Below are 72,089 nucleotides of genomic sequence, written 5' to 3'. Positions count from 1 at the left end.
GATAATAATATCTTTTCATGCCCCTTATCTAGGGTTGGGAATAGGCCAGGCGGCCTACAGGGGCCTTCGGCCTGGCCTGACCTGGTTATTAAAAATGCCAGGATTAGGCTTTGAAAACGGCCTGTTTAGATAAATAGGCCAGACTTAGGCTTCTAAAAAGGCCTACGAAACCTGATAGGCCGGCCTGTTTATAATAATTATTATTTATATAATATTATTATTTATATCTTATAAAAAAATATTATTTATATAAATATTATTAGCTTTTAATTATTGCGACTTTTCGTAATCGTATTTGTTATTTTACTAGTTTTTAATTATTGTGTTAATCATATTATTAGCTTTTTCTTAATGTTGTAGAAATTATAAAAATTTAAATGTGAACTTTTGAAGGCCTGTTTAGCCTATTTAAAAAAACTATATAGAGAAACTTTAATGTAACACAGACTTTTAAACAGGCTACAAGGCCAGACCAGGCTTTTAAAAGGCTCAGGCCAGACCAAAAAAAATAATATTTGATAGGCCACAGGCCAGGCTCAGGCCTGAAAAAAAATCGTAGGCCAGGCTCAGGCCTGTCAAGGCCTGGCCTGTTCCCAACCCTACCCTTATCCTTTTACCCATCCCTTATCTTTCCAATTTTATCTTGCAAGTTAGTGAGTGTGTAAAAACGTAAAATTTAGAAGAATATGTTACTTAAAGTGCAAACTCAATTCGCACTTTAATTAACAAACCTTTATAAAAGTCTAATTTTTATGACCCCCCGATCCTTCTTTCACCCCATGAAAATATTTTGAATGAAACACTGTTTCAAGTTAAAATACGAACTCGTCTTTCACTTCCATAAAAATATTTTGAATAAAACATAGTATGAGTGAGTGATTGAAAAATTAAAAAGATATTTTAATTTATATAATTTTAGGGTGTGTGAGATTGATTGATGCTATGTCACAGCCGCTCTAGTGAAAAATCAAGATATGGTCTTGGACAATTAAGATGCAAACTAAATTCACAACTTAAGTAGCGCGTGAGAAATTTTTGAGAGCGTGCAAAAACAAAAATCTCCATATGCACACTTCTGCCATATTTTTGCAAGCAAAGCCAGTCTAATATATTGTTTGGCCTAAAGCAAATATTAAGATAAGGTCTTTTATGTTAGAAAAACAATATAAATTTGATTTTATCAAAATAAATAAAAATATTTTTTGGATAAGAAAATTAGAAAACTACGGACTATATATGTATCAAAATTAAATTAAATTCCTTTTCTTATATTTTATTTAGGGCTTTATGGTGCCTTATAGTGCACCAAGTCACACCTCAAAGTCGGATTATAATACATATGGTGCTTTTGTAAACTTGAGAAGAGATTACCATGTTATTACATCAATCCCAAAGATTGTTATTAGGGTCAGTAAAAGCAGTGGCGGATCCAGGACCTCGGACCAGGGGGTGCAGACTATTTTTTTTTTTTAAGAAAATGAATTAAACTACTAAATAAAATGAGGGAAACTAACCCCTCTTACATCATCTTCTAGAAGAAGTTTCAAAGCAAAAGGAGAAACATAAAAAAATTGCAATTAAAATCTAAAGAAGAGTGCCCGAAATTTGCTAACAAGGTGCATATTATTTAATCTTAATAAATAAAAATATGCAAATGTTAATATGCCTCATAGTCACATATTAAAAAACTAAATATAGAAATATTTTTCTAAAACTTCAATTTCTTAAAAGTCTTAAAAAATATTCAATACAAAATTTGATCGGTCCTCTCAATTAATACTCTAACCATTGAGTTATTGATCGATCTAGTGAATTACTAATTGAAATATACATTAAAAAAACTTTTTTTTTGTTCCAATTAAAAAAAGCATTTATAAAACACATATTGAGTGTCAAATAAATATAATCTATACAAATTTAATAATAATAATATATTTTTATTTTTATAGATGAAAGTCATATGATCATTTATTTATTATGATTTAGAAGACACATAAATTTGTATCCGAAAAAAGAAAAGAGTGGACTAAATAATATAGTGAACTTTTATTATATAAAAAAACTCAATTAAAAACTGGGCCATGGAGGTAATGCAGTAAAGCCCAAATTATGTATTCAAACCCTAAATTGAAGATACAAACATTTGTTACATGCTGCGGCCGCTACTTCTATCTAAAAGCTTACTTCTTCTTTCTGCATATCATGCTGCAGTTTTCTTCTTCTTCTTCTATTTTTTTTTCTCTACATTGCAAATGCATCTTTATGTTCCATTTCTTCTTTCTCATATTTTTCCCCTTGAATCTCTTGGGTCAGGGTGTGCAAAAATAGAATTTCAGAGGGTGCAAAGTGCAAAAAATACAGGATACTATGTGTAATTTTTAAAAGTTCAGGGTGTGCAGATGCACACCCTCACTTCAACATAGATCCGCCCCTGAGTAAAAGGGGGTTGAGTGATGAGGTTTGACATGGGGTTCTCGCTTCATCGTTCGACTCCAGTTATTGTAGTTGGTCTTCAGAGTTAAAAAAGGGATAGTGGAGTAGAATATTTCTTTTATTCTTACTTACTGATAAAAAGGTTTGTACAGATACATATATAGGCTAAAGTATAAAGGCATATCCTAACATCATGCTAATTATGCCATTGACCCTATAATCAAGTGATATGCCTAATAACTGATAACAAACATGTCAAGCTAATTTACAGCTACACACATGCATCTAAGAACAAAAATAATATATTACAATTGCTAAGACAATAAATGAAATATTTCAACACTCCTCCTCAAGTTGGTGCATATATGTCACACATGCCCAACTTGTTTAAAAACTTCGAGAAAACTCTAGATGAAAGTGCTTTAGTTAGAATGTCAGTCGGTTGATCTTCTGATCGAATCTTAGGCAGCTCCAACACTTTTTCATCCAACTTCTCTTTAATGAAAAATCTATCGACCTCCACGTGCTTTGTACGATCATGTTGAACTGGATTATGTGCAATGTCACATGCTGCTTTATTATCACAGTATACTCTAATTGGTTGATTAGGCGGGTAGCCTAAGTCTATCATGAGAAGTTTCAACCATAGTGTTTCACATACGGCAAGTGCCATACCTCTAAATTCAGCCTCTGCACTTGAACGTGCAAAAACATTCTGTTTCTTACTTCTCCATGTAACGAGATTCCCCCCTACAAAGGTGAAGTAACCTGAAGTAGACCGTCTGTCATCTACAGCACCAGCCCAATCAGCATCTGTGTATGCATCAACTCTTTGATGATCTTCATTTTTATGGAACAATATTCCCTTTCCAGGAGCTGACTTAAGATACCTCAAAATGTGCATAACTGCATTCATATGTTGCTCTCCAGGATTATGCATAAATTGGCTAACAACACTCAATGCATATGCAAGGTCTGGTCTAGTGTGAGCTAAGTACATCAATCTCCCAACAAGTCTCTGGTACCTCACTTTATCAGCTGGTACTTGATTAGGTTCAACACATAACTTTAATCCTTCTTTTATTGGTACATCAACTGGTTGACATGCTGACATACCAGTTTCTTGCAATAAGTCTAAGGTATACTTCCTTTGACACAAGAAAATTCCTTTATTAGATCTAGAGACTTCAATTCCAAGAAAATATTTCAAGGGACCAAGATCTTTCATTTCAAATTCTTTAGACAAGTAACTTTGTAAAGCCTTCCTTTCTACAGGATCATTTCCTGTAACCACCATGTCATCCACATATACAATAAGTGCAAGAATCTTACCATGTTGCTTTTTCAAGAATAAAGTGTGATCAGCATTGCTCTGGCAGTAGCCAAAGTTTTTCATAGATTTGGTAAACCTCCCGAACCAAGCTCTCGGAGATTGTTTCAACACGTACAATGATTTCTTTAATCTACACACCTTGTTTCTATGGGTTTCTGGTATTGCACATCCTGGTGGGAGATCCATGTAGACTTCTTCAAATAAATCACCATGTAGAAAAGTATTCTTCATGTCAAATTGTTGCAGTGGCCAGTCCAAGTTAGCGGCTAGAGACAACAACACTCGTACTGTGTTTATTTTAGCTACAGGTGCAAATGTCTCTGTGTAATCAATTCCATAGGTCTGAGTATATCCTTTTGCCACCAATCTTGCTTTAAACCGTTCAATTTGACCATCTGCTTGGTACTTTACAGTGTAAACCCAACGACATTCATGGATTTCATCTCCTCATTCATGGCATCCTTCCACCTTGGGTCAGCTAAAGCTTCCTGCACATTGTTAGGAATAGATGCAATAGATAATTGATTTACAAATGACTGATTTAATTTTGACAAGCGATGGTTAGACACATAACAACTCATGGGATATTTAACTTTGTTAGAAAGTTCAGGTTCATATGTGGGTTTAGGGATACCTCTAGTGCGGCAGGGTGGAAGTTGTTTTCTAGATGGTTCATAATCCAAATTAGGAACATCCTCAACAATCGATTGGTTTGGAAGATCAGTTGCTTGCGGTACTAGGACATCAAACGAAGGTGGAGTCAGAATAGTAGTTCCTGTTTGTTCAGCATCATTCTCTGAGTGATCATCACCACTTCTCTGCAAAGTTTCACCACTTGTATCCAATTCACTCATATTTTGATTATTTTCTGAGTGTTCATCACCACTTCTCTCCAAAGTTTCACCACTTGTATCCAATTCACTCATATCTTGATTATTATCACTTGTATCATTATCATGATCATGTTCAACGAGCTCTTCTCCATGTTTGAAGGGTTCTCGTTCTCTAGTGAGTTTCCTCTCTTCAGATGGACATGCATCATAGTCTAGAGTCAGAACATCATCTTGATACTCCTCCTGATGTTTAGGCTCAGAGGAAAAATACATAGAGCCTTCATGAAAAATTACATCTATTGTAACAAATATCTTTTGAGTCGGAGGATGGTAACATCGATAACCCTTTTTGTGAGCAGCATACCCCACACAAACGCATCGCAATGCTCGAGGAGTCAACTTGTTACTTTGATGCTTATGGAGATGTACAAAAGCCACACAACCAAAAACATGAGGGGGTAAATTTGGGACGACAGGAGAAACAACTGCTTCAATAAGAGTCTGTGACGGTGTTCGAAAGTCAATAGTGCTGGAAGGTACCCGATTAATTAGGTATGCTGCGGAAGTAAGTGCTTCTCCCCAATAAGATAATGGCATATGAGCTTCAATCAACAAAGCACGAACAACCTCCAATAAATGACGATTTTTTCTCTCAGCTACCCCATTCTGCTGAGGTGTGTAAGAACAAGTGGTTTGATGAACTATTCCATGTGTTTCCAAATATTGTTGAAATTCAGAACTTAAATATTCACCCCCATTGTCACTTCGAAGAACTTGAACTTGTGCATTGTACTAAGTGCAAATCATTTTATAAAATTTTTTAAATAAAAAACTCACTTCACTTTTAGATTTCATTAAGCACACCCAAGTCATCCTAGTACAATCATCGATAAAAGTAACAAACCAACGCGATCCACCCAAGCTAGAGACTTTAGATGGACCCCAAACATCAGAATGTATAACCATAAATGGAATAGGACTTTTATTCAAAATTAATGGGAATGAAGCACGATGGCTTTTTGCAAGTTCACAAACATCACACTGGAAACTAGAAACATCAACTGTTACAAATAAACTAGGAAACAATTTCTTAAGGTAACCAAAGGAGGCATGTCCTAAACGTCGGTGCCACAACCAAATGTTAGACTTCTTCTTTGATCCCTCGTAACTATTTATTGTCAATGCTTGCCGCAATTTGTCAGAACTCTTTGACTCCAAGTCCAAGTAATACAATGCTCCACGCCTAGTACCACAACCAATCGTCTTCCTTGTTTGGATGTCCTTAAACACACAATATTCAGGCCAAAAAATTACAACACAAAATAAGGCAGTAGTAATTTGTGAAACTGATAAAAGATTATAATCCAAAGTTGGAACAACTAAAACAGAATCTAAATTCAAAGTATCATTAAGGGGCAAAGATCCTTTTCCAATAACAGGGGTTGAGGTACCATTAGCGGTTGAAACAAATTTTTTTGAAGAAGGTTTAAGAGGTAATACATGTCTAGAATCAAATGTCATATGATCAGTAGCACCCGAATCAATTATCCATGCACTATTAGAAACATGTGAAGAAATATTTAAATCCTTACCAATATTACCTGCAGATCCTACCAATGCTGAAGTTTGTTCAATAAAATCAATTCCTGCATTTGTTTCGGCAACTACGGCAGTGGAAACTTTCTTTGAATTCGTTTTTCGTGGGTCTCGATTGTGATCCCACCAATCTGGATACCCTATAATTTCGAAACAACGATTTTTGAGGTGACCAGTTTGATTGCAATGGGTACATTTGTCAGAAGATTTATCGGCAACAAAATTGTTCTTAGGATAGTTGCTTCTTGTTTGGTCTTGTCATTTCTAAGTAGACCAAATCTGACTGGATTTGTTTCGAGTCTCCATGGCGGAAGCTTCAGAATTTTCGTCTTCTTCTTTCATCGTTGCGTGACGAACAGATTCTCTACGAACAAGTGCATAACATTCTTCTAATTCTGGAGTAGGATCTTTTCTCAAGATTTCTCCACGTATTTGTTCAAACTGACCATCTAATCCGGCAAGAAAGATATGCACCCTTTGCCGCTGAATTGATTTTCGGTAAGATTCGACATCTTTTGCACATTCCATGACTACCGTATCACGATGATCTAATTCACCAAAAATCTCGATTAACTCTCCATAATATATAGAAAGTGTTCTGCCATTTTGTTTGGCAGAGAAAGCTCTCTTATTTAAGGTAAACAACTGCAATTCATCTGCTCCATCGTAAAAAGCTTTAGAAAGAGCTTTCCAGATTTCCTGAGCAGTGGGTATGCGAATGTATCGCTTCATAATTTCTGGGGACATGGACATCAATAGCCATCTTTTGACCTTTTGATTATCCGAGTACCACTTTTCATATTCATCTTCCTTTTCAGTAGGCGGTGCCTTTTTACGAATGAGTGAGAGTTTTTCCTTCTCAGCAATATGCATCTCCAAGATCTGAGACCAAATATCATAATTTGTCTCATTGAGTATGATTCCAGCATTGAACGCTGAACTTTCAGATTTGATAATAATAGGAGTGGGTTAGGTGACTTGGGTCTCATTCACATGTATTTCATGATCTAATTTGTTCTCTACATCAGAATCAGATTTTCCCATGGTATAAGCCTATAAAGTTGAGGCTCGTGATACCAAGTTAAAAAAGGGATAGTGGAGTAGAATATTTCTTTTATTCTTACTTACTGATAAAAAGGTTTGTACAGATACATATATAGGCTAAAGTATAAAGGCATATCCTAACATCATGCTAATTATGCCATTGACCCTATAATCAAGTAATATGCCTAATAACTGATAACAAACATGTCAAGCTAATTTACAGCTACACACATGCATCTAAGAACAGAAATAATATATTACAATTGCTAAGACAATAAATAACATATTTCAACATTCAGGTCTTGTTGAGCGGTAGAGAGACGAGAATCATGTCGAGGTTCTCTTCTCGATGCATGGGATGAAGAAAAGGATCTTGAGATAGATCTTTCGTGTTGGGATCATGAATGGCGGTGGCGGAGCCGAGACCATGGCTTAGGAGTGCAAACTTTTTTTTTGCCAAGTATGTCTAGTAGTTAAAAATTTGCTCACTGAGATGAATAAGTGAATAAGGTCAGACCGTGGGCAACCTTTCTAACTATAGTTAATAATTTTTGTCAAAAAAAACTATAGTTAATAATTACTTTTTTTTTACGAAAATATGCTTAGAGCATTTCATTATTAATAATATTACGAATACAAGTGGTTACATCAATAAATAGTGGAACTTTGTATGTTGTTTCCTAGCGCAATGGTTAAGCTTGTCAAATATATTTGCAAAACCAAATAATAATAATAATAATAATAATAATAATAATAATAATAATATTAATAATATTAATAATAATAATAATAATAATAATAATAATAAATAGTGGAACTTTTTTAGAGATGTAACCACCATTGCATTACTAAAGTGTGAACGACCTCATTGGCAAGAGAATCATAAGTTTCTAAAATATGAGTTTTACAATCTTTGGGAAACATGAACATGATATTAACTTTAGCTTAGTGTATTTAGGAGGAGGATATGGTTTTGGTATTCTGCAAATATTTTTGCTATTTCAACATAAATACATAAAATGACAAAATAAGTAATGGACAAAAATTGTCTCCACCTAGAACGGGAGAAGGTTGTCTCATGTGATATTTTTTCACAATGAAATCTTGACCATTGTTTTATTTTAGCAACTTTAATTTTAATTTAAAAAAGGAAAGTGAAAGGTGGATGATTCAACTCGCCACCCTCACCGGAAACAATCCATTTCCACCTAGAACACACAGCAGCGCAAAGGTGCAGTAGTAAAAAGTCAGCGGGTGCAAGTTTATTTAGCAATATGATGGTAGGTGTATTTATTCAAATGTCAGGGTGTGCATAGGCACCCTCTCAAACACATACAGCCCCGCCACTGATGAATGAAGCTTTGTTAATAGAAAGGCAATCAATCCATTGGTTTCGGGCAAACTTTGTTATTATCCTATCATAGGTTCACAAAAAATACTCGTTTATATGTTCATACACTGGTTGATTTACAAAACTAATTAAACAAGCAATAATCAGTTTTATGGGAATCCATTTGATTAAGCATCGTATGTGTTCAACTAACCATGAACAGTGAACAAGCGCCACTAAAACACGGTTAATATCATGACAAATTCAATCAACCCTATTGCTAAGCACAACGGTCCATATCAGTTTCTATTCATATTAATTTAAACAAGCGATAAATTAATCTGAATAATCTCGTAAATACAAACCCGAAACAACATGATTAAGCATCATTGGAATCGAAATTCATATATAAAATAACGACATGAAACTGATATGACAGAACATAAACATATATACGAAATTGCTATAAGAACCAACAGTTTCTATTCATATTATGTTCCCACATGCTATAGTTGATCTAATATCAAGATCTCCTCCAGCTCCCCCACCAAGCCGAACCACGGCTTGGTACCACTTGTTGGGGAGCCCGGGGAAGTTTGAGAGAAACCATGGGGTCAATGCTCCAGGATCTCAAAGAGAGGGAAACACCACATCCCAACCCAAAATTTTAAGGCATTAGGTTAACGAGTCATCTCTTATAAATCCAACATTCTTCCCACACATAGTCGATGTGGAACTTAACCACTCACACTTGAAACCCAACATTCTCCCCCCAAATGTGTGGCGTCTCTCTCTCTCTCTCTCTCTCTCTCTCTCTCTCTCTCTCTCTCTCTCTCTCTCTCTCGTGGTCCTGGAGCATTGACCCCATTGTTTCTCCCGAGCTTCCCCAGACTCCCCAACAGAGATAGCACATGCAAGACAAATTGGTTCGCAAACTTTATTATAGGAAGATTTTTGGAATGGTGAAAATGCTTTTTGGCATGAGCTCTCATACTCTATGAAGCACGAACATTTCTCAGATTAAGCGTGTCCCGGTGTCAGACACCGATACAACACTTATGATTACATTGAAAAATCACTTGAGAGGGTGTCGAGTTGAATCATCCACCCTTCACTTTCCTTTTTTAAATTAAAATTAATGTTGCTAAAATAAAACAATGGTCAAGATTTCATTGTGAAAAAATATCACATGAGACAACCTTCTTCCGTTCTAGGTGGAGGCAATTTTTGTCCATTACTTAATTTGTCATTTTATGTATTTATGTTGAAATAGCAAAAATATTTGCAGAGCACCAAAACCATATATCCTCCGCCTAAATACACTAAGCTAAAGTTAATATCATGTTCATGTTTCGCAAAGATTGTACAACTCATATTTTAGAAACTTATGATTTTGTTATGAGGCAAGCTAATGAGGTCATTCACACTTTACACTTTAGTAATGCAATGGTGGTTACATCTCTAACAAAGTTCCGCTATTTATTATTATTATTATTAATTTTTTTTTTTTTTTGGTTTTTCAAAAATATTTGACAAGCTTAACTATCGCGCTAGGAAACAACATACAAAGTTCCACTATTTATTGATGTAACCACTTGTATTCGTAATATTATTAATAATGAAATGCTCTAAGCATATTTTCGTAAAAAAAAGTAATTATTAACTATAGTTTTTTTTGACAAAAATTATTAACTTTAGTTAGAAAGGTTGCACACCGTCTGAGCTTATTCACTTATTCATCTCAATGAACAAATTTTTAACTACTAGACATACTTGGGAAAAAAAAAAGTTTGCACTCCTAAGCCATGGTCTCGGCTCCGCCACTGCCATTCATGATCCCAACACGAAAGATCCATCTCAAGATCCTTTTCTTCATCCCATGCATTGAGAACCTCGACATGATTCTCGTCTCTCTACCGCTCAACAAGACCTGAAGACCAACTACAATAACTGGAGTCGAACGATGAAGCGAGAACCCCGTGTCAAACTTCATCACTCGTCTCTCTAAAGTTTACTCTCCCTCAACCCCCTTTTACTGACCCTAATAACAATCTTTGGGATCGATGTAATAACATGGTAATCTCTTCTTAAGTTTACAAAAGCACCATATGTATTATAATCCGACTTTGAGGTGCAACTTGGTGCACTATAAGGCACCATAAAGCCCTAAATAAAATATAAGAAAAGGAATTTTATTTAATTTTGATACATATATAGTCCGTAGTTTTCTAATTTTCTTATCCAAAAAATATTTTTATTTATTTTGATAAAATCAAATTTATATTGTTTTTCTAACATAAAAGACCTTATCTTAATATTTGCTTTAGGCCAAACAATATATTAGGCTGGCTTTGCTTGCAAAAATATGGCAGAAGTGTGCATATGGAGATTTTGTTTTTGCACGCTCTCTGAATTTTCTCATGCGCTACTTAAGTTGTGAATTTAGTTTGCATCTTAAATGTCCAAGACCATATTTTGATTTTTAGAGCAGCTGTGACATAGCATCAACCAATCTCACACACCCTAAAATTATATAAATTAAAATCTCTTTTTAATTTTTCAATCACTCACTCATACTATGTTTTATTCAAAATATTTTTATGGAAGTGAAAGAAGAGTTCGTATTTTAACTTGGAACGGTGTTTCATTCAAAATATTTTCATGGGTGAAAGAAGGATCTGGGGCCATAAAAATTAGATTTTTATAAAGGTTTGTTAATTAAAGTGCGAACTGAGTTTGCACATTAAGTAGCGTGTTCTTCTAAATTTTGCGTTTTTACACACTCGCTAATTAACAACTTAACTTGCAAGGTAAAATTGGAAAGATAAGGGATGTGTAAAAGGATAAGGGGCGCGAAAAGAAATTATTATCTAATACTACACCGCTGCTCAAAACATTAATTTAGGGATCCGCTTTATGTTAAGGGTCATGCTAACTAGTGCCCCCGGGGCACTAGTTAAGGGGGCACTAGTTAAGGATACAAAAAAAGCAGTTTTTGCATTGAAAATGATACTTTTTATACTTTAAGCATCATATGTGTTCAACTAACCATGAACAGTGAACAAGCGCCACTAAAACACGGTTAATATCATGACAAATTCAATCAACCCTATTGCTAAGCACAACGGTCCATATCAGTTTCTATTCATATTAATTTAAACAAGCGATTAATTAATCTGAATAATCTCGTAAATACAAACCCGAAACAACATGATTAAGCATCATTGGATTCGAAATTCATATATAAAATAACGACATGAAACTGATATGACAAAACATAAACATATATACGAAATTGCTATAAGAACCAACAATTTCTATTCATATTATGTTCCCACATGCTATAGTTGATCTAATATCAAGATCTCCTCCAGCTCCCCCACCAAGCTGAACCACGGCTCTGGTACCACTTGTTGGGGAGCCCGGGGAAGTTTGGGAGAAACCATGGGGTCAATGCTCCAGGATCTCAAAGAGAGGGAGACACCACATCCCAACCCAAAACCTTAAGGCATTAGGTTAACGAGTCATCTCTTATAAATCCAACATTCTTCCCACACATAGTCGATGTGGAACTTAACCACTCACACTTGAAACCCATCATTCTCCACCCAAATGTGTGGCGTCTCTCTCTCTCTCTCTCTCTCTCTCTCTCTCTCGTGGTCCTGGAGCATTGACCCCATTGTTTCTCCCGAGCTTCCCCAGACTCCCCAACAGAGATAGCACAGGCGAGACAAATTGGTTCGCAAACTTTATTATAGGAAGATTTTTGGAATGGTGAAAATGCTTTTTGGCATGAGCTCTCATACTCTATGAAGCACGAACATTTCTCAGATTAGGTGTGTCCCGGTGTTAGACACCGACACAACACTTATGATTACATTGAATTATATAATTTTCTCATATTATTATCGGTATCGACGTGTCAGTGTCTGTGTCGTTTTGCCTCGGTGTGGCCATGTTTGTGTGCGTACTTCTTAGCTTATATTGGCCGCACGTGGATAGATACACTTATGTTGATCATAAATTAGCTTGCAACCTGAGGTGAAGGACGGCTCTTCTGCTGAGAAGGGAAGCTACATGGAGCTAATTAAGCTTCAACCAAGATGATTGTAATGATTATTTTACAAAACAATCATATTCGGATGGATAATTCTTCAAGATAGATTACCAACTCGGGTGTGGAACTATGGAAGATAGACCTGTGTTTTTTGTTTCTGGAAATTTGAGACAGCCGGTCACCTTTTCACTTGCTGTCCTAAAACGAAATTAATTTGGGAGCATATTTTCAAGTGATGGATTGGAGTTTGGTGGGATGGGGAGACGAATTGATCGACAATTTTCTTCTTTTTAATGATATTTGCACAAGAAAGATTGGTATAGTAGGAAGGTGTCCATTTAATTTGACTAGCCACAACATGAAATATTTGGCTGGAACGCAATGAAACTTTGTTTAAAGGAAATATTGCTAATGTTACCTGGATGTGGTTGATAGAACAAAAAGCGGATGGCTTGGTCTTGGTTTCTTTTTAGGTAGCCTAGTAGGTTGAAATTCTACCTTTTAAAGATGAATAAGTGTAGTGTCCGGGGTTCGAACCTCGGCTCCTGCATATAAAATGCTGATGTCCCCATCAATTGAGCTAAACTCACGAGAACCTTGGTGTTGGTTTAATTGTATAGAAGGAAGAAAACATAATAACAAATCCATAGATCCACTTGTTTGCTTTCAACATATATGATTACGGGTGCGTTTGTTTTAACTTTTTTAAAAGATGATTTTGTAGTGTATTGTTTTTGTGCTAAAAGTTTTTTAACAAAGAATTGATGTTTTTATAATTAGTAAAAAAAAAAGAATGTTTTTATAAAAGTTTTAAATGAAAAATTAGTTTAAATAGCTTTTTTTAAAATGTCGTTTTATGTATTTTATCATTTTTTTATTAAAAAATTTTTGGATCATAAAATTTCAAAAAATATCTCTAAAAAAAAAGTTATTTTAAATAGTTTTTTATAAAAATTATTTTTTTTAGAGATAGCTTTTTAAAAAAATTTTGGTTTTTATTAAGTTAAAATCTCTAACATGAATATTTAAGTTATTAAATGTCAAAATCACTCTTTTATTTTATAAAAAGATGAATTTAAAATAAATTTTATTATTTTTCATTTTATATAATGATGCATCACCTAAATTATAATTCTAATAATTAGCAACATTGATATATAAAATAACCAACAGTACTAATTATTAGTAATATATATAACAATAACATGTTAAAACAATAGTAAAACAAAAATAACAAAACATGTGAATGTTTTGTTGTGCACTATAGTATGCACTCAAAATAATCAAATACAAACATATTATACAAAAATGAAAATTAAGTTAATTAATTAATCAGATTATCAGACCAAATCTCATTAATAAGTGGCATATCATTAAGAAGTCTATCAAACTCCTTAAACGACACATCACTCATAAGAAAAGAGCCATCCCCACTTTGATCATGCTTCTTCTTCTGAGATTTTTCAACTTTTGCTTCTGCATCAGAATCTTTACCAGTGAGTTTCTGAACAACAGATTTGAAACTTGTAGCATCAGTTTCTACATATTGTGTGTTGATGATCACAATCTTCACAGGATTCATCATCCTACTGCTTCCACCACTCATCATAAAGAAGAAAAAGTTGATTTTTGTCTATAATAGCTTAATTGAAGAAAAAGTTGTTTTTTTGTCTAGAATGGCTTAATTGGGTATAAAAAGAAGAAGCAAGTGTTGATAATTTGGCTGTATTGAAATTCTAGTTCGTTTGTGTATTTATTGTGTTTCATGGTTTGGCTTTTTCCAATTATTTATATTTTTATATTGGTATTTATATTAATATATTAATATGGGTGGGGTAGATTTGACTAGTGGCAAAGGTCAATGTATCTAGATCACATGTTTTGACCGTTGTTATTTATTTATGGAAGACAAGAAACTTACCATTTCTTTTTGCACAGGACTAGGACTAGAAGATTTCATGTTATTAGTATTTAGTACTCATCGCATGAAAATATGTCACTTCACTATTGTATCCAAAAATAAAAAATAAAAATATGTCACTATTTTTCTACTAATCACATGATAAAAATGTTGAAATTGTTAGATCGGACATTATAAGGTCATGCTAACATGTGTTCCAAAATATTCAAATATAGAAATTTTTTTATAAAAGTTTACACACAAACAAGTCTATATTTTTTTTTGTCTTAGATGAAGTGACAATCCACTGAAATTAAACTCTCATATAATTGTGAGATCCCGGATTCGAACCCGGGTCACGATGTCTGGCGTAACAATTTCGGCATTTTGTCAGTTGAGCTAGCTAGGACTTATGGGACAACAAGTCTATATTTTTACGTATAAGAGAAATGATTTATTTTTTTGTAATTTATACGGGGCCTACTTATTTTTTTTGTGATTTACACCGGAACTATATTTATATATTAATACAGGATCATATTTTATTTAACTTTTGACAAATACGAGATCCTACTTTTTTTTTTTTTTTTTATGTTATAGCTTTTCATTTTTCATTCATTTTATTTGAGAATTATGAAAATTTTAATATTAAAATGTTAAATTTTTGACTCATTTTACCCGTGCTTGGCACGGGTCCGGATCCTAGTAAGAAATAAAAGTGAGAATTTTTTTTGTCATTTTTTATAAGAACTTTTGACCATTTTTCAAATGTATTAAATGTTTAATTTCAGGTGTTTTTATTTGTTATCAGAGAAAATATCAAAATAAGTAAGTTAATTAGTGGAATTAAGAGTAATTAAATATATAGGGGTATTCATCGAATAAATTTTAATTCATAATACTAGTAATATGCTTCTTTGATCTTCGTGATTTATGTGTTTTGTTTCTTATATAAAAATGACTAGATAAAGTATTTATTAATACCAAAAAAAAACTAATGCTTAAAAAATTGAATGCACTACTTTCAACAAAATATTTTTATATTTGTCTACGTAGTATCATGAGCCCTAAGGCACATATGTTAGCATTTTTCAAAAAACAATTACATATAGTCTTATACATTAAATACAATACTGATGGTGCAATTCTTGGTAGCTCTGGCCCATATATCGACTTGTGCTAGTATTTTTTTAGAGACATTTCAGCTGCCATTCTTGAGGTTTTGCTCAAAATTTTGGTATCACTAACACCTTACATGCAAAGTTAATTGGTGTGATAATGTTAGCTACTGAAATTGCTCAAAAAAAGGATGTCATTATCACTGGATTGAATCTGACTCTCAAATGGTTGGCTTACAAGAATACTAATATTGTGTCTTGGTCGCTTAATTGATGGCGTTTGCTTCCCAAATGAATTTTATCATTCTCATATTTATTGAGAAGACAACAAGATGGTCAATCTAGGGCATACTTAAAATGTTTATTATTGGTGTGATTTATGCTTTCTTTAGAAATAGGTTGAGTTTAACTGAATACATATTTTGTTAATTTTTGTAATCATACTACAATCTTTTCCTTAACTTGGTTTTATGCCAAGGACGGTGACTAATTTTATAGATAAGGTTAAACCACTAGGTTTGATCTAGTGGTGAGGGATTTGAGCAGAACGTTAGAGGTCCTGTGTTCGATCCACAGCTTATTATAAACCCAAAAAAAATTATAATTGGATTGGGTTAAAGTGTTAATCTAGTTGGATGTCAGTTCTGTTTGTTATCTGACTTCTTTCTTTGTCTGAAAATAATTATAATTTTGATACACTATATCGTGTAAATCTTTTTATATTATCAATAGAGAAGATGGTTTACCCTACGATGTAGGATAAATAGTCAATTTAAGCAATTTTCTAGGGAGCTTTGGGTCAATGAAAGTTGGGATTGTATTGTCAAACACACTATACGACCCCTTTGAAAATTGAATAGAACTGGGTTCATGAACTTGCATAATATTGTTTCCTTGCAACAGAGCTACTGCTTACAACATAATAATATATATATTTACCACATGTGAAATGTAGAGAATTTTTTTTGACAAACACAAAATTATATTCTTTCATTCATCAACATCGTTATAATACAAGACGGAATCAAATTAAATGATTGGTGACTAGCATACCGTCTTAACACCCTCGCCAGTGGCGGAACTAGTAATTTTTTTTCGGGTGGGTCGTTAATTTTTTTTCCTGTGAGTTTAACTCAGTTGACAGAGACATCACATTATATATGTAGGAGTCGGAGTTCGAACTCCGGACACTCCACTTATTCACATTTAAGGGGAATTTTCTAGCCATTAGGGTACTTGACAAAAAAAAATGAAAATGGTTGTGTTTTATTTTTTTGGTAAAAATAAAAATTATGAATATGAATTGATATATTGTATGAAAAAAAACATTAATTTCAAAATTATGTCTTTACATCAATGGTCTAAGACAATCATTTTACCATCAAGGATGTGTATTAAAAATGATTTTAAAAACATATATAAAAAGAAAACAATCAAAGACATGCTTAGAACCCATGACCTTCAGCTCTCAAAAACAAACACACCTCCTCGTCTCGACAACCACTAGGCTATCGCTTTACTTTCATAACTATTTTCTTTCGTAAATATATATATGATATGATTATAAATATGTAATTTTAAAATATACCAAGAGTATTTTAGTAATTTCCTAATTTTTGGGGGAGAGCCGCAGCCCACCTCAGCCCTCCCATAGATCCGCCACTGACCCTCGCTAAGTTATGATTGAGCGACAAAATTGAGTTGCCGCCTAATGAAACCTGTCTTAAAAGTTTGGATAGTGGTATTAAACTGTTAATAATAACTTACCATCATTAATAATAAACTTAAATTCAGTTTGGGCAATTGTATCGTTTATGGCTTGAACCACTTTCGATATACCAAGCTCTTCAAGCCAAAGACAAAAAATATCTATAATACAAAGACAAGAAGGGGTGCCAGTAGTACACACAACTAGAGGTTCCTCACTTAAAAATGGCAAGAAAAAACAACAAACACTGATACCTCAAACACATACTCAATCAACAAAAAAACAAGAAGGCCAAACAAGCATTCCCCAATACCTCAAATACCAAAACACCTGTCTCCGGAATAAATGCAGCGACGATCAACCACTAAGAAAAGAAGACGACAAGCGGACCATTAATCAACTAGAAATATCAATACCCAACTTCACATCCCAACAAACTCCAACGACTTTAATTTATTTTTTTGGTACATGTTACAACTTTATCTTCATATATTATTATTATTATTATTATTATTATTATTATTATTATTAATTTCTAAATAATTTGCAGCCGGTATCCGCCAATGATAGCTGGATTATAATTACGAATTAAAATGAATATACGTAGTTGGACTTTGCAATTATAAAATGAATGTTCCAATCTTTTATATTATAAGCTTGTATACACAAGCAAACTCTAAACCCTAATTTGTTTTCCCTATTTTCCCTCCATTTTATCTTGCAATTTTTATTAAAAAATAATACAATTTTATCTTGACTAGGATTCGAACCCGCAATCCTTCAATGCAAGACAATATTTCCAACCATTATAGCAAGTATACCAATTGTGAGTAAAATTATGTGCAATAATTGATTAAAAGTATATCATATCAAAATTATTGTTGACTATATTATTCATCACGAAATATTTTTATGTCTTTCCTGATCAATGATTTTTTTTTCTACCGGATCATAAATTTAGAGAATAATTATCATGTGAGATTTGGAAAGTTTTTTTTTTTTTACGCAAAGATTTGGAAAGTTATTATTACGTGTAATTTGGAAAGTTATTATCAAACTCAATTCTACTAAATCAATTTTTTTTGCAATACAACCAAACACAACCATAGTCATGTCACTAATCACATTCATTATTTTGTTTTTAATATTGCAGATTTAATATTAACCGATGATCAATTGATATAATATGCACTAGCAGACCAATTGTGATTTAAATTATGTCCACAAAGTGTTAAGCTCCATCAACTTTCATAGGAAAGATTTCATACGACAATTAAGCACCATCAATTTTTATTGCACAATTTAAATAATTAAAAACCGATAATCTCTTATATTATAAGCTTGCTAACATAAGCTAACCCTAAACCAAATTTTTTTCCCCTAATTTTCTCTTTCTTTTTATTGCAGCTTTATATTAAAAATATACAGATTTGTCATCGAACCTGCATCTCTTACTTACAATAAAATCTTTCAACCGCTAAAACATGTGCTTCAATTATGAAAGAATTTAGGAATCCTAATATGTTAACCCTGTTTTCAATAAATTTGAACGGCGGAATTAATCACAATTTTTATTTATTTATGGATGTCTACTTAAGTTTATGTTCTTGATTACGTCTTTATTTTTTTTTTTAACCTTTAATTATCATCAATTTTTTAACCTTTAGTTATCAGCAATTTTTTTTTAATAAGTAAACAAAACGATGGGGTTCAAAAATTATTTAAAAAATATATAAAATATAAAATAAGCACATAAACAAATATAGAATAATTAGTCCATGAAATTCCCTATACTACTCTTATTGAAAATGCTCTTAGAATTTTTGTATTTTATTTTTTATTGTTACATATTACATCTAATTAGACTCATGCACCGCATGGGTCAAAGTTCTAGTTTAGAAGAATGCTTCATTGCATCGATACCCTTCTTCACTTTTCTTAAGTCAATTTTTTGTTGTTGAAGGGACCCCTTAAATCAACTTATTATATATAAAATATTTATTTTTAGACTAAAGCAGATGAAAGGATCCAGTCTAAATTATTATTTGCACCCGTTATCTTATTTTATAAACACTATAGTTTGAACTTTGAATTATGTAGGGTGCGTTTGATTCCTAAAACAGCAAGGACTAGACAGAACAGTACAGGACATAATAATATAATACAGGACAGGATAATACTTATATCGGAGAGATATAGGGCGATAATATTTTTATATTCGAAAATAAAATGGGTATTTTCGTATTTTTTATAGTTGTACTGTGGACAAAAAATTGTTCTGTGGTTTAGTGAGGGACAAAAAATCTTGTTTTTATCCTGTCCCTTCCTACTTAACTTGTGCAATCTCATAACCAGTTTCAAATCAAACAGGGTACAACAAAAGTTGTTCAGTCCAATCTCCTATTTTTTAGCAGATCAAATGCACCTGTAAAATGCTTATGATAGATTTTGGTCGTTGATGAATAAATTAAATTATGACATAGGAGAGACAGCAACCGATGTCATTTATAATATGCCCTTTCATAATATTAAACTTTTCCCGGTTATAACTGCATGCACTCTAATTATTTTAGAAAACGGTATTTATGATTGGCTTTACTTTAGTTCTGCTACGCAAGAAGCTGGATGAGCGCATTTCATTGCTTTTGGCGAATCCCTTAAAGCTAGCAAATTGAAGAAGGTGACACAATTGGTCTGGTGTGCTACAACTTGGATCATTTGAAATCTTAGAAAATAACGTTATTTTAAAGGTGTTTCAATCATTCTAAGTAAGGTAGTGGATAGGATTAAACATTTTTCTTGGTTTTGGTTTGTTAATAGGAGTGGAAGGAAATTATGTTATTCCTATACCAATTGGTGTACTAATCCTTTAGATTACCTTCAAAGCATCTAAATTTTTCTCTTGTATTAGTTGAAGTACCCTTAGTACTTTCTTTTATATAATATTTTATTACTTATCAAAAAAAAAAAATTTAGATAAATTTAATAAAATATTAATTTTCTTGTAAAATTTATCTTTCACTAAAATTAAAAATATCTAACTTTAAACTATTGCGGGGAGATTCATATTAGACACGCTTCTATTTCGCTCCTTTTGCAAAAAAGTTTTTCTGATGGAAAAGCTATAACAAACAAATATACTCTTTCTTAATCTAGAAGACACAAATGAGATAGCTGACATTATTTGGCTCCTTTTGTCAATACATGATGTTAATTAAGAAGCAAGGAAAATATTGTAAGTTAAGACAAAAAATATTCTACTCAGATCACCTTAGTATAAGTTTATCGAAGCTGGAAATTTTAGAATAAGTGCTTTAATTTATTTATATAAAAATAATATTAATAAAAAAAGTTATATAAAATAATGATTTACAACGAGAGCAACGGCACATTTTCGGTCACAAGATTATTTGGACGTCAGCAGTGAGACTAGGATTTTGTTTCTCTCCTTTGCAAATGGCCAAGAAAGCAACACTTGTCTTATTTGGACATATACCGATGATATACTACTGAATTGTACAATTTAAATAGATTCATAAATAATATTTAATTTAGAAAAATTAAAAAGAATTATTTGTGAACCTACCACAAGTGTCCACATCAGCATGTGTACTAGTGCACATTAAATAAAATGATAAATTCTAATATGGATCGTGGAGGACTAGTTATAAATAACATTAACGAATACCAATTTAACAAAATTCACTATTGGATTGAAAGTTTATATCATATAGATTATCGATAATAATTTAGAAAAATAAAAAAATCATTTGATATGTTATGTTATTGAGACACATCAAGATTAACAGTTTATTAAATGTCGTAAATCCTGATGGATCTCAATGACAAATCAAATGATTTTCAATTTTTCTAATTTTTTTTATGGATAATCTATATGATATAAACTTTCAATCAAACGGTAAATTTTATAAAATTCGTATTCGTTAGATCACACTTGTCCACGGTGGACCACTTATAAGGGTGGTCCACCGTACCATTAGTCTAAATAAAATATATACCGAAAAATTCACCTTTTAACATATATGTTTTTTTTTGTCTCATTTAAATTTTTTATCTATTAAAATATGCACAAGTTAATTTTCTTTTATTATTTTTTAAAATATGTGAAATAAAAAATAAATAAATTCATGAATCATATGAACATTTTCATACTCATCATCATCTAATACCTTAAATTAAAAAAGTTAAAAAAAAGTAGTCTTAAATGCAGTTTTACCCCCTATTTTGATTAAATCAGAATTTTACCCCCTGTTTTAAAACGCGGACTTTTACCCCCTCTGTTTTATAATTTTTTGGATTTTGCCCCCCTAAAATTCTACTTTCGAGTCACAACTTCAAAGTGTCGCACACAACTCAATTTGGATCAATAATTCACCAAACATGAAATGACCGTAATTGAGTTATCTTTCCACAGAATCAATCCTCACTAAATTTGGAATTACAAAGAGAGATTAATTATCGTTTTAGTGAAGATTTTTCTAAGTTAACAAGAACAAAAGAGATACATAAAAGAAGATTTTCCTAGTTATCTTTTTCCGAAAAAAAAAAAGTCTTTTGACAATATTGATTGAAATCTGAGGATTTTAAATTAAGAGTTTAGAAGAAGATGAAAGGGAAGATATTCAAGCAACTAAAAATGTATTTGAGTTGATATTTCTTTAAGGATATGTTAAACAGTGTCCCGATCACTTGTTAAGTATATTAAAAATATTAATAAATAAAATTAATAATGGTGAGATAGTTTTTTACATTTTTTAAGTATTGGATGCACAAGTTTCAACATAGAAATTTTCTTATTAATAATGGTGAGATAGCTTTTTACATTTTCTTATTAATACTGTTTAGCATTTTTCTTTCTTCAATTTTAGGAGATGAAAATGTACATATGGTTCATGAATTTGGTTAGTTCTAGTAAAAAAAAGAAATTTCCCTCACTGACAGTCAAACATGGCTTCTGCCCAAGGATGTAACGACCCATTTTTCGTATTCGTATATTTTATTAAATGTTATTTTATTTATTAATTGGCTTTTATTATTTTAGTGAGCGACAAATAATTATTTAGCCGAGCGTAAGATATTAGACGCGAGAACCTTTGTTTTGGGCTTAATGGGCGTGAGAGGCCATTTGGGCCTAAGCCACTTGGGCTTGGTTCATGACTTTTAGGGAGAGGTATATAAAGAAACCTTGTCATGAGACTTGGCTCATTTCATGACTTTTGTCTTAGAAGCAAGAGCAAAACCATAGAGCAAGGGCTAGGGTTTGATCAAGAGAGAAAGCTTGAGCAAGAGAAGGCTTGGATCATCACCAAACTTAAGGTAAGAGATTAGAATTCATGATTCTTGAGTGGCAAGGAGAGGGGAGATTGTCTATGTCTCCATTCCCGAACTCTCCCACTCAATTTCTTTTTAGACTTTTGATTAAGCTTTTGTATGTGAGTGTGATGTTCTTCATCATCACTTTGTATGTGTTAATCACTAGCTTGATTTCATGAAAAATATGTATGTGTTTGAATCATGTTTGAAAAGTTTATGAAAGTTGCTTAAAAACCAAGAAAAGGGCATGATCATGATTTTGTGAGGTATTTGGAGGTTTGTAAGGGATGATTAATGTTCCTTGATACCATATATGCTTGAAATTGCTGTTTATAAGAATTTATAACTTGATTGGGTGAATTTTTGAGCTGATCCAATGTTAAACCGCCTTAGAAAACTCAAGAACAGATATTTTTCTGGTGTAGTTCGCTAAGCGACCAGGAGATTCGCTACGCGAACCTGCTCGCCACAAGCTCGCTACCTGTTCGCCATGCACCTGTAATCCTCTGACGTAGTTCGCTGCAGCGAACTGAGCTTCGCTTAGCGAATAGTTCGCTACCTGTTCGCTACTGCTTCGCTTAGCGAACAGTACTGAACCTGCAACTTTTTGTTAATGGTTGTAAGTGTAATTAGGCACTTGTAACATGATTTAAGGGTATCCTTACATGATTGCTGATACATGTTGATGCTGTTAATGCTTATTGTTAATCGTTATATGATTTGTACGTGTATGCAATAAGTTGCAGTTTAAAGTAAGTAATGCGATGTTTTGGCATTAATTTGTAATGTTAAGTGAATGTGTTAGGATTGTGCTCCCGCATTCATAAAAGAGTAGCTTCGAGCTAAAGAATATCATATGGTTGATATGTGCATACATACATGCATTCATGATTGTATGTGAACATTGGAAACTTGGGTTCCAATAACGAAAATGGATTATGTGTCCATAATGAAGCCGAGGATCGGATTAGATGAATCCATGAGTCCAGAGCTGCTATCCAACAGGATATAAAACTGTGTTGGCTTATCCAAGGGAGATAAGATGGTTCGGTAAGTTCCGACATATCCAGCAAGATATAAAACTGTTCTTGGTCCACCGTTAGTGAGACGCCTTGGTACCACATGCATTTAGTCATGTCTAGGGATGGCATGACAGTGAATTAATTGGCATTAGATTGCATTAGGGTATATGCACATTACTTGGTAATCGTTATGTGACATTACTTGACCGGTTTTGACGTGTTCGCTGTAGGTAGCTGACTAGGTAAATTCCTATGTATTTAATACTGTAATTGTATGGCGTGAGTTAGAATATGTATGATAGTTCGAAAGTGTAAGGCCTTTCTTATGCTCGTATGTTCTGCGATTATGTTTTCTAACTCTCTGCTTTGTGTTATTTGCTGGACCTTTGGGGGTTCAGATATTCAGGCTAAGGACTGTGCCGACGATTAGACTGCTGTTTTAGCTTGGTGTTGAAGTATCTTTTGGTGAGGAGACTTAGCATAGATTTCTCCTTTTAGTACTAGCTTTTGGTTAGAGTTTGTAAATAGTAACTGCTCTGGTAATGTAACATCGAGTCGGGGATTACGCTTGGCTTTCATCGTATATCGGTGTTACCTTTTGTTATGCTAGTTCTTGTATAAGTGACATCCTTAGGGATGAATATGGCTTATGTATATATATATCTATATGCATGCTTGGTTTTTATTGAATCCGCTGTTGCTTTTCATGTTAAACTTCATGACGCTCTGTGTGTATGCTTGTGTTTTAATTACCGCGTGGCACTCTGCCTTTACACTTGTTAAAAAGTTTTTAATATTACGTTTTTAAGGGTAGTATGGGTTAGGGTGTTACAAAGGACACATGTTTCTGCCCAACGGTCGAAGTATCCAGACATACATGTTTCTGCCCAAGGACACATGTTTCTGCCCAACGGTCGAAGTATCCAGACATATTGTAATGGCCGACATCGAAATGATAGTCATTCACTAGCCATCAAGGATCTTCAGTTGTTTTCCGACATCCATTGATGGCGTAGATACACCCATCATTGGTCTTGGCTCCGCGGAAAGGGCTATATAAAGCCTTCTCATGCATAAGGCATAGGTATACTCTACTTCTCTCTTAAAACCTTGTTTCATCTCTTACTGATTTGAGTGTCGGAGCACCTGCAGATATAAAACTTCATCCTATTCATCAGAATAAAAGAGGAGCATCACCGGACATAGGTCGACTCTGATCAAGGTAAGAACAATGGCGCTGTCTGTGGGAACTCAAAGTTTCCCCGTCTTTTCCTAGAAACAAGACCAAAAAACCAAATAACCACCCAAAATCATGACCAATGGCCGATGAAAACCACAACCATCAGGTGGAGAACCAAGGAGAGAACGTGCAGCCGAGAACACCCAACGGTTGTCATGATGACGAAATCGCTTCCTTCACGGAGAGCAATGACCCTGATTATGAGTCGTACATACTAGAAGCTCCCTTGGACATTCCCTCTTTAGCCCCTGGAGCACCAATGGAAACGGCGATGACTATGCCCGTCAAGGTTATCAACCACAAGGGCCAACTCCTCTGATTACCCGTTGGGTTGGAAAAGCCTCCTCTTATGGGCGCCTATGATGTGTCCACTGACCCAGATGATCAAATCGAAAATATTGAAGTCATCCTCTACTATAGGGGTGTTAGAGGATCGATCATATGCAAGTTGTTCCCCCACTACCTTAAAGAAGGGTGTCATTTCCTAGTACAAGAGTCTACCCAAGAGTCAATAGACTTATGGAGGGAACCAGGGACGGAACTAAGTACTAGTGAAAAGGGGCGGTCGCCACCCTTCATATATATAGCACTCCTAGAGGCGGTCGCAAGTTGTTAACTGCAAATTTCAATGCTTCCCGAAGACAGCCAAAAACGGAAGCCATCCTAGAGGTAGTAGTGCAAATGGAAAACAAACTAACAATTCATTTCGTAAGAATCGGCATGAATCCGTCAATTCAATTACATTTTTGCAACCATTTCAAGACATAATTGCGTCAATTCAATTCCATATGTGCCAACACTATGTCGTCAATTCATTTATATACCAATTTCATTTCAAGACAGAATACCGTCAATTCAATTTTATGAGATAACACGATAGAATATATTCAATTCCAAATCGGCCACCATTTTAAGACACAAACCATCAATTTAATTTCATACGAGCCACCATTTTAAGCATGATGCCGTCAATTCAATTCCACACGAGTGTCATTTCAATACATGATACCATCAATTCAATTAGTACATCCAACCATCAAATTTTTCATCCAAATCTTATTCATGGATAATACAATCATACTCCCATTTTATCAAATTTAGAGCCGTATAGCTTCAAATATAATAATTTTCAATCAAGGATCAATATGGCATAATACAATCTAACCAGGTTGGCTCAATTTATTAAATTTTGCATTTAATATCATCATCTCAATTTATTTTGTTTATATTTTCATTCCACTATTTTAACATTTTATGTCATGAATTTCATGAGAATATGTTTGAAAGAACTTTAGATTAATTAAAGTTCAATTAAAATCAGAGTATGTTTGTCAATAAAAGACAAATATTCTAGTCCATCCTATTTTCCATTTTAACTGTCTTCAAAGCACAATATCATTCATTGCATCAATTGATTAAATTCAAATCATATAAACTCAAATATGAAATTTAGCATCAAAATATCAAACAAATTATCAGATAAACTTGAAGTAAATTAAGACAAGATACTCTCAATTCAATATCATTCGAGCCGACACGATACAGTCAAATCAATTACAGATCAGCTACCATTTCAAGAAACAATACCTTTAATTCAATTTCATACGAGCCAACACGATTCCGTCAATTCAATTACATATCGGCTACCATTTCAATACACAATACCGCTAATTCAATTTCATATGAGCCGACATGAATCCGTCAATTCCATTACTTTCTTGCCACCATTTCAAGACATAATACTGTCAATTCAATTACATACCAGCTTTCATAAACTGTCAATTTAATTTCATATGATACAGTGAAATCAATTACATATCAGCAACCATTTCAAGAAACAATACCTTTAATTCAATTTCATACGAGCCAACACGATTCCGTCAATTCAATTACATATCGGCTACCATTTCAATACACAATACCGCTAATTCAATTTCAAACGAACCGGCATGAATCCGTCAATTCAATTACGTTCCTACCACCATTTCAGGACATAATACCGTCAATTCAATTTCATATGTGCCAACACTATGCCGTATTGCCGTCAATTCAATTTCATATGTGCCAACACTATCCCGTCAATTCAATTACATACCAGCTTCCATGTTGGTTAAATTTATTATATTTTGCATTCAATATCATCATCTCAATTTATCTTGTTTACATTTTCATTCCACTATTTTAACATGATTTTTGTCATGAATTTCATGTTGAGAGTATGTTTGTCAATAAAAGACAAATATTCTAGTCCATCCTATTTTCCATTTTCAATGTCAGAAGCACAGTATCATCGCATCAATTGATTAAATTCAAATCATACAAACACAAATATGAAATTTAAAATCAAAATATCAGACAAAAATAATGCCGTCAATTCAATTTCATGTGTCAACACTATGCCGTCAATTCAATTACATACCAGCTTCCATAAACCGTAAATTTAATTTCATACGAGCCACCATTTTAAGACACGATGCCGTCAATTCAATTCCATATGAGTGTCATTATAAGACACAATACCATCAATTCAATTACAAACCATCCATCATTTCAATACATGATACCATCAATTCAATTAGTAAATCCAACCATCAAATTTTGCATCCAATCTTATTCAGAGACACTACAATCATACTCCCATTTTATCAAATTTAGAACCGTATAGGTTCAAATACTTTAATTTTCAATCAAGGATCAATGGGGAATAATACAATCCAACCATGTTAACTCAGTTTATTATATTTTGCATTCATTTTCATCATATCAATGTATCTTGTTTATATTTTCGTTCCACTGCTCCAATATGGTTTTTATGTTCAATCAAAATCAAGTATGTTTGTCAATAAAAGACAAATATTCTAGTCCAACCTATTTTCCATTTTCAATATCATCTAAGCACAGTGTCATCGCATCAATTGATTAAATTCAAATCATATAAACTCAAATATAAAATTTAGCATCAAATTATCAGATAAACTTGAAGTAAATTAAATTCATAATAGTTAGAAAACATACCTTAAGAGGACGGTAGATTTATAGAAAATCCAAGTAAAGAGACTTAGATTTTTTCTACTCAGAATTTCATCTCATTCTTTTAATCGCATGTCGCTTCGGAAAGAGAGAGATGAACAATTGATTACAGAAATCAAACTCATACGAGCCATAATTTTAAGACAGATACCATCAATTCAATTTCATGAGCTTTCGTTTTAAAAACGAAACGATACCGTCAATTCAATTTCATACTAGCCACCACTTTAAGACATGATACTCTCAATTCAATTTCATTTGAGCCGACACGATACAGTCAAATCAATTACATATCAGCAACCATTTCAAGAAACAATACCGTTAATTCAATTTCATATGAGCCAACACGATTCCGTCAATTCAATTACATATCGGCGGCTATGATTTCAATACACAATGCCGTCAATTCAATTTCATCCGAGCCGACATGAATCCGTCAATTCAATTACGTTCCTGCCACCATTTCAGGACATAATACCGTCAGTTCAATTTCATGTGTCAACACTATGCCGTCAATTCAATTACATACCAGCTTCCATAAACCGTAAATATAATTTCATATGAGCCACCATTTTAAGACACGATTCCGTCAATTCAATTCCATATGAGTGTCATTATAAGACACGATACCGTCAATTCAATTGCAAACCATCCATCATTTCAATACATGATACCATCAATTCCATTAGTAAATCCAACCATCAAATATTGCATCCAATCTTATTCAGGGACACTACAATCATACTCCCATTTTATCGAATTTAGAACCATATATAGGTTCAAATACTTTAATTTTCAATCAAGGGTCAATGGGGCATAATACAATCCAACCATGTTTGCTCAATTTATTATATTTTGCATTCATTATCATCATATCAATGTATCTTGTTTATATTTTCATTCCGCTACTCCAATATGGTTTTTATGTTCAATCAAAATCAAGTATGTTTGTCAATAAAAGACAAATATTCTAGTCCATCCTATTTTCCATTTTCAATATCATCGAAGCACAGTATCATCTCATCAATTGATTAAATTCAAATCATATAAACTCAAATATGAAATTTAGCATCAAATATCAGACAAATTATCAGATAAACTTGAAGTAAATTAAATTCATAATAGTTAGAAAACATACCTTAAGAGGACGGAAGATTTATAGAAAATCCAAGTAAAGAGACTTCGATTTCTTCTACTCGAATTTCATCTCACTCTTTTAATCGTATGTCGCTTCGGAAAGAGAGAGATGAACAATTGATTAAAGAAATCAAACTCGTGAGTCATAATTTTAAGACAGATTCCGTCAATTCAATTTCACGAGCTTTTGTTTTAAAAACGATACCGTCAATTCAATTTCATATTAGCCACCATTTTAAGACACAATACTGTCAATTCAATTTCATTTGAGCCGACACGATACAGTGAAATCAATTACATATCAGCAACCATTTCAAGAAACAATACCTTTAATTCAATTTCATACGAGCCAACACGATTCCGTCAATTCAATTACATATAGGCTACCATTTCAATACACAATACCGCTAATTCAATTTCATACGAGCCGACATGAATCTGTCAATTCCATTACTTTCTTGCCACCATTTCAAGACATAATATTTTCAATTCAATTACATACCAGCTTCCATAAACTGTCAATTTAATTTCATACGAGCCACCATTTTAAGACATGATGCCGTCAATTCAATTCCATGCAAGTGTCAATTTAAGACATGATACCGTCAATTCAATTACAAACCAGCCATCATTTCAATACATGATACCATCAATTCAATTTGTAAATCCAACCATCAAATTTTGCATCCAATCTTATTCAGTGATAATAGAATCATACTCTCATTTTATCGAATTTATAACCGTATAGGTTCAAATATAATAATTTTCAATCAAGGATCAATGGGCCACAATACAATCCAACCATGGAAGCTCAAAATATTATATTTTGCATTCAATATCATCATCTTAATTTTTCTTTATTAAAACTTTGAATGACTAGTAATTGTCATTCCAGTAAGGGTCATTATTACATGCATTTCAACTTATGAATAAATATTCATCGTTTTAAGACTTGATACCGTCAATTCAATTTCATACGAGCCAACATGATACCTTCCATTCAATTACATATCATCCACCAATACCGTCAATTCAATTTCATCCGAGCCAACATGATACCGTCAATTGGAAACGATACGAGTACCATTTTAAGACACGATGCCGTCAATTCGATTCAAGTATCTTTTAAGACATGATCTCGTATATTCAATTACAAACCAGCCATCATTTCAAGACATGATACTATTAAATAAATTTGTAAATCTAACCATCAAATTTCACATCCAATATTATTTAGGGACAATACAATCATACTTCCATTTTATCGAATTTAGAACCGTATAGGTTCAAATAACATTTTCCAACCAAGGATTATTGAGGCACAATACAATCTAATCAGGCAAGCTCAAATAATAAATTTTGCATTCTATATCATCATCTCAATTTAATCATATAAGCTCAAATATGAAATTTCAAATTATAAGATACAATATTGTCAATTCGATTCCATACGAGTATCATTTTAAGACACGATACCGCGATTCAATTATAAACCAGCAATCATTTCAAGATATGATGCCATCAATTCAATTTGTAGATCCAACCATCTAATTTCGCATCCAATATTATTCAGGGACAATACCATCATCATTCCATTTTATCGAATTTAGAACCGTATAAGTTCAAATAGCACATTTTTCAATCAACGATCATTGAATCACAATATAGTACAACCATATTGGCTTAAATACTAAATTTTGCATTCAATACCATCATCTCGATTTATCATGTTTATATTTTCATTCCATTATGGTCGTCATTTCATAAATGTCATGTTATGAATATGTTTGAAAGAACTACATATTCATTAAAGTTCAATCAAAACAGAGTATGTTTGTCAATAAAAGACAAACATTTGAGTCCATCCTATTATCCATTTTCAATGTCATCGAAATATAGTAACATGGATCTAAATTTATCTTCTTTGTTAAAACTTTGAATGACTAATTGTCATTCCAGTAAGGGTCATCTTTACATGCATTTCCAGAATAAATATGCATATTATTTAAACCATCAATAGCCATTCATATCATGCTAGCTTCATATGAATAAAACTAAGCCACTTTTTAGATAAAAATTCCAACTCTTTTTCCGTAGTTATGGATTTCATGAATTATCATTTTTCATTTAAAGTCATCAGGGCATAATATAATCCTTCTAATTTATCATTGTTCTGCCAATTAAATTAAGAGTTAAATAGCTATACACTTTTGAAACATATTTTACGCAGGGGATCATTATATTTCGCCATATTGTATAATCTTATGACAATGAGTTGTGGATACTATGATGCTGTTACACATTGAATAAAACAAGAGTAATTAATTATATTCAAAACAATGGTGATGATTCATGGTGTTACACAATTAAAAAGATCAAATACTCAATAACTCAAATGGAATTCACATATGATGGAGAATCAATTATTATTATTATGTAAAAAGTGAATTCAAATTGTAAAGAGATGTTAGGGTTTGATTTACTCACTTACTTGAAAGAATGAGGAACGAGAAATATAAACCCTAATTTCCTAAATTGATTAATAAAATTTGAAATGTAACCTAAGACAAATTATTTTCCTTAATCAAATACTAAACCTGAGGTGCAAAACAATTCAACAGTATTATAGAAATATAAACCCTAATTTCCTAAATTGATTAATAAAATTTGAAATGTAACCTAAGACAAATTCGAATTAACAAAGGAAGACAAGTGAAAAAACGAAATACACGAAAGACAAAAACCCTAGATTCGTAAATTAAAAAAAAGACTAACCTTGAAGCTTGAAGTTTTTGGTTTGTTCTTCTGAGAAACTCGTCATTGTGAAAATTGGGGAAAAGAATCGAAAACTTTGAAAGGGGAAAGAGAAACTCGTCTGAAACCCTTTCACGTGGAAACGGAATTCTATGAGAATGAGAACTGAGAAGTTTCAAAATTCAATTTTTATGTTTATTCGTTCAGTGCTATAGACCGTTGTAATGTTGTTAGCGGTATATATATGCACTGGTTTTTTGTTTGTTTTTTTTTTTTTGTACAAAGTTTTCTTCTTTTTTTTTTATTAGCGATTTATGCACTGAATTTTTTATTTTTTTTTGGGGGGGGGGGGGGGGGAGATTAGGTTTATCCACTCTATCTATTCTAATAACTATATACACTTTTGAAAATTGTAAAAAAACAAAAAAGAATTACTATTCTGTAAATTGTTTTGTAAAATTTTGTCATCTCATTTTATAAGATTTTTTTCGAAATTTAAGATGGATTAATTAACTTTTTATAAAAATATTTCTAATTAAATGAAAAGAAATAAAATGTTACTATTTTTTATTTTAATAATAATAATTAAAGTGTAATTTTGAAAAGATAATATATATTATTAATAAGTTTGTTACGTACCTTAAAGCTTCTTTTGAGAAGGTCCTCGTAGGACGATTCATGTCCTTGTGGAAGAATCCTCCTACAATTGACGCCGCAAATGGGTGTTTTCCCATATCATCTTCTTTCTAACTAACTTTCAAACTCTTTCTCATTGTTCTTTACGGAGTTATCTGTTCTCTTAGGTGACTCCTTTCTTGGTGATCTTTTGGTTCGAGATGACTCATCATGACGAGATTGTCTATGGGGCGAATCCTTCTTTCTCCTACTGTCTCCACCATGATAGCCTTCTTCCTTCATGTATATGTTCAATTTTCCCTTCTTGATTAAGTCTTCGATGACATTCTTAAGTTGAATACAATCTTCAGTGTCATGCCCATGGCTCTTATGGAACCTGCAGTATTTGGTCATGTTTGTCTGAGACGATTCCTTGAGTTCCCTAGGGAACCTGACCCCCGACGTCCACAAACTCCATGTTCACGCATTCTTGTAAGTTTCGTTCTCCGGATATGTTCAAAAGGGGGTATGTAATAGTTACCTTGTGGTCCTTTCTTTAACTTTTCCCCTTTTTCATCCTTTTTTCCTGTTGCTTTGTCTTTTTCAACTTTGCCCGCCAGCAATTTTTCTTCATAATATGTATAGTTGAGCCGAATCAGTAGTTTACTCATACTCTTTGGCTCTTTTAGTCCCAACTTCTCTTTGAACATGGTCTCCGGCCACAAGCCCTTCTCAAAGATAAAACACTTCAACCTATCATCTATGAAGGTGGGAAAAAATACAAGAAATGAGGGGCCGGGTATGAATTATGTTATTCTTCTTGTAAAACTTCTTTCAAAGATAAACTAGAGTGTATTATAGATAAGTTAAGAGAGATAGAGAGAATAACATACAAAGGTTTATACTTGTTCACTTGTTAACTAGGGTTACGCTCAGTCCTCTCACCAAAAGAGATTTAATTATAATCACCAAAATTACAATTGCTCAAACACCAAGTCCAAGTCTTCCTGCTCAGAGAGCTAGTCCAAGACTTCCCTACTTAAGATACTACTAATATTAAGACTCCCTTACTCAAGATACTATGATCAAGAGACTTCCCTTACCTTACAATTAAGGACTTTTCAATCAGAGTTTACAACAAAGATCGTTTAAGTTTGCTTACAAACATATGTGTTGCTTCAAATGTCATCAAGAATTTGATTTTTTTCTTTCACCACGACCAATTACTTTTGCATGAATGTCTGTATGGCTTGCGCTTCTCCTTTGACTGAGGTTACCACCAGTTGGGAATATGTGCACTAGGCCTGAGCATCGGTCGGTTTCGGTCGGGTTCGGGCCGAAAATCACTAAATCGATAAAAACCGCAACCATTTAATTTGGACCCAATTCCGACCGTCTATATCTTCGGTTTGTTCGGGTTTGGGTCATACGTGTGGCGGATTGAACGGGTCGGTTATTACGGGTTATATCGAAACTTTGTTTACATCTAAAACTCCTTCATTCTCCAAAAATTCCTAATTTTCGAATAGTTTAATACCTCGTACACAATGCAACAAAAGATAGACGAAGTAAATTAAAAAACAAAGAGGGTTAGATGCAGTTACTTTCTTTCAATATGTAGATCTAAAGACAATAAAATATCAAGTAGAAGAGACGTAGAAATTAAAATAGATCTAGAATATATATATATATATATATATATATATATATATATATATATATATATATATATATATATATATATATATATTAGAATATTTTTCTCACCTTCTTCATCACCATATTATTAATTATAAGCTTTATAAAATGTAACATTTTTATCTTATATCAAAGATGGATAAAAATAACAAAGAGAAGAGTATATGAGATTGAGAAGCAGAGAAGGAAAAAAATTAATTTGCATCTAATGGTTGTTCGGTCGGTTTCGGTTATAGAGAGATAGAATTTTAGAGACCCGCACCCGCCCGTATGCAACCGTTCATGCCCAGTTTTATGCAATTTGTTGACCCGAGACCCGACCCGCACCCGACCGAATGCTTCAATGTGTTGTCGGGTATATCGGTTTCGAGTCGGGTCTCGGGTTCATGCTCACCCCTAATGTGCACAATTTTAGGTGTTTCACACCCATTTCTAACGCCAAATTCACTCCTAGTATACTATACGCGCTATATAGATTTTTTATTTATTTATTCTTCTACTTACCTCTCTTCAAATTTCCCTCCCCTCTATACTCGCAAACAAAACTTAAAGTTTTCTAGTGGAGATGTAGTGTCTTCATCTCTTTAGTCATAGAATATTGATCATTTTTTCTAATACTACCGCAAACTCTTCAACAGATATGAGACTTAATCACTCACTGTTTTTTTTTTTACACACTTAATCACTCACTTGAAACTCAACAAGTTGAGATATCATCGCCTCACTCTAAATTTTTTGTATAAAAAATAATTAAATTAACTAGTTATATTTAAAAGTTGATTCATAACAAGTTGAAACTTTGAATCTATTGTTAATGGTTTGAACGTTCTGCCTAACCAGGTAAAAAGGGAACAATGTGGTGAGGGTGGTTCCATCGGGTCTAAATAAAAATAAAAATAAAAAAGTAATAATATTGTTTTACTTTTTATTTAATTTAAAGGTTACAATCCACTTTTCAAGTTTCTCTTATACTTGTGGTCCATAAAGTAGAGAAGAAAAAAATTAATCACTTAAATTTCATAAATTTAGGCCTGTTTGGATTAACTTATTTTTGAGTTTATGCAGATAATTTATGCAATTTTTATATATTATTATTATTATAAGTTTGTCATTGTAGTTTAATTTATGATAAAATAGCTTATAAAAATACAATTTTCACTAGTGTAAACTTATAAAATAGTATAAAACCTAATTTATATTGCATAAGTTCAAAAATAAAGTATTCCAAACGGGACCTTATTAACTTTTTATTTTGGCTGTTTTGCTATAATTCTAGATTTTTTGGATGATAAATTATGAATGTTTGAATGATGATTTCTATTTCTTTTTCTTGACTCATTAGCTACATTTTTTTTGACTAAAGTTAAATAAGAGTTTTATCTCTACAAATATTATGTTTTTCAGTTTGTCCCTATAAAAATTGATGTTTGCTTCCTTATAAAATTTTCAACAGGCAATTTTAGTCTATTTTATTTTTTTAAAATAAAATTTCTAGTTTTAATTTTTTTTTAGCAAATCCACTATAAAAGGGTTTTAGACCCATCATTAAGCCCCTTAATGTAGGAGTATTCCTTAAATATCCAACAAAAAATCCATTTCTAGTTCATTATATCAACCCTCCTAATAACATTTACCATAACAAGTCATATCTAAGTCTAAAAAATATTAATACATGTCATTTATCTTTCATCTTGCCGACATTCATAAAAGCATATAGATCATTAGAATAAATTCCATCTTTGCCAAAAGGAATATCAAATATCACAAAAGGATAAGGATTGATTCTTCACATCTTATAAAATAAAATAAATATTGACAAAAAGTTTTTTTTTTTAAAGATAAATATTGATAAAAGTTATGTTCGAATATTTTATACACATTCTTTTACCTATAGGGGGGGGGACCTTACCTTTTTCTACTCTTCTCAATACGTAGCAAAAATGCAACAGTTCTATAATCAGTGTTGTTTTCACTTGTCCATTGAAATGTACCCCACTTATTCTCAAAATAAAGAGTACTAATATTCGTCACAACCCTACCAAATATTATGGTACCAAATATTTTTAAAAGATGGTACTAATATTCATTTTTACATTTTTGCTTACCTAACTTTCCAAATTGAGGAAATTCAAAAATTATATTTTTTTTTTTTTGGAAATTCAAAAATTATATTTCTTCACTAAACTATATGCCAAAATCATAAACTAACTATACTTAGTGAATCAAAAGCATTAGATAAAGATCAGACGGTTCACATTTCAAGATGCTTTCAAATCGGATACATGATATGAACTATCTGATTTTCATCAACCGACTCCGACTTACTAACTCCAATGAATGCATGATATTGTGTATGCACTACATGCAATCCAAATCAATCTGCTTGAATTGACTTATTTTAGTTCATCTACTCACATAAGCTAAAATAATTCAAGAGAACTTATGAAACAACTTATAACATGTTCATAAGTTGTTTTCAGCTTACTTTTATAAACTCTATGATAGCACAAATAATTTATTAATTAATTATATGAAAACAGTTGGACTTTATTTTATCTTGTTTGGTATAAAAAAGTCTAAACTTGCACCTATATTGATAAGTGATTATATTATATACACTTGGTTAAACTGTTTATCCAAACAAAACTCCCTAGTTAGATTATGCTAATTCACATCACAACATATTATCGCAACGCTGTTAAACATTCAAAGCGGTGAAAATCATGACTAGCTCCAAATAACCAAGTAACTGAAACTAAATAACTTAAATGTAGACATGGTAAAATAGTTTAAGATCAAGACTGGGGGTACCTAGAAAGTTAAGTTAGAGCAGAACATCTAAAGGCTCTGGCAACAAAAAAGTAACAACAGTTGCGACGGAAAAAGATGGAAATAACTGAAACAAAAGGCAATTTCACTGCCCTTTCCATACAAGTCTCAACTGGAAAGTTGACTAAATATCCTCTCAAGTCTTGGTTGTACCATGTCCGATCGGTTAACGCGATACTGGACGAGTGACCCTTGGCCTCACTGGAGTCTTTGAAGGACTTACCCTACATATAATGTAAACGAAAAATTAAATACGATTAAACTAATTCATATTCATGTTGAATTGAAACTAATAATGGTACCAAACCTGATAGGCTGGGTTCCCAAGAGCATGCCGCTACAGTTAAGTGCAACGATGGCACTGTCTGCCTACTCAAGCAGAAAGAAAAGACCGGTCAATATAATTGTTCCTCTTGTGCTAGGAGAACAGCAGTAGCAGCATATCGCAAATGATATAACTAAAGTATTTTAAAGTTTTACAAAACATGAGACAATATTTTATGATTCCGTGTTACCGAAATTTTCACTTATTTAAATTTCTGGATTTGTAATGATTCGTGCACCCTTACGAAAAGCATCAAAATATGTAAAGTCCGTACTTAATTAACAACTACGTTTTTCAAGAAGACAAAGAACTAGGGGAAAGACCGTTATGTTGTGAAGGCACTATGTGACTAGTAATAGTATGTTGAAGACTTACAATTGCAAATTCCACAAAAGCAATTCGAGTTGAATGCACCTGGTCCCCCAAAAGCCTCAAGCGCGTAACCTGTGAAACGGAAAGGCATTGTCAACCAACATTGAACTTTTGAGATAAATAACTTTTAGCTAATAGCATGAAAAATAATTATTTATGGTCTAACCTCGCCACAAGCTGATTCAAAAAAATTCTTCACTTCAGCTTGAGAAATCTGCACTCAGATATTTGAAGGAAAATTTAACAATTCATCAAGAGATTTCAACTCCAATAAATCATGATGCATTATTGATCCAAGAAAAGCTACTTACTAACCACTCTTTGAATCTTGTTAACCAGTTTAACGATCAATTATTCCTAAACTAAAATTAGTTTCAACAAAAATATCCGTTACAGATAATTTTCCGAAAATGAAATATAATGATATACCTTTTTGTCAATATTTGTACAATAGACAGTCCTGGTACACATTTCCCGCTCATCATCTGACTGCACGTTATAAAAGGGTTAAAATATTCTTTTTTTATTTTCGATCCAAATATAGCGAAATAGAAAGGAACAAAATGTATTCATACCCTAGGAAGGAATGTAGGATTCACAGGAAGGATAGCAGTTTTTGAAGGAAGGACCCTAACTGGATAGTATCCGAGCACAGTACCACCAAGGTTCAAAGCAGCCCTTGCTCCATCTGTTGACGTAAATTCCATGATAAAAAACATGAAATCAGTTGAAAAATAATTGAAGACTGGAGAAAGTAAGATTTACAGGACAAAAAACTTACGTTCATCTGAAAACTCGACAAAAGCAAAACGAAGAACTGAATGCGGATCACCACAAATTCGGCAATCAATGACCTTTAATTCAAATGGTGGCCAACAGAAAATTGTTAGTACGATAGCGGAGAGAAGGCTGACAATTCATAGAAGTTGAAGGAAAGTTTTGTAATTTATATAAAATAAAATATATAAATGTTCAATAATAAAAGTTACCATAATTAAGGACATATCATCATTAACAATCCAAATTCATAGTCTAGACATATCATCATCAATCAAAAGACATATTCATCATTAACAATCCAAATTCACCATCAATCAAAAGATATAATTAAAATGTCAATCAATGTTACAACCGTGTCTTAACGAGCAGGATCACACAATCCTCCAGTGTTGACTTGGTTACAGGATCTTCGTTGAGTGGGATTGTCATAGGATTTCCGCTTCTACTTGTGGAAGCATGAGATCACTGATCCGTTTCGATCTAGAAAAGGACGGTGAGATTTCACAACACAGTTCATACGAGACTGCATTTAAGGGTTTGGAACAACATATATTGGTAAGCTTTTCGAGGGTCTCTGCGGAAAATACAATGCCGCCATCTACCATTTTGCGAGTCTTTGTTGTGTGAATCTCTTTGCCCTCATATGACCTCCATGTATCTGTGATACAAAGCTCTCTGCCTCTTGTGACGAAAAACTTCCATCTTCTACGCGTGTATGCTTGTGACCAATGTTATTGATTGCAGATGGCCAAAAATTCGCCATTTTAAGCCACCGTAAAACGACATGTGATCGTGTGTATTTTGAATAGTGACGCTGGACGCAGCTTTTGGGAAAGAGTGTGTGTGGGGGGTTGGCTTGCTGAATCAAAGGGTATGTTCAAATTACGGTCAGTGAAATTAAATAAGATTCCTCGGGATACACAATATGCATTTTATTTGGGGGTAAGGATTTAAGATGTCTAGCCGATATGATAAATTAATTTCACATTTTTTTTAGCGAATGTATATCGTTACCATTTACAACAGCTTATTTCACAAATAATTTGGATTTTTAGATGATTACTTTTATCATTATCAATAAAATAATCTCAAAAGACAACCAAGACGCATATTTTAAAAGCATAAACTCCATATCGGTTACACTTACGCAATCCTTCTATATGAGGTTCAGAAGAAATTAATGGATTTAAATGAGAAAAATAAAGAAATAACAGCATAACCTCGTAACTAACTCAGATTAGAATACTTAATAATAAACATATATTTAATTGAAAGAAAGGAATATTCTACATAGCTGAATGAATAAATTGATAGTGCAAAACATGAATAAAACGGAGTAGATAGTTCCTTTCATGTAAGGGCTCAGATCAGTGTGTGACTGTGTGGAAATAAGAAAGCAACAAAATTCGACATAACAAAGTATCATAATATGCACACGTCATCAATGTTCAACATATGGAACAATTGGAGAGGTAAAATTTTAGAAACATAGGAAAGATAATATCGACCATCTTAAAACAAAACTGTACAGAAAAAAACAAATAATGCGATATTAATACCCTAGTTGAAAATTATTAAGCAATGTAACAGTTTTTACCTATTGTAAGCAAAATAGAAAGAAAACCTAACCAATCCATCAACGAAGACTCATAACTTACTTGTCCACAGTTGGTGAATAAGGCTGCAAGCCGCTCCTCAGTAACCTAAACCACAAGAAGATGGTGTTTAAATAATTCAGTTTTCTATTATCATAATTGAATATTAAACGCACAATATCAACATAAGCTTTTATTCACGCTATTCTCAGTTCACTTACATGCTGATCAATATCAGAAACATATACGGTTCTTCTAACGCTATCTTCCCTTTGAGCCTTTAGTGATCTTCCATTCAACCTTCTCCTCCCTTGAGTAAAATTGTTTCTCCTCTGTAAGACGACAGTGCAAATTTTTCAGTAAACAGAAAGAGAATGACAGCATCAGGATGAACTCAGACATAAATTGTTAACTCATTCTCGACATAATCATTTCAATAGATACACTAGTTTTCACATAAATGATAGCACAATGTGTCATACAATCGTAAATAAGAAAAAAAGATAACAAGCTATTGTCTCATAACGTAAAAAGTTGTAGTTAGCTGCATAAAGTAACATAAACTGAAAATATGTCAAAGAAAATAAGAAACCGGCTTGCTAATGAAATCAAAATAACGACAAAAAGTAACGACCATGGTTTAAAAGTAGAATCGCAGTTACATTGTTATTACTAGAATTGTGGAAGATTACATACAAAATGAAACCACAAATGCAATCAGGATGCGGCAACCACGAATGTATTAAACGTAAATTACAAACAAACAACACGCACAAAAATCCATAAACAATGCATATAACTATTATAAAATGTCAGAGATATAAGACCTAAAATTTGCCACTACACTGCATATATAGACTTGTGAAGCACAAACACAGACACAAACAAATAACACATGCAAAAAATCCATAAACAATGCATACAACTATTATCAATGGAATCATATGTGTCGGTGTCAGACCCTAACGCGTGTCGGACACCAGGACACGCCTAATCTGAAGAGTGTTAGGGCTTCATATATAGACTCTTTGTTTCAAGTCTGAATAAGATGTTACAGTTGGATTTTTCCAGCACTGGTAAATTTTTCCTTATCACAGTTAACAACAATTCTTGATGCATGGTATCTCTCCTACTTTCTTTCATTGAATTGATTAAAAATTCAATCTTTACAAAAACAAAAACAAAAAAAGAACAATTCTTGATGCATGGTTTCTCTCCTACTTTCTTTCATTGAATTGATTAAAAATTCAATCTTTACCAAAAAAAATAAACCAAAACTGCAGGAAAATTTTCAATCAAGTTATAGGTCTTCACACACAATTTACACTATAAATATCAAGAAAAAATCCAAAACAAAAAAAAAATCAAAAATTTCAACCAGCATAAGCACAATCAAACTGAATGTGAAAAAAATAAGAAAAACCGATCACTAAAATCACCACCAAAATAATTACAAAAAATTAAAAAAAAATCTAAAGAAAGGATCAAAGAAAAAACAATCATACCCTTCGATTATTTGGGTTATTATCATTAGCAGATGGCTTAGTATTAACCAGAAAATTGTTAGGAGTAAGCAGATTATAACCCTGACGAGTCTGATCATGATTAGGAGAATAAGAAGAAGGAAAAAACTCCTTAGCCAAAGGATTCAACTTTGTGAACATGTCAACAAGTTTCTGAACACTGAATTCAGATTCAGCCTTTGGTTTTGAGTCCATTTTGTTTGCATCAGCTGAAATGTCAGCAACAACCGTAGCCATGGATGAAAAATCAAAGACAAACCCACAAAAACCCTCAAAAAGATTAAGCTTAAAAAACAAAAAAGATTAAATTTTTAGACTAGTAATGAAAAGACAAATTTGAGTAATTGAAGAGAATCGCTTATTTATAGAAGCCCAGAAAAATAAATTAATTAAAAATGTAGAATTTACAAAAGAAGAAATGTGATCAGGTGATTTTATGAGTACCCAGTTTGAGAAAAACCGAAAATAAGAAAAAATCAAACTTTTTTTATTATTCTTGGAAATTGGTTTTAGAAAATATACATTGACCCAGAAATGGAAACAGAGAGAATTAGGGTTTTTAGATGAATCATCTGAGAGAGAGAGAGGAGAGAGTTTGGTGTTTGGAATAACAAAGGCTTTGGCTTTAGCTTACACTTACACTGTCTTGGCCCTTCCTTGTATTGTGTGGGTTTTTATTTTATTTTTGAATTTAATTTATATGCACCGTCGGTGTAAAGATATTTTGCACATGCGTCCAATAATATACAGACACATCATGTATGGTAATTAAAAATACATGATGTGTCACATTCATTAAATGATGTGGCAACGCGTCATTGGATGTATGTGTAAAAAAAAATTACACCGACGGTGCACAGCAATTAAACTCTTTATTTTTTATATTTTTTGTTTTTCTTATTTTGAAAATGATTGTTTGCATTTTAGTCTACTCACATTTAACATAACAAAGTTGGGGACCAAAGTGTAGGCTAAAAAAATATACTAGTTAGTTAACATAATAATTCAATATAAAATAATTATTATAGTTGATTAACAAAAATGCTAAATTGATAGGGACATCGCATTTTATATGTAGGGGTCAGAGTTCGAACATCGAACACCCTGTTTATTTCACATTAAGCGTGAAATTTCTAGTCACTAAACCATCACCCCAAAAAATAAATAAATAAAAGTTAGGTTGTCTCTCCGTGAACACTCAGTTGGTAGGAATATTGCATGTAATGTAATATGCAGAGAATAAAAGTGTTGAATTAGTAGGGACATCGCGTTTTATATGTAGGTGTCAGAGTTCGAACCCTGGACACCCTACTTATTTCACATTAAGCGTGGAATTTCTAGTCACTAGACTATCGGACAAAAAAATAAATAAATAAATAAAAGTTAGGTTGTTTCTTTGTGAACATAGTTCGGTTGATAGGAACATTGCATGTAATATGCAGAGTAACAAGGTTCGAACATTGACACATCCACTTATTTTCCTTAAAAAGGTGAAATTCTAGCCAATAAACTACTTGACAAATATAAAATATAGTTAGTTAGCATAATAATTCAAAATAAAATTTATTTTATATCTATTTAGGATATTGATGACTAAAAATAATAATAAAATAATTATAGTTGATTAATAAAAGTTAGGTTGAAAAACCCGACGATATAACTATAGCCAAGCTTACTACTAGCCTATCGCCTAGAGTCAAGCTTCGACCGCGACTGCTTGTCACTTCTGGATGCCTTTTTTTGTCACCCGAGATCATTACACACCTCATGTGGATCTAGCTTTCAACCGCTTATAATACGTTATGAGAGAGTTATGAGAGATGTTGAAGCGAGCTGGTTGCTCCGTTATATGCATGCTAATGGGGCAAGTATATTTTCTCATTGTGGTTCACTTTCATATTTTTTGTGGTCTAAATCATGCGAGTTATAGCAGTCCTAGGGAATTTGTTCTATGTATCGGAGTTGTAATCTTCCTATTAATGATACTAGTAATAGATCCGTGCTATTGCACGGGTCGTAACGTTACGACGATATTTTTTAAGTTATAGTTTGGTAATCAAAATTGGAAGCAAATGTTTTTAAAATTTAGATGTAGTTAATAAGTATTTAGAATTTTGTTGGAAATATGCAGACAAATATATTTTTTGCAAAGTGTTAATTATGAATTTTGATTAGTTCTAAAGGTAAAAATAGTTATATGGTGTAGAATTGTGAAAAGACATAAGATTCACTTTGAACATCACCTAACAGACATAAGATTTTAAATAGTTACATCATTCTTTTTAACCAAAAGAACATTGGAAAACAAAGTTAGAACTTATCCCACATAAAATAAGTTTTTTGAAATTTTTATAAGTTAGAATTTGTCTCGTATATGATAATTAATTTTAAATTTATATAAGTTCGAAATTATCCCGTATAAAGTAGGTTTTTTTTAAAAAAAAATTATAATTTATAACTTGTCTCACGTTTAATAAATATTTCTCAATTTTTTCAGTTAGAATTTATCCTATACAGCTAGTTAATTTGGAATTTATATAAGTTAGAACTTATCCCTATAAAATAAGTTTTTTTGAAATTTTTATAATTTAGAATTTGTCTCACATATGATAATTATTTTGAAATCTTTATAAGTTAGAATTTTTCCGGTATATGATCATTAATTTGAAATTTATATAAATTAGAACTTATCTCGTATAAAAGTTTTTTTTATTTTTTTTTTATAATTTAGAAGTTGTCTCACGTTTGATAATTATTTTGAGATTTTTATCAATTAGAAATGTTGTGAATTCGTCAATAAATCACACCAATAAAAGAACTTGATGTGTGGAGCAATAGAACGGCAACCAATAACAAGCAGAATAAGCAATAATAATAACCGATAAACAAGATAAAGGAGAAGAAAGAACACGATATTTGTTTACCCAGTTCGGTCCAATAATGACCTAGTCTGGGGGAGAGAGCAGCCCCTCCGTTCCACTATATCAAACGAGTAACTTTACAAAGAGTTCCAATTGAGTTACAAGAATTAATCCTAATTCTACCCAAATCCCGAATCTCTTCCCGTGGCCAAGAGACTCAATTTGATAAGTGTTTCCCAAGGTGTACCACAAAGATAGTTCGCCCACCCTAGAGTTGTACCAAGAGAAAACTCTTCTTTCCTCTCTAAAACCCTAGCCCTTGTGTGGTGGCAAACCCTAATCCTTGCCTCTACATCTCTACTCTCTTGAGTTGCTCTCTTTCTCTCTCTCTCAATTTTTCTATGAATAAAGTGATCCCTATTTATAGAAAAATATATGCCAAAAAATTAGTAACAAATCTATTTTAAAATAAAACAAATCCAAGTCAGAATACCCTCAAAGAAAAGATTTTTTCCCAAAAAAACAGCAAAACAACACATGCTGTCAAAACGCGCTGCGCTTGGGCGTGAGCTCCCACGCCTGGGCGTGAGAAGGCAGAATTGATCCAAGTTCTGCACGCCTGGGCGCCAGCTCCCACGCTTGGGCGTGAGCAGGCAGAATCTCCCAAAAACATGATTTTCTGACTTCTTGTTACCGAGATTTCAAGGCATATCCAACAATTCTCCACCTTGCCTTTAAATCGATGGTGATCCGATCAACCACCGTGCTGCTCTCTCCATCTTGAATCTTCTATTCAAGATCACTGGATCGTACCTCCCTCTTCATCCTCGGAATGCCTTCCGCTCTCATGAAGATCTTGCATCCCACTACCATAGGATTTTAGGTAGCCCCACAAGATTCACCGCACCCTCTCCAGACTCCGAACTGGTCAAGTCCGTACCTCCCTGAAGAAACGCTTGCTCCCAACTATCATCGGAATTTTAGATAGCTCAACAAGCTCTACCATCCCTCTTCAGCCCCCGGATTGTGCCTTTTCCGTCCTCCTGAAGAATCGCTTGCCTCCGACTATCCATGGATTTTTGGGATAGCCCTACAAGCCTTCACCACTCTTCGACCCCGGAATGCCTTCCGTACTCTCGAAGTTTTGCTTGGCTCCAAACCAACCTTGGAATTTTAGGCGGTTCCACAAGCTGCAACATCAAACTCTCCTTGTATCCAACTACCTCCAGCAGTCTCACAAGTTACCAAGTCTGATCACTTGTTGCTTTCAATTGCCTCCCTGAAGATCCTCTCAAGGTCTTGCACTTCTTCAGCCACAATTGAAACATAATCCACAAGGTCTCCATGGTCATCCCCTTTGGTTCAACAATACCACTCTCCTCCATATCTACGATTAGATAGCCAAGAGCTAATGTTGACTGTCTACCACTATTGGAAGACTCCACCTCAAACTGAGTTTCCACCAAAGTATACCCACCATGATCTCCACCTTGTAACACGCAAGACCTATTCAACTCCTCTGAAACATACTTCAAGCTATTGTTAGTCTCCAACAATTCCAGTTCAGTTCAACACCTAGTAAACCTTGTTCACTAGTCCAACTAAACACATGTCACTAACAGGTCCACCCGAAGTCCCACAACTCAACCACATTATGAGAGTCACCACTAGTTATAGATGCATGACCAACTATCTTTGCATCTAAGTTCAGAAATATACCTCACATCGTGTAAAGAAACTCACGATTGTCAAACTTCGTAAGACAAACTGAACATAACTTAAAACCTTCAAGCTTTCCGTTTTCAAGATGAACAACTCCACCTTCAACTAACTCTAGAGTCTCAAAGTATTCATTCTTTGAACACATGTGATAGGAGCATCAAAAGTCCATGACCCAAATACTCCACCGGTTCTCAACTTCCACTAGCACCTCTACATAATAATAAAGTTGTTGTTTCAGAAGTAACCCGAGTATTCTTAGCACCGCCTCTCCAGGCTGATGTTGAGTACTATTACCACCGCCTCTCCAGGCCGACCTTCTTCGCGATCTCCATTAACCTTTTATCTTCGAGGCACCAGATAACAACACTCCATGTTTTATCCATCACCTCGAACATTAAAATTGCTTCCATCTTCACTTTCCACAATTCCAAATTGCTTTCGGAAAGTTCCTCGATATCCCACTTAGAAACCATGGTGCTCACTTCAAATTGTTCCGATTGCCCCACGGTGGGCGCCAATTGTTGTGAATTCGTCAATAAATCACACCAATAAAAGAACTTGATGTGTGGAGCAATAGAACGGCAACCAATAACAAGCAGAATAAGCAATAATAATAACCGATAAACAAGATAAAGGAGAAGAAAGAACACGATATTTGTTTACCCAGTTCGGTCCAATAATGACCTAGTCTGGGGGAGAGAGCAGCCCCTCCGTTCCACTATATCAAACGAGTAACTTTACAAAGAGTTCCAATTGAGTTACAAGAATTAATCCTAATTCTACCCAAATCCCGAATCTCTTCCCGTGGCCAAGAGACTCAATTTGATAAGTGTTTCCCAAGGTGTACCACAAAGATAGTTCGCCCACCCTAGAGTTGTACCAAGAGAAAACTCTTCTTTCCTCTCTAAAACCCTAGCCCTTGTGTGGTGGCAAACCCTAATCCTTGCCTCTACATCTCTACTCTCTTGAGTTGCTCTCTTTCTCTCTCTCTCAATTTTTCTATGAATAAAGTGATCCCTATTTATAGAAAAATATATGCCAAAAAATTAGTAACAAATCTATTTTAAAATAAAACAAATCCAAGTCAGAATACCCTCAAAGAAAAGATTTTTTCCCAAAAAAACAGCAAAACAACACATGCTGTCAAAACGCGCTGCGCTTGGGCGTGAGCTCCCACGCCTGGGCGTGAGAAGGCAGAATTGATCCAAGTTCTGCACGCCTGGGCGCCAGCTCCCACGCTTGGGCGTGAGCAGGCAGAATCTCCCAAAAACATGATTTTCTGACTTCTTGTTACCGAGATTTCAAGGCATATCCAACAAGAAATTGTCTCTTATATGATAGTTATTTGAAATTTATATAAGTTAGAACTTATTTTGTATAAGATAGTTTTTTGTTTAAAAAAATAAAATTGTAATTGGTTACAACTTTCTCATATTTGATAATTATTTTAAAAATTTTATCAATTAGAATTTCAGATGAATGCTATAAAAATATACAGATTAGAAAGAAGAGATAAGTGAATGACATGAAAATGAGTGAAGATATATAGAATTTTGAATAAGTGATGAGGGAAAAAAATTTGAATTTGAAATTTGGTGAGACATTGGGAGAAGCAAAAAGATGTCTATGTGTTTGTGGCTTAGATGACTTAGTTTTATTCAAACTGAAAAGAACATAAATGGCCCAGTGACCTGGTTACAATGTAAAATCTGGTTTGATAAAACATTTTTCCACTCACAAATGCCCCAAATGGCTCATATGGCTTGATTTCATTTGAAAATGAGTATACTTTTAGTTCAATCATCAAATTTTTGGACATTAATTATTCTCATTTGGGACACATGGCAGCACCTTAAGCAAGGATAATTTAGACTTATTCAGAACAATTAACTTTCTTATATAGATTAGATCGATGAATGACTTTATAAATAAAATGGCCAAATTGCTCTAAATGGTGTCTAGATAGATCTTTGTTTGACCATTAGTCAATATCTTATTGTGTGGAAAATCCATAGATCGGGTCCCAAGACCTTTCAGAATGCTAAGATGATGAAAGGATGAGGATGGCATGTTATGATTTTGTTAGAGAAAAATGGAAGAATTTGATTTTTAGGGTTGGGTGGATTTGTCTTGAAGGAGAAATTTAAAAGATCATAAAGGAGTTGAGAGTTTGGCATAAGTCTCATTCTAGTAATTTAGAAAAAAAATATTTTTGAAGCTAAAAAGGAGTTGAATTATTTGGATATAAAACTACAAGACGGTGGTTTAGAGGAACTTGAAATTCATAAAAGATTGGACATTATTTCACCATTACATAGATTATCTAATCTTAATTGCAACATTTAGTGGCAAAAATCAAGTTTAAAGTGGATAAAGGGGGACGCCGCCAACACAAGATTATTTTTTTTAAGGAACACAAGATTTGTTTGTAATTGAACGATACTTTAAGAAAATATTTTCTTTCTTTTTAAAAACTACTAATTTTGAGCTGATAAAAGAAAGAGATTAATGATGGAGTATTTTAATTTTGATAGAATTTGAGATTATATTTGGATCGAGGGAATAAGGTGGAATGAAGTGGTATGGAATGAGGTTCCATTGTTTGGATATTTAAAAATTTAATGGAATGAAATGGAACACAATGAAATACATTTCATCCTATTCCATCCATTTTCTTCATTTTTCATCCCTTCCAATTTGGAATTTGGAGGGTATATGATGTAATGTAAGGGGTGCTCGCGGTTTGATTTGGATTGATTTTGAGGCAAAAACTCATCCGATTCAAAAATAAATTTATTCGCAGTTTGGTTCGGTTTTGAATGACAAATAAAAAAAATTCAATCCGATTCGATCCAATTTTCTGCGGTTTAATTTAGATCGGTTTTTGGATATCCACATTATAATTTTTTTTTATTATATTAACATTATAAAAATACTAAAAATAATAGTTTAACTTTTTTGACGAAATAAATATTAAGTTTGATGTAAATTATAACATATAATATATTAAAAATTGGATCCCCTTGAATTAGTCGGTCCTAGAACCGGATACCGAGTTTTCAAAAAATAAAAATAAAAAATAATATTTTGAAATGACAATTATCAATTATATTTGAAACATATCAAAAAGTAAAAAATAAATTAAATTAAACTTACAAATAGTATTAACAAAATTTAAAATGAAAAAAAAAAGGTTAATACAATATATACATTCAAACTAATAAAAAGATAAATACGTATTAAAATATAGGTATGCAGTTTGGATTGATTTTGAAAAATCAATCCGAAATTTGATTCGATCCAGCAGTTTTAAATTAAAAAGAACATTCAAACACATAAAAAAATATTCAATTTTTTACGGTTTTTGGTTTTTTTAAATTGGTTTGCGGTTTTTATTTGAATTGGTTTGAATTTGAGCACCTCATCCTATAAAAATTTTAATGACCAAAATATAATTTATGTATTACATTGTATTTTGCTCATCGTTAAAAATAAAAACGGATAAGAAGTGGTTCACTATATATGCAAGTACCATGATGACAATACCAACTAGTATCATCATGATAGTACCCAGCAAGTACCGATTACCGAAGGCATTCTTGTTCTTGTAAAAAAAAAAAAGATGAAGAATAGTAGTGGATTCAAGCTTCAACACTTCATCAACATATCATTATTGAATCTGATTCTGAGATATCTGTCAAATGTCTAAATGGTAGTGTTTGTGATGTTCTACTGAAAAATATAATTCAAGATTGTAGAGATTTTCTTTCTAGATTGCCAAATATAATTGTTGTTTTTATTAGAAGGAGCAAAAATATTGCTGCTCATGAACTAGCTAGTTTGGCTAGGAATGTAGGTGCCAAATCATGGGTGGGCTGCGTCCCAGGCCTAGTGGCAATGGTTGTTTGTATTGAATCTTTTACTTATAATTAAATGAAAACTTCTTACTGTAAAAAAAAACAACAATATATAGCTTCCAGCATGAATGTTGTTCTACTTCATCAATCACAATATTGATAAAAATGACAAATAATATGCAGAAGATCTTTTTATTTATTTTTTGGGTTTTATTCCATTGTAGAGAAAGGAAAAAATATTCAAAATAAACTGTAAATTGAATTAATTTAATAAAAGATAATATGTTTAAATTATATAAAATAGTAGTTTTTAAATAAGGGTAAAAATAAAATAAAAAGTTTATAATTCATTCACTCCGTCCAATTTCCAAACAATGAAATAGGAACTTAGTTCCTTACCATCATAAATTACCCAAACAATGGAATGAGAATTTGATTTCATAGAAGTTACTATCGATCCGTAGCTTTTAAAAAATCACGGTAGATTATCGTAATTCTGACATACACATTGTGATACCAAATCTATTGTTGGATTGAAAGTTCATATCACATGAATCATCCATGTAAATTTTCATACAAATATAAAATCATTTGATATGTTAACCAAGACATTTGACTCAAGTGGTTAATGAGCCTCTTAGAACGAATTATTTAGGAGAAACCAAGTTCGATTTCTGATGGGAACAATTCTTGACCACTTAATTTTGTTGGGTCTCAATAACATATCAAATTATTTTATATTTGAGTAAAATTTTATACGAATAATCTGTATAATATAAAATTTTAAGAACAAAAGTGAATTTAATCTCATATTTAATATTATATAACTTATAAAAAATAAAGTACCAAATTCATCATTCACACATGAACACTTAAAATCCCGAGAACGGCTAAGAATTTTACACGGGTGATTTGAATCACATTGTTATCGAATTTGGATTCTCTACATTCAAAAATCTTACATTCACATACATTCAATGTAAATATATTAGAAGAGAGATAATATGATAGGTGATTTTTTTTTTTTATTTATTTTTTTAAAAAAAAAAATTGGCGGTAGATTATATGTTCTGAACTCACATTTGACTAATCATAGAATGTGAGCTGAGTATTTACATTTAGTGGTTTTGATTTTCCGTCTTCGTACGATTTATTTTGTTGTCCCGTTTTTGTGCGGTATATTTTGTTGAACCGTCTTTGTGCGGTGTTTATTTTTTCAGGTTGAAGGATTAATTCGATCTAGTACATATTCAATCAATGTCGAATTTGGTGTCATCAACACTACAAATTTGGAGACATGAACATTCCGGACAATTCAATATAGTCATATTTAAATTTGTAGGCTTATGCAATTTGCCGTTTTATGTTATTAACATGGATAATATGAGTTTGTTCACAAATTTATCCTTTTTGTTTTTAGCAACTTTGAATTTGTATTACATCAATGTACTCTATCAATTTGAATGAATGAATATCGTTTATTTTGACTAAAAAAAAAAGAACAATTTTTTGTTTGTTCTCACCACCAGTTTAATCTGGTTCAGGTTCAGTTTTGACATCAAGTGGTTTCAGCCCTTCCCGGTCACAGTTGCGGGGGATCGAACCGTGACCCTCCATGCCAAGTTAAACGTCAATCACCACTGAACCGACTAACACAAGAAACAAAATTTAAAAAAGAAAATATTTAATTAGTGTATTTGTAAATTCATCAGCAAGCAAAACAATGTAATCCATGTTCTCTCAAGAGAAACCTCTATAATAAAGTTCAAAGAATGCGATTCAATACAGAGTAGATTATATTTTTAGAGTATTGCTATTTATTAAGAAATATTTACATAAGAAAGAGAAGAATCTATAAAATTAGGGAATTTGACCAATCAAAAATTGGCTAACCAAACCACTAGGTTTATCTAGTGGTGAGGGGTTTGGGTAGTATGCTATAGGTACTGAGTTCGATTCCCAGCTCATTGTAAACAAAAAAAAAAATTAGCTAACCATACATGGGAGAGAGAGTGATTATAATTTGTAAGTGTTATATATTGTCACGTAAGATTCTTCTCTTTCTTGCATAAAAAAATTCTTACTAAATAGCGTTTTCCATATTTTTAATCTCTCTAAATATACTAACTCCTATTTTTATTTACATTAAAAAATTCAAACGTTGGTCCTCTAAATTTTCAGTTTTCAATTTTAATCCCTGTCATTTTAAAAAAGTTTACGTAACATATTTCAGATAACTTTTTTTGATGACATATTATTATTAAGACCTTTAAATATCATTAGTTTAATTATTTAGTTTTTAATCTTTGTTAATTTTATAACTTAAAAAAATTTATCTATAACTTCAAATTAAAATTACAATTGTTAAACTAAAGATTAAATCCATCCATCGACTCCAAGACACCATGGTAACTGGTTTAATAGAATGAACTTAAAGCTTTTTGCAGTTAATGATAAAGTTCATTTGAGTCCTAATTATGTTCTACACATATCAAACCTAATATTGTCTCTATTGATGGATCAACAAATTTATTTCTTAGGCTTCTTTGGATTGCAATAACTAACATTCTTCATCAAAACCAGTTACCATGGTGTCTAGTTGGTGATTTCAACAACAAAATGGCTTTCAAAACTTGTGCCTTATTCCTTGCAGTAGATTGTTGTTGCATAGTTATGTTAAAGTCACGACTCCAAGCAATGAGTTTGAGCAAAACCGGGTTTAGATTCCACAAACCAATATATAGATCTAACACTATGAACAATCCTATTTTCTTTTTTCACTACCTATGACACACTACAAAGCAACTTGTAGGGTTGTGAGATACTTAAAGCATAACCCAAGCAGAGGTTTATTATTTTCTAGAAGCTCTGAGCTCCAAATTCTAGGCTATTCAGATGCAAATTGGGCAGGTTGGTTGGACCATAGTAGTAAATAGCAGCGCTATAGCAGTGGAGCGGAGCAGAGCAGAGTAGAGAAGCAACATGCCACTATAAGACGGCCGATAGTGGAGCAATTAGCCATAGCGGCCGCTCCAGCAAAGGATAGCTGGGATAGCCCGCTTTTGTGTTTTCATGGAACACGAAGCACTTTTTACCTCTGAAATCGCCAGATCGGCGTCGTTACATGGTCTCCCTTTATCGCCATCACATGATTTGGTCGTTTTGCGTGATAGTTTGTTCATTATCTTAAAATATCATATGTTCGAAAAAAATGGAGATAGTTGGCACTAATTAAAATGATAGTAAAAATAATATACTATTTCAGAAGTTATTAAATATTGTTTTAAATAAAAAAATATAACTACATATATTTAGTATAAAAATTAAAATTAGATAAATATAGTATTAATTATTATATAGATATATATATTAAATAATTTAAATAATGACTATCCCGCTATCCCAGTTTTGGGGTTGGCCGCTCTGCTATTCGCAAATCCGCGATTGACTACTATGGTTTGGTTACTAGCTAGAAGGTCAACCCACTAGGAATTGCTTCATCCTTGGTTCATCTTTGGTTTCATGGAAGGCAAAAAAACCATTGACTATCTCAAGATCATCATCTAAGGCAGAGTACATAGCTATATCTAGGGGTGATCGCGGTGCGGTTTGGTTCGGTTTTGAGCATAAAAGTCATCCTAACCGCGAGATAAAAATGCATGCGGTTCGGTTTGGTTCGGTTGATTTTTAAAAAGTCATCCAAACCAAACCAAACCAATGCGGTTTGGATCGGTTCGGTTGGTGCGGTTTAAAACATAACGATTGTACCGAACAATTTTAAGCATAAAAATAAAAATAAAAAATTGAAGTTCCAAAATAACATTGTAGTACCAACAAAAATTATTTATCCAAAATAACATTATAGGAACTTACAATTTTAAATATATAAAAAAATTGAATTTTCAAAATAACATCACGGTACCGATAAAATTTGTTTATTTAAAATAACATTACAACACTAAAATAAAATTTCAGTACAAAAAATAAAAACAACTTGAAGTTCGATTAATTTGGTCGACTGACTTGGTAATTGGGCATGTAAATTGGAATATAAATATATTTTCTTTTACGATATTGGAATATAAATATATAATAGTAACTTAATGCGGTTTTTGCGGTTATCCGCGGTTTTTGCGGTTTTTGCGGTTTGCGGTTTAGTAAGAAAGCCATCCAAATACATCCAAACCAAATGCGGTTTTTGCGGTTTTCGGTTTGGTTTGGTTCGATTTGCGGTTTTACTTTTGGATTGGTTCGGATACGATCACCCCTAGCTATATCTATACTACTCTCAAGATAACTTGTTGCAAGCCACCAGTTTTATATATATTGTGATAGCCAAAGTGCTATGCACATTGCCTCTAATCCAGTGTTTCATGAGAGAACTAAGCATTTAGAAATTGACTGTCATCTTGTAAGGGAAAAGCTTCAGCAAGACCTACTTAGATTGCTTCCTATCTCCACTCAAGACCAACTTGTTGATTTTTTGACCAAAGTTTTACCATCACCCAAGTTTAATCTTTTTGTTTCCAAGTTCGGAATTATAGATATATATTAGTCCTAGACTTGAGGGAGGGTGTAAAGATGATTAGCTAAAGGATTAGAAATAGGATTAATCTATGTAACTTGTTCAACAAGTTACGTACATAGTTAGTGACCGTTTCATTGTTTCCCGCCACGGTTTGTAACTACCTTAGGTGTGCTAATGTAGCTAGCTTATGGTGCAAATCTCTTTCACTATAAGTAGCTTGATGTAATCTTTTTGATCATCAAGTGAACAATAATGGATTCACTCTTATATCTTTCTCTCATCTAGCTTTAGTTTAACAAGTATACATGCAAAAGTGGTGTATGAAAGAATGTTTTGAAAGTCTGAATCGTTTTCCCACAGAATAATGAGTGCAATTAAATTTTGAAAGAGAATTTAATTAGCTTGCAATTGCGCAAGGATATTAGTCGTTAAGTCTCACTTAAGTGATCAAAGATGCATTACATCAATAGAAGCATCTTTAACTATATACTCACTCCTCCTCCAAAGTCCGACCTAAGGTCTTTGATTTAAGTCTTAACCAAAGAAGGTCATTGCCTTTCAAAAAATAAAAGAAAAGAAGGTCATGCATTATTCAAAAGAACAGTTTAATTGGATGAACTATTTTTTATTTTTGTAAATCAGGTATCCTCTACGCGCAACTGCGAAGACTAATCTCTCGAGCCTTGTGGGATCCAAATAGATGGCAAACTCTCCCTAAGAGTTTTAACACTGCTGCATGCCCAAGCCAGGTATCGAACCCAGAACCTTAATTAAGCTAGAAAAACCCACGCCATCTCACCTAAGTGCTCTTTGGTAATTGGATGAACTATTTTTTGTCGTTGAATATATGTGATACATAGCCTGACCGCCATTATAGTCTATGAATTAATTAATGTATCAAAATTATAAACACATTCCAAATATCTTTGTTGTTACTAGTTTGATGAACTAAATTGACCGGTTAAAAACATATTCGATTACTAAACTAATCAACCAAAAACATATTCAATAACTAAAATGACTAAGAAAATCAACATTTAAATATGTATGTATAATTTTGATTTATTAAATGATTATTATGGAAGTGCTTTGCACATTTCAAAATATTGTTTACCCATACACAAACGTTGGCATATTAGTTGGTTGAGGCTTGAGGAAAAAACATTTTATTTAATAGTCCAAAATTCAATGCTCAATTTTAGATGTTTGGAAATTAAATGGAATTGAATTTACCAACATAGTGTGGCACAAGTGGTAGATACTTAGGTCCCTTAACCATTTGGTCCTAGGTTCGATCTTCGGCCGTTGCGTATGGAGAAGTATTTGTTGGGAGATGTCAACCCCTTAAATGAATCTCAGTTACCTCGAGAGGATTAGACTCTGCAGTTGCGCGCGGAGGATACCTTTGGTTTAAAAAAATGGAATTGAATTTTAAAATTTATTTTTAACATATATGAGTAATTATTACTCCATCACTTAAAAAGACACCAATCAAATATATTTATTTTTAATCAAACATATAGCTGGGACTGCCCTGCCACCTCCTTAGATGACTTTTTGCAAAACTTATAGAGAATGGTGAAGTTTTCTTTTTTGATAGATGGTGGTTTTGGAATATGAACCAAGATATATTTTAAGAGAGAAGACAAAACAAAGAAAGAGAATATTAACCTAGATATATTTCTTCATAAAAAACCTAGATATATATATAGTAGTAAAAATGGGGGTGCGAAAGTCCGTTTCTTTGAAATAATCTAGCCTAGGTGCTTTAATTATGGGCTATTTCTTTAATTTGATCTTTGGTTGTCTTGGGTTGGTTCGTAAAGGTTCCTCTTCTAATGCTTTCATTTACGGTTATTTTAGCAAATAAAAATAAAAATTGGAAAATACAAATAATTTTGTAGATCATATTATAAAATTTGTGAATTTCTCTATAAAATTATCGTTTATTATCACAATCTATAAATAATATAAAACAAAACTAAAAATTCATTGATATTATTGAACTGTATATCAAGTGAGTTCACCCCACATCTAGTGTTTTGGTTATGTATAAACTACAAAGTATTTCAAGTTGTAAATTTTTGCGAATTTTTAATTTTAAAAATTATACATCGGAACACTTTGTATGGTGTTTCAGTTCGTTAGTTTTTACGAATTTCAATTTTAGAATCAGGAGCACTCATAAAAAGTGTTTCAGTTTGTTAATTTTTACAAATTTTAATGTTACAAACCAGAATTCTCTTAGAAAGTGTTCCGGTTTGAATTTACGAAAACTTTTTCTCTCCTTTTCTCTCTAGTAAACTGGAACTCTTTGAGTGTTTTTGTGTGAAAAAGTGAAAAATGAATGGTTTTAGTTTATGTATAAGGGTAAAATGTCAATTTACTAAAAATATAAGGATAAAACGTATAATTGTAGGGATGAAAGGTAAAATTTTCTTATATGTACTAATAACACGGGCCTCAGGATTTTGGGCCTCATCATTGTGAGGGATTTTTCGTAGATGTTTTCTCTTCCGACCCCCCGTGTTTCTTTTATACCCCTGAATTTTCAAGTTTACCCTTGAAAAAATTTCGGCTTGTAGAAACCGAAGTTTTTTTTGCCTTGAAAACAAATTTTAATTTCTAAAAACCGAAATTTACTCTGAATTTGCACTAGAAAAAATTCAGTTCATACGAACTGAATTTTTCTATAAGGGCAAAATTGAAATATTGGAGGGTATAAAAGAATCACGGGGGGTCGGGAGAGAAAGCATCGTTTTCGTACAATGATGGATGTTGATTGGTTTTTTTTTCCTTTTCTTTTTCTATTTGATGGTTGTTCTTTATTTTGATAGAATAAAATTTAAAGTGAATAGATGATCTATTATAAGTGAAGAAAAATATAAGGACTCAAAGACTTGCAAAAAAAGTTATATTTACCTTTCTTAAAAACACTAGCAGAGCACTAATCTCTCGATTCTTGGACCAGTTCTTGATTTTTACGTTGATACGTAAAACATTAATAAAATATTTTTTGTTTCTCATAAGTCGTAAGACAAAGTTGTAACATGGTATTCGACTATCCGTGACATTGTGATAATAAATTTATTAGGTATAAAGAGTTCAACGTTACTTTGTAAAAAAAAAAAAAGGTTCAAAGTTACTCTGAAGAACTTGGATTTGAATGTATCGTATAAAAAGGATTTTGTACAAAGAGTTCAAAGTTATTTTTTATCTTGTCATTTCGGATTTGAGTAAATTTCTTCTTTTTTTTTTTTTAAATTCGATATCTGATTTATAGACCAATTAATTTGAGAGTTCAATCCTACTATTATTCATTTGTAGAGATCCCATTTGAAGCTAGAATAAAGTTCTGTATACAATAATACACTAACCCACCAAGCAGTAGTATCGTATAGGGAAAAACTTCAAAGAGAAAACAGTGACTGAGACTTGAGACAAAGGTGCAATTGAAATATCGTCATCATACGATTCATACCAAATTACGTAGAATTTTACATTAAAAGGAAACCTCTAATATGTAATGACTTTGTAAAGAAAAAAAAGTCGTTGGTATATTCGTCCATATATTTTCATCTAGAGCACCGTTAATTCGTCGAAATATGCCATTTGCAAATGTCATTTTCTTGAAGGCACATGTTAAGAAGTAAATTTATGCATTAAGCGTTAAATTCCTTGTATCATTAAATGTTGAATTTCTATTTTGATATATATCTTAACACGTGCTCTAAGAGCATATGTTAACAAGACCAAAACCTTTATTATTATTATTATTATTATTATTATTATTATTATTATTATTATTATTATTATTGTCGTCTTATATGAGGTGATAATCCATTGAAATTAAACTCATATATAATTGTGAGATCCCGGGTTCGAATCCGGATCACGATATCTGACTTAATAATTTTGACATTTTTGCCATTTGAGCTAGGACTTATGGGGATGAAAAATCCTTATTATTATTATTATTATTAGTGTAAAGTTGGTTTATACCAACCTAACAAAATTGCATATTTGGTTTTTCTTCAGAAAATAATTAGCAAAAACATCTTTTTGATTCATGCATGTATCTCTAACGGACTATGGTCTTTAAACATCACAAACATAGTCACTACTCGTGTCGTTTCGTGAAACAAAGTAGAGAAGTGGGGTTTGAATTTGTTGATCTTTTAAACATAGTACAAGTCGGTGGTGAAATTAATTTGTTGTTGAAACGTGCGACGCGGTTCAACGACGACATTTTCCATTTGGTAACGTGGCGTTTACACAACGGTTCTTTATATTCTTTGACGGCATGCCGTTTTACTATGACTACTAAGATTTTTAATTGTGACTCAACAACATTGGTTTGGAAAAAGACTGAATATATTGTCTTTTTTCTGTCTTTTACCTTTTTGTTGATGTGCTAATTTACCAATTAGAATTTCACATTTGTTCCTGACTAAAAAAAAAAAGAAAAGAATTTCACATTTGTTGTTACATTAATCATTTTGATTAAAGTGCATTGGAATTCGTTTTTAGTAGTACTACTGTATTTTAGAAATATAAATACAATAATATATTGGGTTCAACTATTTAAAATTATTGTAATAAAGAGAAAAAATTGAGAAAATAAATAAAGAAAATTCCAACTCGATGTAGCGAACACTCAGCTACGCTAGAGTTTAATTAAATACCGATAATTAAACAAAATTTGAAACTATGTCATATTTTTAAATGATTAGTATTAAAAATAAATTTAAATTTTAAATAAATTTTATTTACGAAATATTAATATTCAACCAAACTCTAAAAGAGAATTTACCCTTTGAATTTTTTTTGAAGAAATTAAATTAGTCCATTCAAATTGGCACAAGAGAGAATTGAACCTGAAACCTTAAGGAGGGTACATTCTATGGAGAATTTACCTTTGAGTTAATTTAGCTTCAACTTTTTTTTTTTTTTTTATGGTAGCTTCAACTTAAGGTACCGTTTGACCTAACTTTTTTATGACTTATTTCTTATTTTGAGGAGAAGTCCGACCAAACACAATTTAAAATAAGTTCTTTTTAAAAATAAGAACTTTTTTTTAATGAAGAAAACAATGGATAAGTAGCCTAAACAAAAAGCTACAAAATCAACTTAATTGTGAATACGCCTCCTTTTCTATTGGTTTCTCCTTCGAAACCCAGCATCCATTTTATATTTTTATTTTACCAATATTTTGCATGTTGGAATTTTGGAAACGCCACAATCTAATGATATTTTACTTTATTATTACAATTTTTATTTAATCTAATGTTTTTTATATCTATTCTAATGTTATAATGGTTAAATATGAAAAATAAAAAATAAAAAAGTTAATGTTACAAAATAATATTATTATTTAATAATTTTTTTAAGAGTAATTCAATTGATAACTATTAAAAATATTATTAGAAAGATCGAATTTCGAACTCTAAATTCCTCACTTCTTCATATTTATAATGTATAAATTTAACCACTAAGCTATCGAACTAAACAAAATATTTAATAATACTATACTTTATAAATATCTTTAAAAGTTATTTCTACCTTGATATCTTGATGCTTTTAATTTATAAAAAATAAATAAATATCTTTAAAAGTAGCTTTTATGTTATTTTTTTAATAATATCTAAACAACTTTTACTTTAGCTTTAAAGTGGTATTTTTTAACTTTAAGTTAAAAGTAATTTATAGGTTGAAAAAAAGTCAGGCCAAACACAATTTATCAGCAATATATTTATCCGGTGGAGTGTACTTCTGGTACTTTTATTTTCCTAAACTTTCTCTTGTTAAAAAATTTGCATTGAAAAAACAAAAATTTAAACTTTTAAGATGTTGACTTCACAAGTTTTAAGATAATAATACTATATTTAGTTACCTTAACCAGTGCCCCGGGGGCACCGGTTAGCATTTTCCTTATATATATTATATATTTGACATTTAAAAAAAAAATATCAGCAATGAGACATACTCTATTATCATTACAAAAAAGAAAAGGAAATAAAGATGAGCATGCGTGCGTGATTGGTTTCATATCGGTGACTGCTATGCATGCACTAACAAATTTTATGTTAATGTCTTTTCTGATTTAATCTTGAGTTGATTGAGTCATATTGATAATAGAGTTGATTGATATTTGATAATATACTCATCGATCACTAAATTCACATTTTTTTTATGTTTTATTTTTACAAGTGCTAAAGATCAAACTTGGAGTTTAGATTTGTTCTATTTATCTATATTTTTCTATTTATTGTCTTATTTATAAGAGAGATAGAATGTATCAAAAAAAAAAAAAGAGATAGATACATATAGAAGATTAGTACCCAAAAGCACTTAGATGAATTTACACGGGTCTCTTATAAATTAATCAAGGTCATGAGTTCGATCTCTTAAAATTCTTAGGGAGAGTTTGCCACTCATTTGGGTCCCACAAGGCTCGAGAGGATTAGTCTCTGCAGTTGCGCGCAGAGGATACCCAATTTAAAAAAAAAAATAATACAGAAGATCGGTGGGACTCATTAGTGAATTCACTTATTAAAGTGGATTTTACTAATACATTACTTGCGTCTATCTTTTTCATAAATTAAAAAAAATGTAGATAGTAAAAAAAAAGTAGATAGATAAATGGAGCAAACTCAAACTCCGAAACTTGTAGTTATTTTCTATGTTGGCTTTTTGGGAAAAGGATTTTATGCTTTTAATTATAGACTATTTGATTTTAAATGTATGACTAAGATAATTTCCAATAATTAAGTTAATATGATCATTCGATCTAATAATCAATAGCGGAGATTCAAAATAGTGTGAAACTATGTGCTTTTTCATACAGACAATTTCAATTTGACTTTTTGAAATTAAAGTTCTCCACTCTGCATATATTGTAGCGGTTTCACATTGTTAAAGTTCTCCACTCCATCATTATTTGAGACGTGAGATTTAAACTCATTGAGTATAAGAGTTACGTTAAAGATGAAAATGTGTTCACATGTATATTAGTTTTTAAAATAGGAGAATGTTAACTTGTGCCCTTAAGGCACATGTTAAGGAAGTAAAAATAGAAATTATTAAATGCTAATTTGTGCATTTTGACTTTTGAAGCATTAAATTTCTTGTATCATTAAATGATGAATTTCTATTTTGATATATCTTAACATGTGCCCTAGGGCACATGTTAACAAGACCCTTTAAAATAAAGTGAAAATCTCGTAAGTACATCTCATGTAATAAAATACTACAAAACATTTGATATATTGAGGTGTAAATTCGAACTTAGCAATTCTCCATTTCTTAGTACTTACTGTTTGTGAATTTCTTTAATAAAAGTAAAAATTTCTATCGTAATTTTAATTTTTATTTAAAACCAAATTTTGTTTGGTAATATATGCAGATTAATTTTTTTTGACAAATTATTTGAGACAAACATTTATATTTTTTTATTTGTTTATAAATATATGTTTATTTTTATATATTTATATTTTAAATTATATATAGGATGTATATTATAATAATGTCATTTTTATATGGGAATAGAAGGAATTATTAGTAGTCATTAGATTAAAATATGTGGCTGAGATTAAAACACTTTTTCTAGAGAAATTTTTTATAATGTTCTAAATATGTCTGCAAAATAATCATTTTAAAATACACGTTTTTTAATCAAAAGGAAAAATAAAATAAATTATAAGAGAAAAGTACAACGACCGGGGAACATTAAACCTGACCCAGGTACAACTCAAAAGGGATACATCAATGTAAATTAGACCTAGAGTAACATCCTTAAACTACCATAACAAAAATCTACTAATCACGGGCATAACCCAGCGAACCCGCGTACGGGCATAAAACCAAGTTACGAAAAAAAACAGAGAAGTAGAACTCTGCCAATAACAGTTAGAGTTTAAAAACGGCGAATGGATCCAAGTGCCAACACAGTAACTAAATCCAAGTGCCAATAGCTCCCTGACCAACGCAGCAAGCAGACAAGCTCTTTCGAGCAACAAATACCAGAATGTAGGTGGACAATACAACTTAAAACCTGAAACATACACATTACTTTAACAGCAGCGACTAAAACTGCGTGCATAAATTGCATTGGATTCTCTCCAATCCGAGAGAAAATCTTTTTCCTAATAAATATTAAAGTCAGGATTTAAGGGTGATGCTAAACAGTTTCTTTGGGGCAACGGTTAAAGAAATAAAAATAAAAATAAAAGTATTTTTTTTTTGGCTTTCATCACAACTAGTTTAATCTGATTCGTAAGTCAGTTCTGTCATCAAGTAGTTCAAATCCCTCTCGATCGCAATTGTGGGTATCAACAATTTTTGTTTTTAAAATACCAAGACATTAAATACATTAAGGCCACAAGGTTACATAGTCACTAAACAAATGTTAACTAACTACTAGTACTAACCTCTAATGTATGTACCAAAAAAACCTCTAATGATAACAAAAACCACTCTAGTCATGTCCTACATAAAGCACAAACAAAATAACAAGACACATGTAATGGTTAAGCCAATACAAATGCGCTGAAAAATTGTGTAAGAGAAGGACGGTTGATTGACATTTATGAGATAAAAAGCCTTAACCCATTAGACCCACACAAAGACATGATAAAAAGATGGGGGTGTGGTCTCATGTGGATGTAGGGTTTTATTTTCAGTCAAAGGAGTTGACACAAGAAGACACACATTTCACAAGTGTCTGCCTTACAGGGTCTTTCTGTGTTTTGATTGGATTAGCATCCATATAGAATATTCTTGGACATCCACTAAAAGTTATGCACTTATAAATTGCCTTTTTATAATTTTATCTACACTATTGGTTTGAAAGTGGCCTTATAGGGGGGTGGGGGTAGAAAATTTGTCTCTTTCTCACTTGGTCACACTCTATCTTTCGGTTATTGTAGACCCTTTCTAATTCTATAACCCTTATCCTATAGTTTATTGTTCATGGAATTTAACCCTAGAACATGACTTGATACATATAGTCATTTATTGTACGATTTTATCTTGATGGTCTTATCACATAAATGTGTTACATATGTTGTGTGTAAGGTTACTTATTGGACCTTTGTTTTATTTTAGGTTTTTCGTAGTTGAAAATTATTGGAACCATTTCCTTTGTAAATGACGAGTCTCTATTATTAGATTCATATTAATTAGTAGCACTTTTCTATCTAACTAAAACTTTCCTTTTGCTTGTAAAAGAAGATGAGAAGTGCATATAATATATACTTGGGAATTACTCTGGGATTAATGAAGGTATACATATAAATACAATATATTGATTTTTAAAATTAATAAAACTTTTATTATTTATAGTTTTTTATTGCAAATATTTTTTTTTTATAATGTTATTGCAAATATTTTAATACATGCAAGACACTAATATTAGTGCGACCCCATTGTACTAAAAACTATCTTGTCAAATGACTCGTTATGCAGGAGTGATTCTTGGATAATGCTGGAGAAGTTGGCCTTTAGTTGTTTTGCTAGCTAGCTGGTTTATCTTGTTTGTGTCATAGCTAACAGGTTCCTTCTGTTGCATACTTTGTAGGCCTGCTGGTGTAGTGGCATAGTGGTGTCACTTAATATACTTTGTGAAAATTTATAATTATTTCATGTCGCAACAGGCACAACGCGTATTGCATCAACTACAATGACTACAGTCGCAATAACCGCAACCGCTTCCACAATTTAAAATCATGATTAATCCCCTTAAATAATTCTTTAATCAAATTTTATTTTATTTTCTTGTAAAATAAATCTTATTCTATTGTTTTTTTTAATCTTCATATCATTGTTCGCTTTAGGCCATACAATATGTTGGGTCAGCACTGATTGGATGTGTTGGATGTGTCGGGTGGTGTTAGAAACTCGAGTGTGTGTGAGAATACTTTTACATTAGTTTGAAAAGAGTTCGATAAATAATAAGAGAAGTGACTCATATAATCAATATTGTAAATCTAGAAGATAATTATTTCTTGATAATACTCCTTCAATTCCAAAATGTAAGTCGTTTTGATCATATTATACAGATTAAGAAATGTGATTAATGTTGTATGAAAAAGAGAAATTATGAGTTAGTTTACAAAATTGTCCTTCATTAATGGTATGAGAAAAATAAATTGAAGAATTGAAAGAAGAATTGCGTAAAAAAAATTGAAAGAAAAAAAAGAAATAAATAGTTAAGGGTATAATAGAAAAAAGAATATTAAATGCTTCATTGATAATGTAAAGTGACATATAATTTAGTACAATTTTTTTTTAAAATGACTTATATTTTAGAACAGAAGAAGTATTATTTATTATGCTCTCAATGTTCACTGAACTTTCCAAGTGGTGGGTACTTGAATGTTTGTGTAAAATGTAAACATATGTATATCTGACCAAGTTGTACATTTTCATGTGAATCTCTTCACAATGTTTGTATCTTCAATAGACAGGAATAATAATACCTCAAGTGGTAGTGGGCTAATAGGTTTCTAATTTTCTTTTATCTGCAGATGAAATGATAAATACAACTAAAAGTTTATATATCCAACTGTAAAATTTTGAGTTTAAATTAAATAAAAATATCAAACCTAAGAAACATTGTGGATCGAACTAAATTTTACTCACACTATGTCGGCAAATTAGAAACCTAATAGTAAGATTCTACTTTGTCATTTACTGGTTGGAGTTGAACAGAACTCAACATTATAAGGCAAATTGGGTTCAATCCAAGTAGGCCACTTGTTCACTATTTGATGTTCCTCAAGTTATGGCCACACTCCACCTTACCATTTCCAATCCCAACTTTTTTTGAGATAACTAAGAAAAAATTGTCCCATTTACTTTGTGAAAATATTTTTAATTTTTAAAATTAATGTTAATTTTATTTGTTATCAAAGATTTATTAGATTATTGAAGTGAACAATTGTGTGCATTTTTAGGAAACATTGAAAATATAAAAAATATTGTTTTAATTATTTAAAAAAAAAAATCTAATAACTTTTAATTTGACAGCTTTAGTTTCTATAGAGTTCATTATGATTTTTGAGAATAAGAGCCCAAAGTCAGCTACAAAACAGGTGACCCAAAACTGCCACAAATGTTCTGAGATATTTTCTCTTTAGGGCTCATGATTCTTTTTCACCCTCTGGATTTTACTTTTTTGCCCTTCAATAACAACTTCGGTTTCTACGAATCGAATTTTTTTTTGCCTTGAAAACAAAATTCGGTTTCTGTTAACCGAAATTTCCCTGAATTTGAACTAGAAAAAACTTCGGTTTCTGCGAACCGAAGTTTTTATCAAGGGCAAAATTAGAATATTGGGGGTATAAAAGATACATGGGCCCGGAAAGAAAATATCATGTTCTGAAAGTAAAACAATATGTGGGCCCCAAGATTGAGATCAGACATTGGCAATGGGCCCACCAAAAGGTCAAGCCCACTTGGGCTTTCTTTGAGGACTAGTGTCAGCCTAAGTGGTACTCCTCTCTCCAATACCTATTTGATGTTCCCTATAATGGTGTGGGAACTGGGAACAAAATCATGAAATTCTATTTACCTTTGAACTTAATTATATTTCATTTTTTTATTTTATTATTTTTCTTACATTATATTTTATTTTTGAATAGGACGATGACTAAGATTTTTTTTTATAGACGAAATGACAAAGCCATTGAAAACTCATACATATAAAGTGGAGTGACCGAGGTTCGAACCCCGATTATGACGTCTGACACTAGCAATTTCAATATTTCTATTAGTTGAGTTAGAATTTGTGAACATAAGAAGATTTTTTCTAACACATACTTTTCGAAAACATTTTTCTTTTGAAGTGGAAGAAATAGTCACAAGAAAGGGGGGGTTTGAATTGTGACCCTTTTAAAATTAATCCTGCACTCTACAAAATTAATCTCAAGTGTATACTTGGATAAATGTTAGTGGAATATAAAACAGCTTATTCTGAGAATGTTCTCTGCTGCGTGAGCTTGTTCTGAGAATGTTCTCTGCTGCTTGAGAATTCAAAGTGAATGTAGATTAAGTGGTTTGTGTGATGTGTGTTTGCAGTAAATAAATAGTTAAAGGTAAGAGAGATTCACACACAAAAATTATACTGGTTCACCCAAATCCTGGGCTAGTCCAGTCCCCACGCCTGTGAGTTTTCCACTATGATCTCGAGATACTACCGATCTCAAATACAAATCTTCTTTGATCTAAACCACGATCAGAAACCTCCAATCCCTACAAGCTTGATCTACCTCAGCCTTACAGAGGTGTCACTCAATCAATAGTTACGTATTGACTTGAGCCAATCTTCTTTTTACAAAGGGAAGTTGTTCTGGATCTAAGCTTATACAAAAACTCAAAACTAGTTTGAGAAGCTTATACAAAATACACTCAATACACTCAGTAATATTGTGATCCAATAGATTGATAGAGAGCTGGAGTGTGAGTGGTAAAATTGAGAGACAAAGATATAACCACTTAAAAGTGGGTTATGTTGAAAAGTGGTCTCTTGAGAAATTTGCTTGTAGAAACTCAAAGGTTGTTTGAGAAGCAAATAGAAACACTCAATAAACTCAGAAGTATGATGTGAATGAAGAGCCTGAGTTTGAGTGATGAAAGAAGAGTTTTAGGACTTGTATACAAAAACAAGTAATTGATGATTTGTAGCTTGAACTCTCTTGCTCTTTCTCTTGGATTTGCTTGCCTTTTATAGATGCTTGCTTGAGGTTGAAGCTTGGCCTTCAAGTATATCAGTTAGAGGGCAAAAAAGAGCTGTTACTCAATGCTCCACAAGCAGCAGACAACTTCTGCATATTTGACAGGTTCTCTGTTCAGTCTTGGAACAGTCTTGAACTTCATTTTTCTTTGATCCACAAGAGCCAAATATGTGTGAGCTGTAAGCAAGTACAAATGAGTTGTTTCCTGCATCCTTCCAATGTCAGAGGTCAGATATAGCCGTTTGGAACCTCAGTAAAAGGACTCATGACAGTTGGAGATGGTTTTGCAAAACTGTGTGCAGGAACGTTCTTGAATCAGTCTTGAACCAGTCTTGATTTCCATTTGGCTTTGATCCATAAGATCCAAATGTGTGTGAGCTGTTACCAAGTACATATGAGTTGTTTCTTACTTCCTTCCACTGTCATGTATCAGATATAGCCGTTTGGATGCTCAGAAAAGGACTTATGACAGTTGGAGATGGTTTTGAAAAACTGTGTGCAGGATCAGTCTTGCATCAGTCTTGAAACAGTCTTGACTGCACCAGCCAATTGTGATGAACCTTCATCTCTATTTCCTTTGTGATATGCAGCTGTTCAGTAGGCTCAAGGACAACTCAGAGATAGCCTTAGCTTGGGAATAAACCAGCTGGATTAGTACAAAGGCATGTGAGACAAAAATGTACTTGTATGACAACACCATTGAAGAATGTTCCAACATAGTCATTTTGCAAGTACATCACAACTCATAGTTCATAATGTGTTGTTGCAATCTGATTGGCCTATGATATATGATCAGGTATTTTCATTGGATGATCAATACCATAAAAGATCATAAAAGATCAAACTTATAATTCATTGCATGAATTATGACTAGGAAAGGTATATGCTCATTTTCCATCAAAGGTGTTGATCCAAAAAGATATTATCTTCTGTTGAGATTTGATCCATATTTCCTTTGTAAAGTGCTTATTTGTTTTGTCCAAAGTTGACTTATAAAATCAGAAAGCACTTAATCCAAAATGTGCTTATATTCAAAAGTGCAGTCTGTCTGTTAAGAATGTTCTCAGATCATTCTTGAAACAGTATCTCAAGATTTTCTTAAAGAGGGATCTTCATGTTGCTGCAAAACTTTCCACAATTCCTCTTGATGTTTTGCACACATTGTTGCTTGTTCATTGAGTACTTTGAGATGCTTTTAGTGGAGGCGTGGGAGTACTCATCATGAGGATTATCATTTTCTAGCTTAGACAATGATTGAAACTTTTATGCCTTGTGGTGCATAAGCTCCTTTGTAAATTCATGGAAAATCATTCTTAGATCATTCTTGTCTTGAGAAGCTAAGATGAAACTTTGAGTAGGTTTTGAAGATCTTCAACATATGCATAATTTCCATTGATGTTAATTGTAGTAGTAAATCCTCAAAGCATGTAACAAAACTCAATGTGAGTTTTGACATGATAACATCAAATATGTTCTTGTGTAGCTTGTGATGCAAGTATTTCCATCAACTACGATCTTCATATTCTTCCTTGAATCTTTAATACTCATTGTGAACTTTGTGGTGATGAGGAAGACTATTAACCATGAAACTTGCTTTCTTGTTTGAATCTTCAAATCAAACCTCTTATGATTCAAACCACATCCTTTAAAAATCTTCATGAAGCTTGTGATGCTATTGTTATGATCATTTGATGCTACTCCAATTCTTTCATTGTTTGAGTATATAAAATGCACTTGTTGATGTGAGTGGCTTCTAGTTTGTCCACTTTTGTCATTACCTATCTTTCAACAAAAACTCAAGTGCAAACATCAGTAGATCACCATTCATAAAACTTAACATTTATTCCATAAGGTTTGTTGTCATTAAAACACTAAAATGGATTTTGCCTCAACAATCTCCCCCTTTTTGATGATGACAAACCTTTTGAATAAATCTTATGTTTTATGGATGGAAATAATAACAAATGCAAGAATGTTCGTAGATATGCAATTAAGCTCCCCCTAAACACATGCAAGGGTTTAATTCTTATCATTCTAATTAAACTCCCCCTAAATACATGCAAGAGGTTAATTCATAACATTCTTCATTAATTAGTTTCATCTAACATTTCTCTCCCATCATATATATCTCTCCCCCTTTTGTCATCTATCAAAAAGTATTGGGGGTAATTTTAAATATGAAGTGCAATGATAGGATTCAAATTAAGAAACATTGCATACATAGAGCATGAAGTTGAGAAGTTCATTCATATATCAAACTTATCAAGTTTGCATTTAAACATTAAAGCACATAGCATGTATGATCATCAATAATCATTTTATTCAAATATTGCAATCACAACATGAATAATGGTTAAATCACATGTAAACATATTTGATTTTAAAAGATAATGTTATACATTCTCAATTTAAAAAAAGGATTTTGACCTTTAAAGATATTGCAAGTTCTAAAGAAACAAAATTTCTCAAAATTTAGAAAAACTCCCCCTAAATCTTATGAGATGAATATTCTCTAAAAGTTTCAAAATAATTTGGGTAGAGGTAACTTTTTTTCTTTTAAAACATGATCATTCCAAAAAAAAATGATGGACAAGACTATGTTGTGGTCATTTTAACAATAAAATATAGTTTAAAATTGTCCAAAAACTTTGAAATTAGAGAGAAAATGGCGCAAACGAAAAAACTTTGAAATCAGAGTAAATTGACAACATGTCAAAAATAGATTTCTCTCTTTTCCAAATATTTCTATGATGAAGATGTTTCCTTTTTATAGCAAAAAATTCAAGAGGATTTTATGTTAAAACATCTGATCAAAACACATAAGTTTAGAAAAAAGTCAAATATGAGTTTATGAACATAATGTGCAAGAACTATTATTCTTAGACCAAATTCTAATTTTATGGAGAGTAGACACACAAATTATTCTCATGAAGACCAATCATATGTTCTCTTGTTAAAATCCTTCAAATAATAAATCCAACAAAAAATGGATATTCATTTAAAACCTTTGAAGGAGGATCTTTTACATAAGTCATAACAAAATCTCAATTTTTGAGAAGCCATGTTCAAAAAGTTCTACTTAATCATCAATTAAGCAAACTATAGGCTAATCAAGATGTGCAACAAAATTGGATTCATCCAAAGTTTTATATTAAGAGCGGTGCACATATAAAAGACTTATAGAAAAAAATGTGTTTTCATAAAAAAATATACTATAAGCCGGACTTATGTAAGAACAAATATGACATATAATTGTTTATCAAAATTATGAGTTTTATGTCATTTTTCTTGTTCTAAAAGTTTTGGTCTATCATGAAGGATAATTAAGAGACTAACTCCAAAAATTATTCATTGATCATTAAGGATAATTTTTCATTAAGCACATAACATGACTTGTATTTTAAAAATATTTATCAACAATGTGATTATGAACTTTTAAAATATTTATCACGAGATCATAAATTAAGACAAGTGTTAATTTAAAATAAAATTGTCTTTTGGTATGTCAAAATAAAATTGATCATTGAAAAAATGTGACTAAGACATATGGAGAAAATCTAACTTGATAAAATAACCCTTAACAAAAACTTTGATAGCAATATGAGTATAGCATTTTTGAAAATGTATTCCTTACAAAGGTGTAGAAAGATGATTTTGCATAGCAACAATGTTCATTCATTTAACACTTAGCATGATATTTTGAAAGAGATGATTTTACATTATATGAACAAAAATCATGAAAAAGTGTAAGAACAAAGAGTGGATTAAAGATATGAATTAAGCATCTGCACATATTAGTCATTAACAAACAATGATATGCATTTTAAGCTTTTAAAGTCATATATTTGCATAGAGAAAATTTCACACTAAATTCTAGATTTCAAGATCATCAAATCAATCACATAATAACATTGCATAAATGTATTCAAGCTTAATATAATGCAAATGTTATAAGATCTAGAATTTTGTGTACCTTATATAATGGATTTCGTCACTTGAGATTCAATGATGAGAGCATCTTTAATTGTTTGTAATTTCACCACATGCTCGTCATTGGAAATATAAAACACTTGGTTGACGGTTGAGTAGAAAAGTTTTATCCAATGTCAATGCTTGAATAATGAGGTGTCAAGATTAAAAAATAGAGCTGCAATTGGTTATCTTCAAGTAGAACTTCTTTGCCTTTTCACTTGTTGCCTTGGCAGGAAGAACGTTCTCAGATTAATCTACTGGATTCAACATAGTATAAAGTAACTCATCCAAGTTCCTCTATTTTTCAAGGTCCTCTCTTCCCATTTTAGAATGTTTAGACTTGATGTTTTCTTCATCTCAAACTGGTGCAGCGGAAGTAGAGAATACGAGAACAAATATTTCGGGGTTTTTGGGATTGGTATTTTGAGCAATTTTTGTTTAGGAATTCAGAGCTAAAAATTGAATCAAAATATCTTTGATAGTGATTCTCAGATGGGAAAAACAAAGAGTTGTCGAAAGGATGAGGTATGGTTGAAAATTTCCAAGAACTCTTGTAGTAACTTTGTGAAGGAGTGAGATCAACACCAATATACTTGAGTCAAAATGCAGCGATGCATGCATCAAGGTCCACAAAGGGAATGGACCTAGACTAAGATCCAGTACCCTTAGTGAGAGATCATTTGCCTTTGGAAGTTGTTATCATAACAGCAAGAACGTTCTCAGAATGTACTCCTTGAAAAACTCAACTTCAAATTTTTTGAAAAACTTCAATTTTTTTTCAACTTCAACATCAATTATCTCATGTAATG

The 72,089-nt window shown here is 32.2% G+C and overlaps 2 protein-coding genes and 1 long non-coding RNA gene across 3 annotated transcripts; all 3 read right to left on the bottom strand.

Moving 5' to 3' along the window:
- Window positions 1-13,950: 13,950 nt before the first annotated feature.
- LOC123896414 (VQ motif-containing protein 10-like) lies at window positions 13,951-14,232 on the bottom strand. The gene has a single exon (XM_045946804.1). It carries the CDS (start codon window positions 14,230-14,232, stop codon window positions 13,951-13,953), a length of 282 nt encoding a protein of 93 aa, XP_045802760.1.
- A 12,051-nt stretch (window positions 14,233-26,283) lies between these two features.
- Window positions 26,284-32,118, bottom strand: LOC123894891. The gene is made up of 3 exons (XR_006803984.1): window positions 29,117-32,118; window positions 27,964-28,431; window positions 26,284-26,923 (listed from the first exon to the last, which is right to left on the bottom strand). It is a non-coding gene; the product is annotated as an uncharacterized LOC123894891 (long non-coding RNA).
- A 4,810-nt stretch (window positions 32,119-36,928) lies between these two features.
- LOC123894890 (polyadenylate-binding protein-interacting protein 9) lies at window positions 36,929-42,269 on the bottom strand. Its single transcript, XM_045944994.1, has 10 exons — window positions 41,589-42,269; window positions 40,305-40,415; window positions 40,147-40,191; window positions 38,490-38,562; window positions 38,284-38,396; window positions 38,138-38,197; window positions 37,875-37,922; window positions 37,712-37,780; window positions 37,319-37,380; window positions 36,929-37,235 (listed from the first exon to the last, which is right to left on the bottom strand). Exons 1-10 carry the CDS (start codon window positions 41,841-41,843, stop codon window positions 37,178-37,180), a joined length of 894 nt encoding a protein of 297 aa, XP_045800950.1. The 5' UTR covers window positions 41,844-42,269; the 3' UTR covers window positions 36,929-37,177.
- Window positions 42,270-72,089: the final 29,820 nt, after the last annotated feature.

The sequence above is a fragment of the Trifolium pratense genome, linkage group LG7 (assembly GCF_020283565.1).
Source record: "Trifolium pratense cultivar HEN17-A07 linkage group LG7, ARS_RC_1.1, whole genome shotgun sequence".
In the NCBI taxonomy this organism is placed as follows: Eukaryota; Viridiplantae; Streptophyta; class Magnoliopsida; order Fabales; family Fabaceae; genus Trifolium; species Trifolium pratense.
This window is presented reverse-complemented; position numbering and strand designations above follow the sequence as displayed.

Bases quoted from the DNA above. Each gene is read 5' to 3' on its own strand.
- LOC123896414 (XM_045946804.1), bottom strand. From the start codon at position 14,232: ATGAGTGGTGGAAGCAGTAGGATGATGAATCCTGTGAAGATTGTGATC.
- LOC123894890 (XM_045944994.1), bottom strand. From the start codon at position 41,843: ATGGCTACGGTTGTTGCTGACATTTCAGCTGATGCAAACAAAATGGAC. The intron at 38,563-40,146 runs GTAAGTTATGAG...TTTGAATTAAAG, and splicing joins TATTCACCAACTGTGGACAA to GTCATTGATTGCCGAATTTG. The intron at 38,397-38,489 runs GTAAGTTTTTTG...TTACGTCAACAG, and splicing joins TGTCGAGTTTTCAGATGAAC to ATGGAGCAAGGGCTGCTTTG.